This window comes from Pinus tabuliformis, chromosome 9 (assembly GCF_031772625.1).
Source record: "Pinus tabuliformis cultivar Carrire ecotype Pingquan chromosome 9, CPIR1, whole genome shotgun sequence".
NCBI lineage: Eukaryota > Viridiplantae > Streptophyta > Pinopsida > Pinales > Pinaceae > Pinus > Pinus tabuliformis.
The window spans coordinates 1,213,697,062-1,213,769,150 of NC_142307.1; the positions used below are offsets into that span (position 1 = coordinate 1,213,697,062).

The following is a 72,089-nucleotide window of genomic DNA, read 5'->3' on the forward strand; positions in this document are numbered from 1 at the left end:
AGAATTTCGGGAAAAATAAAAAGTAATTAGGAATCTTCTCTTTCCATAATCTTCTAAGGTAGTTTTAACCATTTACTATTGGTTGAGATCTCGAATTCCTACTTTAGAGGTATTATCTCTTATCCCTAGAGCTTATCCTCCCTCATATGTGGATCTAAGTCCTAGATTGGTAAAACCAAAACTAACCCATTTACCTACCTCCTATAGAGTTTGGGTTGGCTTTTGGAGACTCTTAGTTATGCCCTGATGTTGTTTCTTTTTACCTAAGGATCCATTACCATCCTTGAGTTGTGATTGAAGGTTTGCTTTGTGGCTAAGGAAGGACAAGTTTGGTGGGAGACATATACATGGTCAAAATATGTAAAAGGGTTGTAATCTTCTCCTACATTTCATTAATATAAAAGCTTTGTTTTCCTATACTTGTGTCTATTTGATGCATATGTATTTCAATTCCTTCTTGAATCATTGATTAGAGATATTAGTCTATGTTATTCGTATCTTGTAGTTCTCATACTTGTTATAATTGTTTTGCAGGTTATATTCATAGCATTTGGAGCTGGAGCTAAAGTTCACAAGCAGGGATAAGAGGAGAACTTGCTTTGGACTCAAGATAAGTCTTTTCTCCTTATTCTAACTTCTCTAAGGAAAACACTAGTGTTTTGTTTCTATTGTTTCTAGATAAAGCCACTAGATCTAGGTGATTCACGTATGTCCGCAAGAGAGAATTTTCCATCAAAAAATATAAGTTGAACTTCAACACCACTTCCACGTATACACACATAATAGGAAATTAACCATATTTTCATTATGTGAGGTAATAACTAAATGTCGCTAAAAACACCACAAGTTTGTAACCATGATTAATGTAACTAGAACCATTTTACCAATCACCATATTTATTCCATGTGTCAAGAACCATATGATCTTAAATATATAATGAAGAAAATATACACCAACATCATTATCTTATGATCAATTCATCAACATTAAAGTTTCATCCATGAATTGCCAACATGATCATAATAAACATTGGAAAGAAATGTAATTGCATGAGAGACGACATAATTGCCTCCACCTCATAAATCATAACACTACTTTATACCCACTATGCAATTGCATGGTGGGACCCTCCTTGAGCTGAATTAGAACAAAAAGTGAAGAGAAATTCCAATGACATGGTAGGAGTTAGAGTTGATTCCAATTGCAAGGTTAGATTCTCACAAGGATAGATCATGGGTTTGAACGACAACTTAGGGCATAAATCACAACACTATGTGATTTACCATCCCCATACAATAATCTACCTAATAGGGTTTGATGGTGCCTTACCATCCCCATACAATAATCTACCTAAAGGCCACATCACCAATAAACAGTATAATTAATAGTTACATATGACAAACTCCATGTAAGAGGGGAGCTTGCTCATGAATGTTTGAAACTAGGTCATTGGAACAATTACTACTCCAAATTATTGCTATACCACAATTCAATTGATTTCTTTTGTTAACATTATATGTTAGTTTCGGACATATTAATTTTCTCCCACATATGGACTTATTTATAACTAAATATATAAAACTAAGTTAATACACACGAAGTCCTCGTATATCATAATAATTGCACAACCTTGAAAGCCTAACCTATAATACTAAAAAAACCATTTTATTTTTTATATTTTCAAAGGCATTTTCTAACTTTTTAATATAATGTAAACAATCATGTTTATGATTTAGCAAAATTTTAATTATTTTCATCATCTTAAATTGTTAATAATACTTTCTAACTTTCTTTACTGCGTAAAGAAATTAAAACATAATAATAATCTCATATCTCAAAAAAAAAATATAATATATATATATATATTAAAGAAAGATATATACCAGACCTTGCCAATATATTTTCTTTTCAATTGTATTACACTAAAATAATAGTAATATTACGCTAATTAAAAATATAAATTAAAAGTCACCATTACAAATAAGTAGTAGTAAAAATGAGAATAAGCAAAGGGATTAATAAATGCGAAATAATACTTTAAAATAGAGAAAGACGTGAATTGGAAATCAAGGATGAAAGGAAAATGGAAAGGTGAAAATGCTAAAACAAGAATAGGTACGTAAACAACCACGTAAGTAAACCATGGTGTCAAGATATAGAACATGTGGTTTTGGTTTTTTTTATTAGTTAGATGTTGGTCTTGAGACCAAGTCAGCAAAATCTTTTAAAATATATTAAATGTAATTATATTTATTTTAATGTAATTATATTTTTTTTAACTATTAACAGAAATCACGAAACAACAGATATTACAAAAAATAAAAAATAGGTACTTAAACAATATATATGAAGACCGGGAGGGGGACATTTAGGACATATATTCGGGCCGGGAGGGGGACATTTAGGACATATATTCGGGAGGAGTTTTGTTTTTATAATCAAAGATGAGGATACCTATGGTTAAGTATGGAGAGAGAATATATATGAATTATTTTGTGTTGGTATATTGTAAATATATGTTATAAGTGGGGTGATGTGTAAAAGGAAATGTGATATTTTCTAATGAGTTATGTATACATTATTTTGTGTTCTTATGTTGTGCATATATATATATAATAATTGGGTGTGAGGTGCAGAAGGATACATATATAAAATAATGTTACGTGGCTTGTATATATTGTAAAAGTTATTAATATGCATGTTTGTTATTTTATAAACGGGCAATTTGTTTTTATATGTTTGTTTATCAATTTTTTTAAGTGAAGATAATTATGATAGGGTTTTATATTTATTTGAGGTTTACGAATATTATTTTTTTAAATTGATGTTGTTGAGTTTTTTTTTAAATATCAATTATTTTTTAATTAATTAAATATAATATTGTTACATTTTGGTTAAAATTAGTTGGAGAAAGGTAAATATGATGTTGGGTATGTTTGATAATAATAAATTTATAGGTTGATGTGAATAATATTACTTACTAACTTATTTAATATGAAGAGAATGATTTATTTAATCAATATATAAGGTATCACAAAAATAAACACATTGTTGTTAGAAGGGTTAAATTTCACTTTTACATGGTTGAAAAGGTTTTTGAATATTTTGTGATGTTATTTTTTGAAATTTTTTGTTGTTGGCATTATGATATTGATGTTGTCTTTGATGGCAACTCACATAGATGACAGTTCACAATGCAACAAATAACAGCAAAGGATTACATATTAGGCTCTAGAGATTGAAGAAAGAGAGTGGTTTAAGAAGTATATGCTGGTTCACTTTGTCAAAGCGGCGTATACACGCGGGTCCACAGAACGAAAAGGCCATATACATATACACGCACTCTCACAAGAAGTAAAGCGCGTACAGGTTGGAAAAACAAGGAAATTCAAGAGCAAAGAATAACAGGGGTCAATGCCCACAATATTAAGCGAAGTAACGACTATTTGATCCCATCCAAGAATACCACGGGTCATAAGTGGTTTTGGTCCGAGGTATTGAGAAAGGCCTAAAACTATATAAGAAGGAGAAGATCATTAGGCCAGGGTGTGCAAGTGAATGGGTTTCTAAGGAATACTTCTATCTGAAGTATATGTTATGTTGCAAGGGCTATGATTATGAGATGATATGAAATATTTTGTGCACCTTGGATACAATGTTAGATCGGGATCATAAGAACTGAAATGACTTATCATTGCATGATCTGATGTTGATTGGGCTAGATCTAAATACTAATGCATGTTTCATTCTGTAAATGTTATGATTTGGGTATGACTAAAGTCTAGAATAGTTGTGAAGTTTTAAGTTAGTATTTGCAGATCTATACGTTGGTTCGCTTTGTTAAAAGCGCGTATACACGTTGGTTCGGCACATCAAAGTAGCATATACATTATGAAATATGATGTTTGAAGTTGCAATTGGTTCTAGTTGTTGTTGCAGATTTCTGGGTTCTGCTCTATGTTCTGGTGACTGTGTTTTGGTGATAGTGTTCTGAATGTTCAGATTGATTGATTGTGATTTGCTTCAGTGATGATGGGTTTTCAATGATTGGTTGTATTACAGTGGTGATTGATTTTGAGCTTCAATGTTGTTGATGGGTCCAGTATGAAAATTTGATGAAACGAGGCCTTCAGATTGTGGTGTTGTGTTCCAAGAGTATCCAGTCTGAAAATTTATGAAACATGGTCCCTGGAGGAAGAGAGAAGGTCGTAGAATTTTGTAGGTCGACACCTATGTACTGGTAAACATATCGGCCAGTACAAGAGCTAGGGGGTTGGAGCTCCCTTCCAGTAGCAGCTGGAAAATGAGTGAAGGTTAGAGCCTTCTGTAGGTTGCGCCTACGTACTAGTAAATAGATCGGCTAGTACAAGAGCTAGGGGGTTGTAGCTCCCTTCCAGTAGAAGCTAGAGAACGAGAGAAGGTTGTAGCCTTCTGCAGGTGGGTTCCTACATACTGGTATGAGTCTGCACCAGTACAAGATTGTAAACAGGTTTTTCTTATATTAAAAGAAGACAACAACAAGTGGTTTTTGTCCCGCATTGGGTTTCCACCTTAATTCTTGGTGTTCATGTGTGTTGCTTATGTGTGATGGTTTATTCTGTTATTACTGCACATGGTTACTATTTATATGGTTAATAAAGTACTGATGCATTGATGAAAGATTAACATATGATGAATCATTATAAGTTCACTGGATATACGTTGGTTGCCTTAAAGACAGTTGCATGTACATGCGAGTTACCTTCATTGAAGTAGCGTATATAAATTTGAGTATGAAAAGAAAAATTTATTGATTTGATAAATACTGATTCACCCCCCCCCCCCCTTCTTAGTATTATTTCCAACAATTGGTATCAAAGCAGGTCCTTCAGAAGAAGCTTGATCACTTGAAGGGAGATCTTTCAAAATGAACAATCACGAAGGCATGGGATCTATCAGACCACCAATATTCAATGGGAACAACTTGGTATATTGGAAAACATGAACTAGAGCATATCTTCAGTCACTTGGAGCTGATGTTTGGGCAATTGTGGAGAAAGGATATCAATATCCAGCAGCAGTCCCCACAGATCCAGCAGAAAGGAAAACATATGAAATCAATGCCAAAGCTGTCAACACCTTATTGGGAAGTCTATCAAAATCAGAATTCGTCAAAGTCATGCAGCTCAACATAACCAAGGAAATATGGGACAGAATCATTCAAAGCTACAAAGGAGACTCCTAGGTAAAACGTGCTAAACTACAAACTCTCAGAATCCAGTATGAAACTCTCAAGATGCATAGTGATGAAAGTATTTCTAGTTATTTCTTGCGAGTAGATGGGATTGTAAATCATATGAGAAATCTGGGTGAAGAGATAAAGGAAGCTACTTTAGTTGAGAAAATTTTGAGATCTTTGTCTTCTAAATTTGAGTCAAAAGTGTCTGCCATAGAAGAAAAACAGGATCTTCAAACTATTACTGTGACTCAACTCCATGGAATCCTAACTGCCTTTGAAATGAGAAAAGGAGGTCCATCAGATATGAGAGAAGCCACTTTTAAAGCATCAGCAAAGGGAAAAGAAAAGGAAGAGCACAATGAATCAAGACACATTTCATAAGAAGAAGATGAGGTAAATTTTGTCAAGAAGCTTCAACGGGGTTCCGAAAGATTCAGAGGTAAGCTACCATTCAAATGCTTTTCTTGTGGTAGAGTTGGTCATTGCGCTGCAAAATCCCCTCATGTCAAAGGAAAGATGTCTGCAGAAGGTAATATAAGTTATTATACTCATGATGATAGTGATGGCTTGTCCAATAGTGATGAAGATGATCAAGAAATTAAGCTACTCATGGCATATGAAAATGATGCCTTAGAAAAGGAAGATTTCCTTAAAGAAATCAGTCAACTCAAAATCAGTTTGGCAGAAAAGGATACAGTCATAAACACAGTGACACATCAACTCACTAAAAAGGACAAACACAATGAAGTGTTAGAATGTGAAGTAGTAAGTCTAAGAAAAGAACTTGAGAAGACAAAGACTCTAAATCTTAGATTTGCTAAAGGATTAGAAACATTAGATGAAATCATCAAAGTTCAGCGTTCGCCTATTATAAAGACTGGTCTTGGTTTTCATGAAGGTGAATCTAGCTCACAAGATGAGGTAAGGAACTTCAATGCAAAATCTAAAATGCTCAGCAAGGAGATAAGAGGTCAACCCCATTAACAACTAGGGAAAGAAAGACTTCAAAGAAAAACATTTCCACCTAACTATGGAAGGGATAATTGTTTCTTTCCTCTGACAAATAATGTTGAATGTTTTATATGTCATAATTTTGGACATGTTGCAACCAGATGCAAAAGTAGAATGGTTCAAGACCATCACACAGAAAGATCATCAGTTTCCAAGTGCTTTAAGGGATATTGTTATGCTTGCAATATGTTTGGTCACAAAGCTATTGATTGTGATAGAAGGAATATGAAACATGTAAGATGTTATGCGTGTAACAAGTTTGGACATAAAGCAAAGGAATGCAGGAGAAAATTTCGGCCACCATACCAAAAGGAACGAACATCATCACAATCCAAGGTATTGAAGAAGAATAAATTGTTGTCAGAAAGATGTGACATAGCTTGAGTTACAGACATACAGACCCAGGGGGGAGCTGAAAGTGTAAAACTTCAGTATTCCAATTCTCATATGCATTTATTATGAAGAGAAGTCGTGTATATACGCGAGTTAGAAGCTGCACAGTCACGTATATGGTGTTTTGAAGAAAAAGCAGTGGGACAGACTCAAGAAAAGGGGTCTGATATGGTTCAGTCAATTATCAATTATCTATTCTGTTCTGATTGATGATGGTTACAGCCTGTTGATGACATGTGGAAGTGTTTTTTTGGCCCTCATAAGTTGTTAATAAGTTGATGAATAACCGGTTGATGATGATGCCTTGATGATTCTTAATAAAAAATGCAATGATCAGATCTGATAGTGAACAGTTGGCATGGGTTCAGGGGGAGCATATGTTTCTAATAATGCATTGTTGGAATTATATTAGAAGACCTTGGTACATGACGATACTTATATTGCTTGATCCACATAGTTGTTTGATTCAGGTGACTCTTTTGATGATGGACATATACAGGCTGTTGATCTTGATGCTATTGACATATACTTATGGTGCAGATCATATATGGTGTATGATAGTTGTTGATGACTATCATGGTCTTGTTTAGATTTTTGGTCCTTGTTATAAATGTCATGTATATCATTTGATGTAAAGGTCATGAAAATACCTAATTTGTAACCCCACTATGCATGGGAAGGATGATGTAATAATTGCTATTTCAGTCATGTATAAACATTTGGTATATCCCCACTTGGTTGGGTGGATGAGTCAAATTTGGTGTATCCCCACTTGGTTGGGTGATTGATGTATGTATGAGTCATTGGTCTTAGGGATGTCATACTCACTTAGTTGAGTTATAGAGTCATGTTATTCTTTTGAAAAATATCTTTGCAGACTCTGCATGAACTCAAGGGGAGCATGTATAGCATAATGAATATCAAAGAGGGAGAATATCTTGGTCCGCCTTTTGCCCTTGATGTCAAAGGGGGAGATTGTTGGCATTATGATACTGATGTTGTCCTTGATGGCAACTCACATATATGACAGTTCACAATGCAACATATTAATAGCAAAGGATTATAGATTAGACTCCAGAGATTGAAGAAAGAGAGTGGTTTAAGAAGTATACACTGGTTCACTTTGTCAAAGCGGTGTATACATGCGAGTCCACAGAAAAAAAAGGGCGTATACGTATACACGCACTCTCACAAGAAGAAAAAAGCGTACAAGTTGGAAAAACAAGGAAATTCAAGAGAAAAGAATACCAGGGGTCAATACCATGGTATTAGCCCACAATATTAAGAGGAGTAACGACTATTTGATCCTGTCCAAGAATACCATGGGTCCTAAGTGGTTTTGGTCCGAGGTATTGAGAAAGGCATAAAACTATATAATAAGGAGAAGATCATTAGGTCAGAGTGTGCAAGTGAATGGGTTTATGAGGAATACTTCTATCTGAAGTATATGTTATGTTGCAAGGGCTATGATTATGAGATGATCTAAAATATTTTGTGCACCTTGGATACAATGTTAGATCAGGATCATAAGAACTGAAATGACTTATCATTGCATTATCTGATGTTGATTGGGCTAGATCTGAATACTAATGCATGTTTCATTATGTAAATGTTATGATCTGGGTATGACTGAAGTCTGGAATAGCTGTGAAGTTTTAAGTTAGTATTTTCATATCTATACGCTGGTTCGCTTTGTTAGAAGCGTGTATAAACGCTGGTTCGGCACATCAAAGTAGCATATACATTATGAAATGTGATGTTTGAAGTTGCAGTTGGTTCTAGTTGTTGTTGTATAGTTCTAGGTTCTACTCTGTCTTCTAGTGACTGTGTTTTGGTGATAGTGTTCTGAATGTTCAGATGATTAATTGTGATTTGCTTCAGTGATGATGGGTTTTCAGTGATTTTTTGTATTACAGTGGTGATTGATTTTGAGCTTCAATGTTGTTGATGGGTCCAGTATGAAAATTTCATGAAACAAGGCCTTCAGATTGTGGTGCTGTGTTCTAGGAGTATCCAGTCTGAAAATTTATTAAACGTGATCCCTGGAGGAAGAGAGAAGGCCATAGCCTTTTGTAGGCTTGCACCTACGTACTGGTAAACATATCGACCAGTACAAGAGCCAGGGGGTTGGAGCTCCCTTCTAGTAGCAGCTGGAAAACAAGTGAAGGTTGGAGCCTTCTGTAGGCCAGTGCCTACATACTAGTAAACAGATTGGCTAGTACAAGAGCCAGGGGGTTGTATCTCCCTTCTAGTAGAAGCTGGAGAACAAGAGAAGGTTGTAGCCTTCTGCAGGTGGGTGCTTGCGTACTGGTATGAGTCTGCACCAGTACAAGATTTTAAACAGGTTTTTCTTATATTAAAAGAAGACAGCAACAGGTGGTTTTAGTCCCGCATTGGGTTTCCACCTTAATTCTTGGTGTTCATGTGTGTTTCTTATGTGTGATTGTTTATTCTATTATTACTGCACATGGTTACTGTTTATATGGTTAATAAAGTACTGATGCACTGATGAAATATTAACATATGATGAATCATAAGTTCACTGGATATACGCTGGTTGCATTAAAGACAGTTGTGTGTACACGCAAGTTACCTTCATTGAAGTAGCGTATATAAATTTGAGTATGAAAAGAAAAAGTTATTGATTTGATAATAATGATTCACCCCCCCCCCAATATTATTTCCAACAATTGGTGTCAAAGAAGGTCCTTCAGAAGAAGCTTGATCGCTTGAAGGGAGATCTTTCAAAATGAATAATCACGAAGGCACGAGATCTATCAGAACACCACTCTTCAATGGGAACAACTTGGTATATTGGAAAACATGAACTAGAGCGTATCTTCAGTCACTTGGAGCTGATGTTTGGGCAATTGTGGAGAAAGGATATCAATATCCAGCAGCAATCCCCACAGATCCAACAGAAAGGAAAACATATGAAATCAATGCCAAAGTTGTCAACACCTTATTGGGAAGTCTATCAGAATCAGAATTCGTCAAAGTCATGCAACTCAACACAGCCAAGGAAATATGGGACAAAATCATTCAGAGCTACGAAGGAGACTCCCAGGTAAAACGTGCTAAACTACAAACTCTTAGAATCCAGTATGAAACTCTCAAGATGCATAATGATGAAAGTATTTCTAGTTATTTCTTGCGAGTAGATGGGATTGTAAATCATATGAGAAATCTGGGTGAAGAGATAAAGGAAGCTACTTTAGTTGAGAAAATTTTGAGATCTTTGTCTTCTAAATTTGAGTCAAAAGTGTCTGCCATAGAAGAAAAACAAGATCTTCAAACTATTACTGTGACTCAACTCCATGGAATCCTAACTGCCTTTGAAATGAGAAAAGGAGGTCCATCAGATATGAGAGAAGTCGCTTTTAAAGCATCAACAAAGGGAAAATAAAAGGAAGAGCACAATGAATCAGGACACATTTTAGAAGAAGAATATGAGGTAAATTTTGTCAAGAAGCTTCAATGGGGTTTCAGAAGATTTAGAGGTAAGCTATCATTAAAATGCTTTGCTTGTGGTAGAGTTGGTCATTACACTGCTAAATGCCCTCATGTCAAAGGAAATATGTCTGCAGAAGGTAATAGAAGTTATTATACTCATGATGATAGTGATGGCTTGTCCAATAGTGATGAAGATGATCAAGAAATTAAGCTACTCATGGCATATGAAAATGATGCCTTAGAAAAGGAAGATTTCCTTAAAGAAATCAGTCAACTCAAAATCAGTTTGGCAGAAAAGGATACAGTCATAAACACAGTGACACATCAACTCACTGAAAAGGACAAACACAATGAAGTGTTAGAATGTGAAGTAGTAAGTCTAAGAAAAGAACTTGAGAAGACAAAGACTCTGAATCATATATTTGCTAAAGGATCGGAAATGTTGGATGAAATCATCAAAGTTCAGTATTCGCTTATTATAAATATTGGTCTTGTTTTTCATGAAGGTGAATCTAACTCACAAGATTAGGTAAGGAACTTCAATGCAAAATCTGAAATGCTGAGCAAGGAGATAAGAAGTCAACCCCATCAACAACCAGGGAAAGAAAGACTTCAAAGAAAAACATTTCCACCTAACTATGGAAGGGATAATTGTTTCTTTTATCCGACAAATAATGTTGAATATTTTATATGTCATAATTTTGGACATGTTGCGACCAGATGCTGAAGTAGAATGGTTCAAGACCATCACACAAAAAGATCATCAGTTTCTAGGTACTTTAAGGGATATTGTTTTGCTTGCAATATGTTTGGTCACAAAGCTATTGATTGCGATAGAAGGAATATGAAACATGTAAGATGCTATGTGTGTAACAAGTTTGGACATAAAGCAAAGGAATGCATGAGAAAATTTCGGCCACCATACCAAAAGGAACAAACATCATCACAATCCAAGGTATTGAAGAAGAAGGAATTGTTGTCAGAAAGATGTGGCATAGCTCAGTTTATAGACATAACAGACCCAGGGGGAGATGAAAGTGTAAAAATTCAGTATTCCAATTCTCATACGCAGTTATTATGAAGAGAAGTTGTGTATATGGTGTTTTGAAGAAAAAGCAGTGGGACAGACTCAAGAAAAGGGGTCTGATATGGTTCAGTCAATTATCAATTATCTATTCTGTTCTGATTGATGATGGTTACAGTCTGTTGATGATATGTGGAAGTGTTTTTTGGCCCTCATAAGCTGTTAATAAGTTGATGAATAACTGGTTGATGATGATGCCTTGATGATTCTTACTAACAAATGAAATGATCAGATCTGATAATGAACAGTTGGCACAGGTTCAGGGGGATCATATGTTTCTAATAATGCATTGTTGGCATTATATTAGAAGACCTTGGGACATGACGATACTTATATTTCTTGATCCACATAGTTGTTTGATTCAGGTGACTCTTTTGACGATGGACATATATAGGATTTCGATCTTGATGTTGTTGACAAATACTTATGGTGTAGATCATATATGGTGTATGATAGTTGATGATGACTATCATGGTCTTGTTTAGATTGTTGATCCTTGTTATAAATGTCATGTATATCATTTGATGTAAAGGTCATGAAAATACCTAATTTGTAACCCCACTATGCATGGGAAGGATGATGTAATAATTGTTATTTTAGTCATGTATAAACATTTGGTATATCCCCACTTGGTTGGGTGGATGAGTCAAATTTGGTGTATCCCCACTTGGTTGTGTGATTGATGTATGTATGAGTCATTGGTCTTAGTGATGTCATACTCACTTAGTTGAGTTATAGAATCATGTTATTCTTTTGAAAAATATCTTTACAGACTCTGCATGAACTCAGGGGGAGCATGGACAACATAATGAATATCAAAGAGGGAGAATATCTTGGTCTGCCCTTTGCCCTTAATGTCAAAGGGGGAGAGTATCTTGGTGTTGTGGTTGCCATTAAGTCCAAAGGGGGAGATTGTTGGCATTATGATACTGATGTTGTCCTTGATGGCAACTCACATAGATGACAGTTCACAGTGCAACAGATTAATAGCAAATGATTATAGATCAGACTCCAGAGATTGAAGAAAGAGAGTGGTTTAAGAAGTATACGCTGGTTCACTTTGTCAAAGCGGCATATACACATGGGTCCAAAAAACAAAAAGGGCGTATATGTATACACGCGCTCTCACAAGAAGAAAACACGTATAGGTTGGAAAAACAAGGAAATTCAAGCGAAAATAATACCAGGGGTCAATACCATGGTATTAGCCCACAATATTAAGCGGAGTAACGACTATTTGATCTCGTCCAAGAATACCACAGGTCCTAAGTGGTTTTGGTCCGAGGTGTTGAGAAAGGCCTAAAATTATATAAGAAGGAGAATATCATTAGGCCAGGGTGTGCAAGTGAATGGGTTTATGAGGAATACTTCTATCTGAAGTATATGTTATGTTGCAGGGGCTATGATTATGAGATGATCTGAAATATTTTGTGCACCTTGGATACAATGTTAGATCAGGATCATAAGAACTGAAATGACTTATCATTGCATGATCTGATGTTGATTGGGCTAGATCTGAATACTAATTAATGTTTCATTCTGTAAATGTTATGATCTGGGTATGACTGAAGTTTGATAATAGCTGTGAAGTTTTAAGTTAGTATTTGCAGAACTATAAGTTGGTTCGCTTTGTTAAAAGCACGTATACACGCTGGTTTGGCACATCAAAGTAGTGTATACATTATGAAATATGATTTTTGAATTTACGGTTGGTTCTAGTTGTTGTTGCAGAGTTCTGGGTTCTACTCTGTGCTCTAGTGACTGTGTTCTGGTGACAGTGTTCTGAATGTTCAGATTGATTGATTGTGATTTGCTTAAGTGATGATGGGTTTTCAGTGATTGGTTGTATTACAATGGTGATTGATTTTGAGCTTCAATGTTGCTGATGGGTCCAGTATGAAAATTTGATGAAACGAGGCCTTCAGATTGTGGTGTTGTGTTCCAGGAGTATCCAGTCTGAAAATTTATGAAACATGGTCCCTAGAGGAAGGGAGAAGGTCGTATCCTTGTGTAGGTCGGTGCCTACGTACTGGTAAACATATCGGCTAGTACAAGAGCCAGGGGGTTGGAGCTCCCTTGCAGTAGCAGCTGGAAAACGAGTGAAGGTTGGAGCCTTATGTAGGCGGGTACCTACGTACTAGTAAACAGATCGGCTAGTACAAGAGCTAAGGGGTTGTAGCTCCCTTCCAGTAGAAGCTAGAGAACAAGAGAAGGTTGTAGCCTGCTACAGGTGGGTGCCTGCATACTGGTATGAGTATGCACTAGTACAAGATTGTAAACAGATTTTTCTTATATTAAAAGAAGATAGCATCAGGTGGTTTTTGTCCCGCAGTGGGTTTCCACCTTAATTATTGGTGTTCATGTGTGTTTCTTATGTGTGATGGTTTATTTTGTTGTTACTTCACATGGTTACTATTTATATGGTTAATAAAGTACTAATGCACTGATGAAAGATTAACATATGATGAATCATAAGTTCAATGGATATATGTCGGTTTCCTTAAAGACAGTTGTGTGTACACGCGAGTTACCTTCATTGAAGTAGCATATATAAATTTGAGTATGAAAAGAAAAAGTTATTGATTTGATAAATACTGATCCGCCACACCACCCCCCGCCCCCCCACTCCCCCCCACTTCCCCCCCCCCCCCTCTCAGTATTATTTCCAACATTGGCATATTGTTAAGTGAACATATACATATGTAAAAGTTAGAATGGAATGGATGAAGAGTTTTATAATAAATTGAAGGTAGATTTTGGAAAATTGGAAGGAGAGATTTTATATAGTAAAATAATTATAAAATACATTATTTTGAAGTGTATTTAACTTTAAAAAAAAAAAAAATAGTATCATGATTCTTAATCATATTTAGTGTATTTAATAAGCATGTATTGCTAACATCGTGGATAGCAGCTATGCTAATTTGAATGCTAAAATAATCATGGTTTAAAAGGTTATTTTGGGATAATTTATTTCATGTTTAAGGTATTTTCTTGAAATAAGGTTGTTGTGTGTTATTCCACATCTTTTTGTGTTTTCTATCTTATATTGGTTGTTAAATCTAGTTTGTGGCAACACATAAGTCTCAAAATACCTTGATCCTTATGCTAATAACCTAGGTGGTGGCCATCCTATTAAGATAAGGATTGATTAGATCATGGATAAGATTTGGCCAATAAGATGGGAAGGATCAGATCATGGATAGCTCAAGACAAGATCTCAAACCATTTTCCCATATTCCTGGAAATAGATTTTGAACCACACCATCATAAATATCCCTTTAAATTCAACCATTTTTGGTTGGAAGAAAAGCCTTTCAGACAGATGGTGACATTTACTTGGCAAAATTGCCCAATCAACAATTCCTCATTTGCTATGTTTTCATTGGTTAGTAAACTCATGGAACTAAAGAAGGTATCCATGGTTTGGTAGAGAAATTGGAGAGAAAACTAGCAAAAATAAATCCTAGTTATTAAATATGAATATGATCACATCTACCAAAACTTCTCCTCTTCCTTCTTTGTTGATCTAGCCCAGAAAATGAGCTCCCTTGAAGCTATGAAAAGGAAGATTTTAAAAAGGGAAGAAGAGGCCTAGAGATTAAAAAGTAGGGGCACTTGGATGAAAAAGGGAGGCGGCAACACAAATATTTTCCACAGTTTTGCAAACCATAGAAGGAACATCAACTCAATTTGGGAGCTTGAGATTGAAGAGGGCAAGTTTGTGTCTTCTCCCAAAGAGATAAAAGATGTTGCTTCTTCTTTTTTCTCTTCCCTTCTCTTAGATCCAAGGTCCTCAAATATTAGCTCTCAGTTGCAACTTTTTTTTTCCAAGGAAAAAAGCGAACTCTTTTTATAAGCAATAAAAAAAGTTACAAAGCACATGAGTTAACATTCTGCCACAGAACCGCCTGGGGAAGGCAAGAAACTCCTCTGAGGAGGATCAACGAACACCCCATCCAAGTGCTGATCAAAGAAACAAACTGTTCGCTGCCAGGGCAGCCTTATCCTGAGATAGTCAACATAACAAAAACTAAAACAGTCACATGGGCCTCCTTACATAAGGAAAACAGCCCACGCAAACAGTGATGTAAAAACATATACTGCTCTTCAAAACGGAGCATCCAGAGTGTTTAGTGTATCAGAAGAAAAAACCAGTACTACATATGCCACCTGTTATCATATAGCCAGGTAAAACAGTGCATATGACGTGAAACCAAAAAGAAACAGAGTTTATCCATATGGGGGAAGATCCGACACACGGATCTGGTCCATCTGCTGTTCAGTTATCCTCCAAGTACCCACAGCTTGTTGCAAACCTGTTTTAGAAAGCCCATCTGCTTCTTCATTGAATTCCCTGTATATATGATCAATATAAAATACATTAAACTGTTGAATTAAAGTTTGTATCTCTTCTATTAAAGGTAACAAAATGTAGTGCTGGCATCTAAATTTCCCAGTAACCCAGTTAACCGCATTCATAGAGTCTCCAAAAATCTGAACTGTGAGGATATTTTTGTGAATTAACCAACAAAGAAGAAACTTTAGAGCAGAGAGTTCCGCAAAATTGTTTGTGCCCACTCCGATTCCTACTGAAGCCTTTAGAGAGTGCGATGCATTTATGTGAATACTAATCCCTGCCCCCGTGATATTGTCTTGCGCTGCACCGTCGAAAAAAGCCCATGGTACCCCATCTCTGATTCGGAATTCCTTCCTCCGGTTTTTACTAGATTGATCTTCCTTTAATGGGATACTATCCAGAATGGCTTTGCTCTGGATGGCGATAGCAGCCTCAGAATTCTTTGATTCTCTGAAAATACTTCTATTTCTGGCTAGCCAGATCCCCCAGCAAGTGATAGGCGGCAAATTCCTCAGGTTCTTCTCTTGAAATTGCTTCCACCAATATTCCTCTCAGTTGCAACTTATTAAACACTATTTGAGCTTTTTCAATAAAGAGGAAGCAATCCAGATTAGAAGCCCTATCTCTCTCAAGGAAATTAAAGGAGTTCTGGAAAAGTTCTCAAATGACAAAAGCCCAATTCCCGATGGTTAGATGGTGGAACTATTTCTCTCCTTCTTTGACTTAATGGGACAATATCTATGTCAAATGATGGAGGAATCAAGAAAATCCGGGAAAGTCTCAACAATTATTAATGCTACCTATATAACTTTGAACTCAAAATGCTCAAAGCCTAAGTATTTTTCAAATTTCATACCTATTTCTTTGTGCAATTTGGTGTATAAAATTATCACTAAGATTATCTCAAACATGATCCAAAGTTTTCTTGTTGAGAAGATGTCCCATAATCAATTTTATTCCTCTCAGACAAGCAAATTCATGATATTATAGGCATTGCTCAAGAAGCCATTCATTCTATCAAAACAAAAAAGAAGAGCGCACTGGTGCTCAAAATGGACCTCAATAAAGTATTTGATACAATCAACTGGACTTATCTAAGACTTGTCCTCCTTCAAATAGGGCTAGGCCTGGAAGTGACAAATTGGATCATGGGCTTTGTAACTTCAACAAACTATTCAATCTTAATAAATGGCTCACCCTTTAGAAATTTCTCTTGCTCTCAGGGACTAAGATAGGGATGTCGTCTTTCTCCTTTTTTGTTTTTTCTTATGATGGAAGGTTTGAGTCATCTTCTGTTGAAATTAAAGCAAACATGAAACATAAGAGGTATAAAAATATCTAAAATCCAATACATCACCCATCTTCTATTCATGGATGATGTTTTGCTACTAGGTATAGGCATTATAGTTGAATGGCGAGCCTTCCACAGAAGTATTCTTCTCTTTTGCAGTGCAACAAGAATGGATATCAACTCACTAAATATACTTTTCATCAATATGAAGTTAGTCCATACATCCTTGTAAATATCCAGTCTTTCTTGCCCTTGTAGACCTTAGCTTTGGAAACTGGTTTTAAGTATTGTGGTTTCCATTTAAAACCAAATAATTATCACAAAGAAGATTGAAAGTGGATGATCAGAAGGGTGGAATAGAGAATACACCTCTAGTGCTACAACTGGTTGTCATTAGGTGGCATAATGATTTTGGCTAAATCTATTATGAAAAATATTCCCATGTTATGGTTGTCCTTGGCCAAAATTTCCACTACTATCCTAGTCGAGATCAAACAGTTGATTTTCAATTTTTTTGTGGGCTGGTAAAAGTAATAAAGGAAACATTCATCTTGCAAACTGGTCCATCCTTTCAACTACCAAAAGGCTAGGAAGTTGGGATTTTAAAAATCTAATCTATTTTGCAAAGCATTAGCATTGAAAAACCTATGGAGAGGTATGTTTGGGTAGGGTCTTTGGAGCCAAGTTATAAATGAGAAACATTTAACCAGACAAAATGTGGTTGATTGGATCAAAGGACAATCTCTTTATGCTCTCAAAAGAGGCTCTATGGTCTGGAAAGCTCTCATGTCCTCCTTTTCCCATATCTTCAACTAGTTAGCATGGATAGTGGGAGATGGAAAGCAAGTCATACTTGGAAAGGATCCATTCATTAGTGGAGCCAGAGTCTATAATCTGGCCACATAATTAAGGAAATCATTAACATCCAAGGGACTCATCTATTTGCATAATATAAAAGAAGTGAACTTCCCATAGTCCTCACTAAACTATTAGATGTCCTTAGCAGATTTAGGATTGGTGGTTACTTTAGCGGAGGAATGGAACCTCTTCATTCAAGAGATCAATCTCAATGGAGTGAGATTAAATATCTCTAGGGAGCCCCTCGTATAAGTTGGGATTTCTTAGCTGGAAAGATTAGAGCTAGCTCGACCTACGATGAGATTGCACAATCAGAGATTACAACAGATATCAGATAGTGGAGCAGACTTATCATTAGGGGAATTTTGAGGTCTAAAATGGGCCTCCTAAGGAAATTATAAAATAATAGTGGAAATAATAAAATAAGATTAGATTACATCATCAAATTTTAGAGGGAAAAAAGAAAAAACTATTTTTTCAACTCGTATTTTCAACTTATCTCCCTATGGGTTTATTCAAATTTCGAGCGGAAACACTTGTTGGATGCAAAATTTGATTCATAATCTAAGGAGTACCCATGTTGCATACTTTTGATGAAGCCTACTACATAAAAAATGAGAAATACATGAAAAGTGTGATTGCAATCATGTTTTTTCATGTATTTCTCATTTTTCGTGTAATATGGTCCATCGAAAGTATGTAACATGGGTACTCTTTGGATGAGGAATTAATGTTTTCATCCAAAAAGTACTACCACTCAAAGTTTGAGTAAAACTTTAGGGAGATAAGTTGAAAAAGGAGTTTTATTATTTTATTATTTTTTAATCTTTTTACTTTTTTACTCCAAAAATGGTGAATCATCCCCCATGGTTGACATCATCATCTTGAATCCTATTGGTTCTTATAAAGTTTATTTTGGTTGTACATTTTTCTTAGGAGGCCCATTTTAGACCTTAAAATTCCCCTAATGCTAGAAATGGCCAATTCTAAACAAGTTTAGATGCTTCACTTGACTAGTCCTTCACAACAAAATTCTGGCCTAGGATAACCTGCAAAAAAGAGGTTTTCAAGGTCCTAGTGGATGTAGCGTATGCAATCAACACGAAGAAAATGTAGAATTTTTCTACAAATCAGCTAGCTCAGATACCATGTAGAAATTCCCACCTATAGATCACCTGATAATGCAATAGACTAAAGCAAAACACTTGATCTACTACTACAAACAATTTAATGGAAGCTTAATCGAACATGAGCAACATCAATAAGAACACATATAACTGATAAGAAGGAATCAATCACACATAACACAGAAGATATAACTCAGGGAAAGCCTCAGCCTAAAACCCTAACTCTGTATTATCATACAAGTGGAAATATAGCCAGTATTACAAAAAGAATCAACTCAAAAGCTATCCTGCTCTCTTTGCAATACCTTTGCTGCTCATAGACAATCAAAGGCCTCTATCTAACCTCTAGTCTGCCCTCCAAGCCTCCTATTTCTTTGTGCAATTTTGATTGAGCCACTTGTGTGAATTGGCCTCTTCACACACTCATTAACCTCTGATCCAACTACGCAGTCCTGAAGGAGATAAATCCTCATCATGGATGAGCTTCCTTTATAGGAAAAATATTCATCCAATTGATAGTACAATGTCCCTTCTCTGATCTCAACTGGGTCTTTTTCTGGACTGACATGCATGAGTTATTCATGAGAGAATCTTCAGTTATCTGAAGTGTAGCAGTTATATGCAAACATGCATTAACTAACTGAACTTACTTAATTTAAACAAACTATTTAAATCAATTATAACTGGACTTGACTCATTTAACTGAGCCAACTAATTACTACTCAAATTAGAGCTCATCCTTATCTCTTTAACTGATGGATAAATTCCTCAATTAATAGATAAACTGTTGCATGTCCTCACATAGACTTCATGTTTGATTTTTCACAACTAATTAACTCATGGTGAATTAATTAATTTATTTTCAAACAGCTGTTAAGTTCAAATTCGAAATTTACTTCCTATTTTAGTCCAGGCACTGACTAAAAATAGGAATCCATCCTGAACTGCTAAAAATAGCAATTCTATTTTTAGCACTTCCATTTTTCATTCCCTGTTGCCCAATCCAGCACTAGTACCCAAACTGCTATTTTTAGTAGTGTTATTTTTAGCACTTCTATTTTTAGCATTTCTTGTTGCCATTTTCAACAGAAAATTATGACCATCTCCTGGTAAATTGTAAATTTTCCCAGGAAATATGGGCTTCTGTTCTTCAAACCTTGAGCATCAGAGAAAATATGAAGTGGAACACTTTTGAAGAATTACTATTCAAATGGGCGAAGAAGTATAAATAACTTTGTTCCTTTCCTATCTTTGTCGCTTGGGGTATCTCGCTGCTTAGAAATAAGGTCCTTTTTAGAGATGAAAGGATTTACATTATGCTCCAAGTCTCCAAGCTCGTGTTTTATTTCAAGGAATATCTCCACCTACAAAAAACAAAACCGCAGAGAAGACTAATTTTTCCTTCCATTCCACAATACTTGCCATTGAGCATTTTTTACGAAGCAACTCAAGAGAAGATGTGTGGAGGAGGAGGATTGATAAGGTCGTTTGATAACAAACCAATCCTCTTCAAAATTGGAATTGGTCTTGGAACAAATACCAAGCAAAATTGTTTGCTATTTAGGCTCTCATGACACTTACAATTCTAAAAAACATTAAAAATATCCTTATTCTAGGTGACTCAAAATGTGTTGTTGATTGGATGTTAGGAGAGACTCACCTGGAGGTTCTAAACTTAGAAGCGTGGAAGCACAAAAATGAGGAAATAAAATCTCAATTCCAGGATATTAAATTTTAGCACGTATACAAGGAGTTTAACCTTACAACTGATACTCTCTCAAAAAGAGCATTAGAATTGGAATCAGGTGTAATTATCTATGAAGATCTGCTTGACATTAAAATCTAGAGCTGTCACTCCATTCCTATTTCCCACATGAACTAATGTTCAGTGTCCAACATCTCGGGACATATACAAAATTTCAGCATCACAGGCTAAAAGTTAGTAGATCCAGTAAGGGAAGTTTTTTATCCAGAGTTGCCTTTTTTAGTGTTTTAAATGTTCCTGCATCTTTTCGTGGGTAGCTGGATTGATTTTACACCTGGAACAATGTTTTGTGTTCCAATTTTCTATTGTTACTAGGGTAGCTATGGATATAGGTAATCAATTTTCTTGTAGTCTCTCTTGACCTATTATGTCTTTGAACTACAATTATGGAGGTTTACTTAGTTAAAATTAGAAACAATGTAAACCAACAAATCTATACTTTTTTTGATTTAGTTAAATAACAAAAAGTATTTTTACAATGAAAAATAAGAAAAAAAAGGATTGATAAGCAGTAAAATGATTATTTGTATTTGCTTGACTTCCCGGCCTAATAAACTATTAATTGATTAGTATTTTCCATTACATTGCCTTAAGTGAGCCATTGAAACTAAGGACAAAATATCTTGGTGTGTCTCTAGATTGGTGTCCTTGATGTTTCCTGGCAACAATCCTAGCAAAGACCTAACTAGAGTACTTCAACGAGAAAGTCTTATGAAGATGGTAGGTGAACGAGTGTTACCTACTCGTTAATTTGATATTTCCCATTCCTCATGCCCCTCATGGCTCTCTACCCCTAACTAAAAACCTAAATAAAAAGATTCAACCCCTTCCTATAATTATTTAGATTTACTTAACTTGCTTTCCTATTAAAATATGGATAGATTCCATAATTGTATATTATAAAATTATATATGCACATAATAAATATATAAAAAAAAATTAAATTTAAATTAAATAAAAAAATATAAATTTTAAACATCAAAAATTTAAATAATAAAATTATTTCCATCTAAATATTTTTAAAAACCAAACAACTTTATCTAAATATATTAGTTTTAACCGAAAACCTCTACCGTTCAACAATCTTGCATCCAAATATTTTAAACAAAACTAACCCAATAACCACAAAAGTTTCATATAAAATTAAAATATGACAGGTATCTTAATTGATTTTACCAATAAAGCATGTACATGAAAAGTTCCGTTCCTGCCTTTATATTAAGTGGACATTATTTATTAATAACTCCTTTTGATACGCACCACAAATTAAAAATTATATCCATACACTTTGTCCCTTCAAAGAAGACAACGCCCACATTAAACTCCCTCATCACAAAAATGAAATTAAAAGCATCCATAAATATTAGATATATAAAATATTTACGAATATTCATATTAAAAATTTAGAGACTTAATAACTAGATAGGTATCCCATTATATATAATATAATAATGAATTACAAACGCCCAAAAATAAAATAGATAATTCTTCTTTCCAAAACATTTTTGATATATATAATATTTAAATATTGATATATAAAATTGGACAAACATAGAAACCAAATCATAAAAGTTTGATTAACTCATCTTTATTTGCCATATGTCTTAACTTAGGAAAACTAAGATTCCTAATTTATATATAAATTCATTACCTAATTTCTACTAGGCAAATGTTTTTTATTATTAAATTTTCCAAAATTCAAATTCGGCATATGGGCGAGACTTTTCATGGAAGCATGACGTCACGCGGGTCATTTTCTTTAAAGTTACATTTCAAATTTAAATGGAGGGGCGTAGTAGTTACACGGGAAGCGGAGTGTGAAAGGGATGGGCACTTAATGTTTGAAAAGGATGAGAACTAATATTGGGCACATGATTGTACCCCGTTAACAATCATAAATACTTGAATCATATGGCCCTAGGGTTGTTGAGTTAGGAAGGGGAGGGATACCGGTAAACAATGGGAAGTAGGTAAGGATAAGTTTGGAGATAAAGTCCATTTATTATTATTAAATAATTTGGTAGGGAAAAAGAAAATATTAATTTGATAGAGAAAATTTGAAATACTTTTTTGGTGGTTTGTTTTTACTAATTAATATAAAAGGAAAGGTCAATTACAAAAATATTTATTAGATGTATGTATATGATGGTCATGTTAGTTAATGTTTTGTGTTATGATGATGATGTCAAATCATCATCATTTATGACATGACATTACACATGGGTGGTAATTGCTTGCAAAAATCGCAATGCGGGGGTTTTGGGAGAGTAAAAAATGATGTTGGTAGTTATGGAAAAGTTATTAGAATGTTTGGGTCATGACATTAACTGGGATTGATTTATTATGTATCGGGGATGAAGAAGTTGGCTTAACTCGTGGTAAATAGAAAGTCACACATGGATGGGTTGATAAACACTATAGATTCACTACAAGCCCAATGGGAACAACCACTGTCTCTTTTTCACGTTGCATATGGTCACTCACAATTCCCATAGCTTTATATAGATATAAAATGTGTATATTAACTTGCTCTATGCATTTGTCTTTTTATGTTTATGAGCTTTAACTGCAAAATTTAGAGATGGGGTGATGATTGAAGTAATTTAAGGAATTGGTTGATTGAATTGGGGTGGAAATTGAATATGAGAATCATGTTTGATTAAGAGGGTACTGGAAAGGTGCGCGGAGATAGGGTTTTTCCTACTGCCCCTGCTGCCGCCGTTGGGAAGAGGCGGCAGGGCCGCCCCTGGTTCTGGCGGCCCTTCTTGACGCCTTTGTTTGAACATCGTCGCCATTGCTGAGCTGTCGGAGGTCTAATCGGTTTTCACAGTTTTCAGTTGGGGATTTGAACGACTATCGGTTCCTGCTCAGCCTGAGGCGGAGCTTCATCTTTCGGCCCCTGCCTTCCCCATTCCTGCTGACCTGAATCCTTTTCCTCGGCTTCGGCTCTGAGATTCCGGTTTGGAGGCCCGCTCGTCTTGGGCTCTGAACGGAAGAGGTCCGGGGCACCTTGCATCGCTACTGTCGAGCGGTTGAGGCGAGACTCAGTGCCTTGAAGACTTCGGCGGCCCCTGCTCGAACCTTCCGTGCGGCTCTGCTTGGCGGTCAAGCAAAGGAGTAGATTCTTTTGGTGTTTTTGACTGCGCGGCGGAGCGGGAGCGAGATTTTATTTTGGTCTTCAGATCACTCTTCGTGGGGGCGAGGTGGCTGCCCTAGCCGCCTCTGCCCCCAGACCTGCCTCTGCTCTGGCTGGGACCAGATGGGTTCCTCTGCTGTGGCAGTTGGTGCTTTTTTGATGGCTCGCTAGCATTCCATTGCGGTTTTTTGAAGCGTTGAGGGAACAGGGGTGTGGAGGTGTATTTCTCTGCATTGTTTCGTGCCGCATCATCATAGCCGTTTTATTTGCTGGGGTTTCTGCAGGCGGCTGAGGAAGTTTGGGCAGTTTGGTCTCTACCTCTGGTTTCGTCGGCTTCAGGAGGAGAGTTTTGAGGGGGCGGGGGAGGAGTGGCTACCATGGCTGCACTTTCCTCATTTCGTGCCTCTCCTACTTGCTTGGGTAGCCAGATTTAGATGTTTTACTGTTTCATTTTCTACCACAACAACTATGTTTTTGCTTTATTTGTTGTTTTTGCTGTGACGGGTATGGGTATCCTCCACAATTCTATTTTCTACAAACTGGTTTGGGGTTTACATACCCTTTACTTGTTGCCCAGTTTATTTCTGGAATACTTCTCTTGAAGTATTGTTTGTATGTGGCTTTGCCCACACTTCTGCATAAGCATCTACAACATGTAATTTTCTGAAATTAATGGAAATTACAGATTTTCTCCTCGGGAAAAAAAAGAGAATCATGTTTGATTAGACTATTATGCAGTGATTAGTGTGACATTCTGACATAAAAGGAAAATGAAAAAAAGGAAGCGTTAATGGAAGAGATGCTTGATGACATGTAATGTCCACCCATTTGTTTTTAGCTACACCTCACAAGGGTCGCCTAGTCAATTCAGACAACTCACATGTCCTTACCCTCACACTTTTACCATACATGTAATTAAATAATATGTTTTTTTAATTATAATATAAATTTTACATAGGTAAATAACAAATCACTCCCATGAAGTTCATGATGTTTTTCTCGTTGTAATCAAATCTTAGAACACTTTGGAATCTAAGTTCCATGCTTCTTAATAGTCCCTCAAGGAGAAGTTTAAGGAGTGCAACAATCCATTAAAGAAACAAACTTCATTTATAGGGATTTGTTTAAGTTGAATGAGTGCAATAATTCATTAAAGAAACAAACTCCATTTTTAAGGATTTGTTTAAGTTGAATGAGGTCAAATTTTTTAGTAGGGTTAAAATTTATCATGATTCAAGTCTCTCTATTGAAGTTTTATTTGAAAAAGATGTTTTATTCAGTAGATCTATTCAATTAAGAAATTCCATTGAAGTTTTGATTAAAGCATAGTGTATATATATATATATATATATATATATATATATATATTTTTTTTATTAATTTTATTAGAAATTTATTTAGAAATCATTGGTATTGTAAATTCTAATTGTTGAGTCTATATATTGTGAGTGCTTAGGGAGTTTTTTAGAAAGCTGAAACCATTTATACTTTCAAAAATGCAGTGTAAGTAAAGAAAAATTACAATCTCATGAAGAATAGTGAAACTGCCAAAAGGTAGAACTTTTAAACTCCACCTTTGAGTAATAGAATATGAGTTATCAAATCTCGATAGGAGTTAATGATATCATAAAGGGAGTTAATCATATAGTAAAAAGAGCTTTTTTCAAAGTGCAATTTTGATAAAGATTTGGTGGAATTTTTTAAGGATGATTAAAGTTTCATAATAATTTAAGTTTTGTGTATAGTAAAATGATTTTTAATGGTAAAAGTAATTTTAGGATGTCAAAAAATAGTTATATTCCAATTTGAAATCACATACCCACACAACATGTCCCTGAGAGGAGGAGAATTCTAATAAGCAAAGATGGATGGGCATACATCATTGTTGTTTCACATACACAAGTCCCCATAGGAGGAGGAGAATGTCAATTGTTGTTTACACATGTCCCCGTTATAGGGAGGGGAAGGTCGAAATGTGTATCCCAACACGTATGGATATTCATCGTACAACCATTTGACCTCAAGAATTTTCTTTTGCAAGGTTTTGCTCAATATACCCATACAAAGGCCCATCACCTTACAACTCATCAACCCTAATGGTTTTTGGTAGGTTTTTCCCACATACCTAGAGGAGGAAGGGAAGATAAATAGGCATAGCCCATTTCACATCCCTCCCAAAGGGTAAGAAAACAAGTATACTCACCTTGTCTCTAGATTTTTTTGGGTTTTTACTTTGAGTTCAACATGTGAATCCATAATCTTGACCCAAATTGGTCAAATTGCAATATGGACATTTTTTGGTTTACCATATTTTGATGAAGGTTGTGAAAAATGAGACAATTTGAATGTTAGATATAAAACTCATCATAATCATGGTAAGTTGGAAAACACATTCCCCACAACCAATATGAAATAATCCACGATAGTAGAAAATATTTCATAATAATAAAAGTAATTATAAGATGCTATTAAATTAGAGTATTACATTAGAGTATCACATTGTTGTATCCCACACACCTACTAACATAACACATTCTTAAAGAAGAGTAACCTACCTACATAACACATCCTTAAATAGGAAAATCTTTATATGAATAATAAGAAATATCACTCTTCTTTCCCATTGACATGAAGATCATACCTTAAAGGAGAGGAGAAGGGAATGCATAAGAAATACAACTCTTCTTTGAGGTTGATATAAATATCATAGCATGTTGGCATTTATATGCGAGGGACGAGATGTCATATGTTGGCATTTATATGCAAGTGGTGAGACATTGTATGTTGGTATTTATATGCAACGGTTGAAACGTCATATGGGTGAAGGTTCTTACTATTCCAACCTTATCACAAGGAGTCAAACATATGGGTGGAGGAACTACTATTCCAACCTTATCACAAAGAGTCAAACATATCCATTGAAATTAAACTCGAGGACAAGAAAACACATTGTAATCCCAACCACTCAAACTACTAGACAAGTTTGTTATGTATGTATACCACTCTGGTTTTAGACTTGTCTTTAGATGCGAATGAAACAAACTGTAAGCCCCACCACTCAAACAAACAGAGAAGTTTGTTATGTAAATATACCACTCTGTTTTAGACTTGTCTTTAGATGCCAACGACGTACCTTCGTATCTATGCAAGTTGGTTATGTAAGTATCCCACACACCTACCAACATAACACATTCTTAAAGAGGAGTAACCTACCTACATAAAACATCCTTAAATAGGAAAATATTTATATGAATAATAAGAAATATCAGTCTTCTTTCCCATTGACATGAAGATCATACCTTACAGGAGAGGGGAAGGGAATGCATAAGAAATACAACTCTTCTTTCCCATTGACATGAAGATCATACCTTAAAGGAGAGGAGAAGGGAATGGATAAGAAATACAACTCTTCTTTGAGGTTGACATAAAGATCATAGCATGTTGGCATTTATATACGAGGGCCGAAATGTCATATGTTGGCATTTATATGCAAGTGGCGAGACATTGTATGTTGGCATTTATATGCAAGAGTTGAAACGTCATATGGGTGGAGGTTCCTACTATTCCAACCTTATCACAAGGAGTCAAACATATGGGTGGAGAATCTACAATTCCAACCTTATAAAAAAGAGTCAAACTATATCCATTGAAATTAAACTCGGGGACGAGAAAACAAATTGTAATCCCAACCACTCAAACTACCAGACAAGTTTGTTATGTATGTATACCACTCTGGTTTTAGACTTATCTTTAGATGCCAACAAAACAAACCATAATCCCAACCACTCAAACTACCAGAAAAATTTGTTATGTAAGTATACCACTCTGGTTTTAGACTTGTCTTTAGATGCCAACGACCTACCTTCAGATCTGTGAAAGTTGCACGGTGTTTAACGTTCATTTAACAATGAAACCCTTTGTGGGGACCGAGGAATGGACCGCCAAAACCCTACATTAGCATTGTAAATCGTTGTTTTACAGCGTTAATCGTTGACACAACGAATAATGTATTATTATCATTCAAGGGGTAGTGATGGAGGTGGTGTGGGTGCGGTGGGCTCTGTCATTCATGTGGGGATGCTGGTGGTGCCTCTTGTTGTTTTGTGTGTTGCGAGATGTGGGTAATAATGCCATTTCTGGCGGTGGATTTCTGTGTACACTTGAATCCGTTGAATCCTCTTGGGCAGGAGGGATTTTGGGCGATGAATTCGTTGTGGTGAAGTACTTCGTACTCATGGGTAGTGTCTGAATATGATGATTTGGATAATGTTCCTTTGATTGTTTGGTGGCAGCGACCCAAGTAACTGAAAAGAGGAGCTGCAGACTTAAAAGAGAAAGATTTCACGGATGTAAGCCACCAATGCATTATGCTTCACCTGTGATGACAGAGAAATAGACATAGACGCAATGGGAAATGAAGATGATGCTGATGCTCATGATTCTTCCTCTTTCTTGTGGTGTCTTTTTGCTATTCCATGTGTACTCCGACCTGTCCAACCTACTGTTTGTTGTGCACTCAAAGTTTGGCATGGTGTTGCTTTTGTTGCTGTTTGGCAAAGGATACTAGTATATATTATAAGCACGAGTGCAGGAGAATCAGAGTAGCTCCTGACCTTTGAACTTTGCTTTTGTCCCATTGTCCCTGAGTCCCTATCTCAATCTTTACTCAATACTCGCATGTTACTCTCCTTAAATAAATATATATGTATGAAGGAGGCGGGTTAGTTAATTGTTGACATGTCCGCATGAGATTCCTTCTCACGCCTCTTCATCCTGAGGAGCCACTTTAGGCACGTTGAGCTCTGATTCTCACCTCAGCTAGCTTCCAAGCCTTTGATATTATTTACTTCAGGCACGTTGAGCTCTGATTCTCACCTCAGCTAGCTCCCAAGCCTTTGATATTTTTAATAAGGTTTTTTGCTGGGGTCTGTCAAAGCTGCTTCTTCTCGAGTCTTCAAGTTTTTCACTTTAACCCCAAGTCATACTGCATTGAATTACCCATATTACAGGGTTCAAATGCCCCCACTTCAACCAGCTTGTAAGTTCATTTTGTTTACTTAAGAATAGCATGTTCTTCAAAGCATTTGATGAATGTCTCTATCTCTTCTGGCTAGCAGAGTTGTTTGATCTCTCAATACAACTCGTGTCATCTCTGAATGCCCTCTGAATCGAGAGTTGCCCCCTGTAACATTCATACCTTACACATATTTCACTAAATTCTTGCTCATTCCCAAAGGCCAATGTTTTGGCTACTTTTCATAACAATCTTGAAGCTTGTTTCTTGATTGCACATCCATTCCAACCGGCTTGGCTACTGTGTTTACTAATTGCTACTGTACTCTACAAGCTAAAATTCAAATACAATGCCAATTTTGATGCATTTTTGACAGCTTCATTAAGTTGATATCTGCGAGTACAAAGACGTTGCCTGCATCCCTATCATAAAACTCATTTGATCCATTAATACCATGCAGCTCTTATATTCTTTCACATTTGTGCTGTTTTGAATATTGTTCACAGTGCTCTTTTTTTGTTGTTTGTTTACAGTTATCTTAATCATCGAAGTTATCAACACGAGTAGCAGTTGGGTAGTATCTACAGTGGAGATGGAAGGTCCAAAACTTCAAATGGACACAAGCTACGGGCCTTCATTTTTAGAAGGAAGAAAATCCTGGAAAGTGACAGAGGCAGAAGCTGGAATCTTAGGAGGAATATCAGACTTTTTACTAATCGATGACCTGCTGGATTTCTCAAACGAAGAAATTGCAGCGCCAATTGGAGAGAAATGCAGTGATGCCAACGGAGCTGATTCCTCCACAATAACAGACACCGCCAAGATGGCAGGAACCATGCTATGTTGCAACAATGATTCCTTGCTGGATAACAGAAGAAGTTCCCACATTTCAAATGCTGTGAGCACAGATTTTAAAGATCACAATTCTCCGGTAGACCTTTCTGTTTCAGTGAGTCATGCTGTTTACTCTTCTAGCCCCATTCGATGGACTACTTCCATTTTTGTTATTTAGTTTTCCATGAGAAACCCCAAGGTGAAAAATCAAATAACAATTTACCTTCTGTTTATTTCCATCCCCACATCATTTAGAAGATGAGTTGCAAATTAAGTTAATCTCCATTGTTGTTTTACAGTGTGATGATTTGGCAGAACTGGAATGGCTTTCAAACTTTGTGGAGGACTCCTTCTCCACTGGTAACATACCTACAGAGATAACTCATCATGTTCTTGACTCTGGTAAGAGGTCATCTAGCTGTATATTAGAAATATTGCCCGTGCCTAGCCGAGCTCGAAGCAAAAGATCAAGGACACCTGTTTGTAATTGGGTTTCTCGCATACTGAATTCTCCAAGTTCCTCTGCAAGCACAGTCTATCAGAATGGCTCTACTTCTTCAGAATCATCTGAACAAGCAGGTGGATCAGAGTCTCTATCTACAAATAGAAATAAACTTCGCAAGAGTGAGACCAGCCATGTTACATCGAAGAAGAAAGGTGCTGTGCAGGTGGATCATCATGGCATACAAATCAGAAAATGCAGTCACTGTGCCACCCAAAAGACCCCACAGTGGAGGGCAGGTCCTGAAGGTCCCAAAACACTCTGCAACGCCTGCGGTGTGAGGTTCAAGTCCGGTAGACTGCTGCCAGAGTACAGACCTGCTGCAAGTCCTACCTATGTAGGCACCCAACATTCAAACTCCCACAGAAAAGTCATTGAGATGAGGCGTCAGAAGTTGAATGAGATCGATGAGAAACCACATGGGCACATTGAAAAATTAGTCCAAGGACTAATACAATATAACCATTCTTCTTCTGAGCAACACTCAGATTTGGGTAAATCAGATGATGACGAATGCTTACTCCATAATAATATCAATACTGGAGAAGACATGAGTTTCTGTAGACAGATTTATTATTGATGACTTTTATAAGTTCACCACACAAAATCTTGTACTTTCTACCAACAATTGAGTTTACGATCAATGTGTTTGACTGGAGAGCATAACTTAGCTTTGTTTATTATATGTATTCAGGCAAAAAAATGTTATGTTGCAGTGAATTTACTTGATGAGTAACACTGTTAAGATTTTGTGCATTCATTTTGTAAAACGTACAGTACAATTTCCATGGACCTCTGAGCAGTTCAATCTAAGAATCTCGGGATTTTAAAATTTGCATCTATGGATTACTATGCACCCTGGACTTGGAAGTGCAAGGAATTTCTTTCTCTATAGTAACGTTGAAGACGTGAGAAGCGATAATATCCATTTCACTGAAGTCGAGTTATGGGGATTAATATGGCGTTGACAGATTCGAATTATGGGGATTTATCAATGTTGTTCTGACTTTAGTAGTGCATATTGTATATATTCATGCCAATGGCTGTGTTTTGCTTTGACATTACTCAACTTTGTTGGACTGAATCGACTTAATTAATGAAATATTTCACACTAATAAGTATGGTCACTACCATTGTTGAGGGTTTTGGTGGATAAAGTTGGAGGATCCAGAACACGGCCTCACAGAATGGTATACGTCTCTGACACACAGTGATATGGGGTTGCTGTGTAATTTCCCTTCATTTGGTCCCATATGAAATAGTATCAACAATATTCTGACTTTATATAGAAATTCACAGTAACTCAGAAGCTCAGAGTAGCGGAAGCATATAGACAACACTGTAAGCCTTTGGAAAACCAATGAGGTCAACCCTGCGTATTATCCTGGTGTGAGTTAGTAACAAGATATATTTTTCAGTGAAACAACAAAAGCCTCTAACTTAACGAAACAAGGAGCCTAGTGTGAATAAGACGCTACTAAATAAGAGTATTACGATGCTAGTTTACCACACACCCTGCACAACACATCGTTCAGAGGAGAAGGGAACAATCCTAGGAATAATAAATATATCACTCCTCTTTCCATTGAGATGAAAAAAATAGTATGTTGAAACTTATATGCAGTGATTGAGCCTTTCCATTGAGATGAAGATAATAGTATGTTGAAACTTATATGCAGTGATGGAGTGATTGAGCCGCATTGAGATGAAGATTATAAAGATTATAATATGTTGAAATTTATATGTAGTGATTGAGTCAAGAGGCTTATTCTATAATCTAGTATGATGTTTGAGTTAAAGGTTTATTCTACCGCGCAGGTTTATTCTACAATCTAGTATGATGTTTGAGCCAAAGGCTCATTCTATAGTTCAGTGTGATGCTTAAAGCTGTCCGTCCGTCATCAAAGTTGAAATTTTGCTCATGTGCTGAAAATAAAATTTTTAAAAATCTAAAAAAATTTGCAAGTGAAGAAATTGAAAAAATCTAAAAAAATTTGCAAGTGAAGAAATTGGAAAAATCTAAAAAAAATTGCAAGTGAAGAAATTGGATCCGTCCGTCATCAAAGAAATTTTGCTCATGTGCCCAAAATAAATTTTTTAAAAATCTAAAAAAATTTGCAAGTGAAGAAATTGGATCCCTCTCTGCTCATGTCATATTAGATCCATACTTTAAATAAATCTATGTTGGTATTTATACACAGCTTGGAGAATCATTATATGAACACTTTTAAAAATATTATTATATGTATGTTAACATAGAAAAGTGATTTTTTTTATCAAAAAAGTGATAGACTTTAGCTTGTTACGGGAAAAAATTGAAATTGAAATGAGTTAGTGAGATTACCACCCTACTTTTGAGCCTAGTGCAACTGTCCACCAGCCTCACTAAACAAATAAATCAAATTTTAAACCTAATTGAAGTGGCTATATTATTAACCAATGCCTTTCCATACCATACACCTAAGACGTCTACCGTTTAGCTTAACCCAGTGAGCTTAAAGGTGAAGGTTTGTTATTTAAATATATCGCTCTATTTTTAAGTTTTAAATGATCATGATTTCTGGTACACCCCCACAACACATCCTTAGAGCAAAGAAGAAAAAGGTGAAGGTTTGTTATTTAAATATATAAGTTTTAAATGATCATTATTTCTGGTACACCCCACATAACGCATCCTTAGAGCAAAGAAGAAGGAGAACCATTATATAAAAGAAATAGTTTATAATGCCAGTTTTTGAAAGTTTTTCTGGTCGAAATCCGGCAGGAATTTATTGGAATAACAAGTTTGATAGTTAGTTTTTGCACAATGAAAGCATCCCAGGGGTTTTCGAGGGTGCTAAATCCAAATATGCCGTTAAAAACCATTTTAACTGCAACAAATCAAGATTTAACCTCAATTTCTTCCACCGGAATCTCCAAAAAGTCGCATTATAGACAACTCCTTATATAAAATAAGAATTAACACTCCTCTTTCCCATTTTGACATGAAGATCCATAGTATGTTGGCACTTATATGCAGCTCTAAAGCTTCCTCGAAGAGGGAAAGTTTGTTATCTGGTATACCACTCTGCTTTTAGGCCTGTCTTTAGGTGCCAACGACGTACGTTCAGTTCTGTGAAAGTTGCACGGTGTCCAACGTTCATTTAACAGTGAAACCCTTTGTGGGGACCAAGGAATGGACGGCCAAAACCCTCCATTAAGATAGTAGATCGTTGTTTTTAACAGCGTTATCGTTGTCACAATAAATATTGTATTATTGCCATTCTTACAAGGTAGTGATGGAGGTGGTGTGGGTGCGGTGGGCTTTGTCGGTCATGTGCAGGTGCTCGTGGTGGTTCTTGTTGTTTTGTGTGTTGTGAAATGTGGGTAATAATGCCCTTCTGTCGGTGGGCTTCTGTGTACACTTTAATCCGTTGAATCCTCTGGGGCAGAAGGGATTTTGGGCGATGAATTTGTTATGCTGAAGCACTTCATGCTCATGGGCAGTGTTTGAATATGGTGATGTGGGTAATGTTCCTTTGATTGCCTGGTAGGCGGCGACCCAAGTAAATGAAAAGAGGGGCTGCAGACTTGAAAAAAGAAAGAGTTCACGGATGTAAGTCACCCATACATTATGCTTCTCTTGTGATGACACAGAAATAGACGCAGCGGGAGATGAAGATGATGCTGATGCTCATGATTCTTCTTCTATCTCTTCCTCTTTCTTGTGGTGTCTTTTTGCTATTCCATGTGTACTCCCACCTGTCCAACCTACTGTTTGTTGTGCACTCAAATTTTGGCATGGGGTTGTTTTTGTTGCTGTTTGGCATGGGATGCTCATATATATTATAGGCGCGTGAGCGCTGGAGAATCAGAGAAGCTCCTGACCTTTGAACTTTGCTTTTGTCCCATTGCCCCTGAGCCCCTGAACCCCTATCTCAATCTTTACTGAATCCTCCCATTTTACTCTCCTTAAATAAATATATATATATGGGGGAGGTGGGTTAGTTAATTATTCACATGTCTGCAGGAGATTCCTTCTCACGCCTCTTCATCCCGAGGAACCACTTTAGGCACGTTGAGCTCTGATTCTCACCTCAGCGAGTTCCCAGGCCTTTGATATTTTAAAAAAGGCTTTTTGCTTGGGCCTGTCAAAGCTGCTTCTCCTTGAGTCTTCAAGTTTTGCACTTTAACCCCAAGTGATACTGCATTGAATTACCCATATTACAGGGGTCAAAGGGCTCCCACTTCAACCAGCTTGTAAGTCCATTTTGTTTACTTAAGAATAGCATGTTATTCAGAGCATTTGAAGAATGTATCTATCTCTTCTGGCTAGCAGAGTTGTTTGATCTCTCAATACAACCCGTGTCGTCTCTGAATGCCCTCTGAATCTAGAGTTGCCCCTTGTAACATTCATACCTTACAACTATTTCAGTAAATTCTTGGTCGTTCCCAAAGGCCAATATTTTTGCTACCTTTCATAACGATCTTGAACCTTGTTTCACGATTGCATATCCATTCCAGCAGGCTTGGCTACTGTGCTTAGTAATTGCTACCCTACTCTACACGCAAAAATTTAGATACATTACCAATTTTCATGCATTTTGTGACAGCATCATTGAGTTGATATCTGTGGCCACTAAGACTTTGCCTGCATCCCTACCCTAAAAACCCATTTGAATCACTAATACCATGTAGCTTTTATATTCTTTGACATTTGTGCTGTTTTGAATATTATTCACAGTTCTCTTTTTTCGTTGTTTGTCTACAGATATCTGAATAATCGAAGTTATCAACACGAGTAGCAGTTGAGTAGTATATATAGTGGGGATGGAAGGTCCAAACCTTCAAATGGACACACGCTACGGACCTTCACTTGTAGAAGGAAGAAAATCCTGGAAAGTGGCAGAAGCAGAAGCTGGAATCTTAGGAGAAATATCTGACTTTCTACTAATCGATGACCTGCTGGATTTCTCAAACGAAGAAATTTCAGCACCAATTGGAGAGAAATGCAGTGATGCCAACGGAGCTGATTCCTTCACAATAAAAGAAACCGCCAACATGGCAGGAACCATGCTAATATGCAACAACGATTCCTTGCTGGATAAGAGAAGTAGTTCCCAAATTTCAAATGCTGTAAGCACAGATATTAAAGGTCACAATTCTCCAGGAGACATTTGCGTTTCAGTAAGTCATGATGCTTCCTCTTCTACCGCATTCGATGGACTACTTCCATTTTTGTTATTTAGTTTTCCATGAGCAACCCTAAGGTAAAAAATCAAATAACAATCTTACCCCTAGTGTCTTTCTATTTCCATCCCCACAACGTGTAGAAGATGAGTTCCTTATTAAGTTAATCTCCATTGTTGTTTCACAGTGTGATGATTTGGCAGAACTGGAATGGCTTTCAAACTTTGTGGAAGACTCTTTCTCCACCGGTAACGTGCCTACAGAGATAACTCATCATGTTCTTGACTCTGATAAGGGTTCACCTAGCTGCACTTTAGAAATATGGCCCGTGCCTAGCCGAGCTCGAAGCAAAAGGTCAAGGGCGCCTGTTTGTAATTGGGTTTCTCGCGTACTGAATTCTCCAAGTTCCTCTGCAAGTATAGTATATCAAAATGGCTCTACTTCAGAATCATCTGAACAAGCCGATGGAGAAGAGTCTCTATCTACAAATAGAGATAAACTTAGCAAGACCGAGACCAGCCACGTTACATCGAAGAAGAAAGGTGTGGTGCAGGTGGATCATCATGGCACACAAGTCAGAAAATGCAGTCATTGTGCCACCCAAAAGACCCCACAGTGGAGGGCAGGGCCTGAAGGCCCCAAAACACTCTGCAACGCCTGCGGTGTGAGGTTCAAGTCCGGTAGGCTGCTGCCAGAGTACAGACCTGCTGCAAGTCCTACCTTTGTAGGTACCCAACATTCAAACTCCCATAGGAAAGTTATTGAGATGAGGCGTGAGAAGTTGAATGACATCGACGAGAAACCACATGGACACATTGACAAATTAGTCCAAGGACTGATAGAATATAACCACTCTTCTTCTGAGCAACAGTCAGATTTTGGTAAATCAGATGATGACGAATGCTTACTCCATAATAATATTAATCCTGGAGAAGACATGGATTTTCTGTAGACAAATAGTTTAGTGATGACTTTTATAAGTTCTTCACACAAAATCTTGTACAGTTTTCTAAAAACAATTGAGTTTACGATCAATGTGTTTGGCTGGAGAGCATAGCCTAGCTTTGTTTAATAGGCAAAATTGTTATGCTGCTTCTAATTTACTTGATGAGTTACAGAGTTAGAATTTTCTGTTTTCATTTTGTAAAACGGACTGTACAGTTTCCATTGATCTCTAAGTCATTCAATCTAAGAATCTCGGGATTTAAAATTTGCATCTATGGATTACTATGCATCTTGGACTTCAAAGTGGAAGGAATTTCTGTCTCTATACTAACGTTTAAGACATAAGGAGTGATAAAATCCATTTCACCGAATTCGAATTATGGAGATCAATATGGTGGCGTTGACAGATTCGAATTATGGGGGTTTATGAATGTTATTAGGACTTTAGCAGTGCAGATTGTATATATGCATGCCAATGGCTATGTTTTGTTTTGGGATTACTCAACTTTGTTGGACTGAATCGACTCCTTAATTTGATAGGAGGTTTAACTAATGAAATGTTGCACATTAATTATGATCAGTACTATTTTTGAGGGGTTTGTTTGATAAAGTTGGGGATCCATAACACAGCCTCACAGAGAATGGTATAGGCTTCTCACACAGAGTGGCATGGGGTTGCTGTAATTTTCCTTCATGCGGTCCCATATATATTCTGACTCTGTAAAACTTCACAATAACTCAGAATCTCATAGTGGAGTTTTACAATAACTCAGAATCTCAGTGGTGGAAGCTAGAACTATTTGGAAAACAAATCTAGGTCAATCTTTCATGTTTTTTTGGACTAAGTTAAGCTCAGATGTTTTAATTTTCCAAAATGGTTTCCATCCTTTGCCACCCCTAAAATTTTAACCTACCACATAAGAGAGAATGGTTTCCATCCTTTGCCACCCCTAAAATTTTAACCTACCACATAAGAGAGACTTTGAACCTGCGACCTGATGGAAACTGGACCTAATGAAAACTAATCGGCACTCAAACTAGCTGATCTACTACCCTCATGGGTGGTCAACCCTACATGTTATCCTAGTGTGAGTTAATAACACTAGCGCTATATTTTTTCAGTGAATCAACTCTAGGGTCTGTGAAGTCAAGTGTGAAAGCACGTTCGAGGATAAAAGAAAATAATTAATCCTTATCTTGGTAGCTGTCCTCCTTGCTAGTCAAGATATCATTAGAGACGTTATCAGTGCATGAATTAATATTATGGATATGCAAAGTCAGCGACGTACTACCACTAACACCAGCACGTGATAACGGATACGGAGTAATTTTTTTGTTTTTTTTGTTTTGTGTTTTGACAATTGAACTTACCAACTGGGCAATTTTTTTGAATTATTAGCTGGCACGATGGGCTGGACTTTGGCATTTCAATAGTTGGTATTATGCTCTGAAATATATGCAAAATTTTGAAAATAGATAATGGCGCATGTTTGAAACTTGTGACTCCCGTGGCCAGTTAAAGTAATTCTGAAGTCATTACTCCGCATCAGATTTTCTTTTATTTTTCAATGGCCTCGAGATTCCGTAGATGTGTTTCCCATGCAATTTGAGTCAGTGGGAGCAGGGTTGAATTAGTGCTTCCACGTGCTTCACTGCTTATCCTCCAAGGTTGAGTGTTCGTCAAGTTTCAGGCATTTGATGGACCAGAGGCTCCGGCGATCATTTCTCTTTTGACCATGTTTTTCTTTTTATATAAAATCAAACAACAACCATTTGAATACAACTCTTGCCCAAGGTTTAACAACCAGGTCCCCTCAGATCTGAGCTTTTGTTTGACACTATAACACTATTGATTCGTTCATTGTTTCGGGTTGGTGGTTTAACAAGGACATTATCATTTCTCTTTTCTATTTTATCACTGTTTCTGATGTGACAGGAAGAATTTTCACTGTTTATGTTGTGACATGAAGAATTTCCTTCTTTTCATGATGGAGATATGTGCATTCTACATTAAAAACATATTTATCCGGTAACAATAACTTTAAAACTTGTCCATATTTCGATTATATATTTTTAGAAATTCATTATAAATATTAAATAGTTTGAACAGTAACTTTAAAACTTATCCATATTTTGATTATATATTTGTGGAGATTCATAATAAATTTTAAATATACTGTCTCTCTCATGTCAACGTATGCACAACTACTTTTGAAAGTAATGACTGTAGCTATCTCATCTGCTTTCACAAAATTGCTAGTATTCCTTTCTTCTGTTAACAAAGAAATATATGATTGTTAAAAGCCTTTGACTGGTGGTTAAACTTATTGGGCAAATGCTGTTAGTTAAGTTTGCCCCTTTAATAATCAATCTTCTCTATTGGAACAGCACGCTCAGTATACACTCAACATTGATTTGGCCTAAGAAATTTGTCGGTTGCTTAAACTATACGACTTCTCACATCCTTTGATAATTGTGAATATGGGAAAACGGTAAGCAAAAAATGTCTTTTTCTTGTGCTTGCCTTGTGGTCAAAGGAATCAATATTCTTCATAAAAAACCGGGGTGGCCCAGAAAGCTCTGCCTCAGCTAGCTGTACTCAAGTAAGGCTTTGAGAAGAGGAGTTGTGTAATCTGTAACTTGTGTTTTTTTTTATTTTTAAATGAGATAATTGCCTTGGATCTTTGTGACTTACTCTATTTGCTTCTAATTAATTGAAAAATATTATCTATATTTAAAAACGACTCATTTTAAGAATATGGTAATAGAAAAATACTCTATATTAAAAAACTGTGGTCTTATTTTAAGCTATGATAAGAGTTACATCGATAATTAACGTGCGTTTATTCTAGTTTCAAAATACTTTCCTAACTTGTTTTTCCTCATAAAGTATATCAAGTAGCGTCGTTTGTGAATCTGGATCATGACACGTTCTTATCCTTTATTGTGTAAATTTAAAAAATGCGATGTACCCGAAGATGGGACATATTAGGGTGATATTTGGAAGTATTGGATTTGGTTTTTCTAATAATGAATTTTGACGTATTACAGATCTTTTAAGATATTGATTGATTTAGTTTATATATATATTTATTTATTTATTAACTTTTGGGGATTTTTGAGGAAGGGAAGAGTGTCTAGAAAAAAAAATAGTTTGAAGAAAAAGGAAATAAATTGTGGGATTTTTTTTACTCATGAAAAGTGTATATATTTGGAAAATCTATTTTATTCAAAATATATGTGTAAAATTCAGTAATGTAACATAGGGGTATGTGTGTAAAACTTTGTGGTGTAATAAGGGATATTTTATTATGTTTGTGGATGACATCTTTAATAAACTCATTAACATAAGCTAGTGGTTCAAGGCTAAAGGGATTTGAATTGGATATTTTTGGGCACAAAACTCGTGAAATGCCCTAAAACAATGATGACAATTGAGTGAGCTAATACTTTGAGCTCTATATAATATATATTCTCGTTAGATCTAAGACTTTTGTGATCCATAATGTAGATATAAGTCTTTCGGATTAATCACATTAGTTGGTTCGAAATGTCGACCAAATCCTAACGATGTGATTAATCCGAAAGACTTATATCTATATATATTCTCTTTAAGTGTTAGTGGGCATGAGATTAGAAAGATCATAGACCATGGGAGATTCAAAACCAATTATTGATTGAATAATTGGCGCAATATGGGTTTGCAAACTTTGATGGATCAAGTTCACATATGTAGATGTCACATGGCTTATGTTCATTCAAAAATGTATACTATGTACACAATTCCAATGTGGATGCACAATCAACATTTAGGTTATGACACACCTGTTTTTTCTAAATCTTTAGGAGCACAAAGATGAGGTGCATTCAATGCACTCACCTTGACCTGTTATGTTATATGACTATATGATTTTGTGTAGTTGTTAGATTCTAGAGTTACTTTGAACTTCATGTGATGTGGAGTGCATGGTGTTTTGGAGACCCTTGCTTTTGTCTTATTTGACATACACATTAGAGATAGCTTACTAATGGATTGGTATACATTGGCTTGATACTTATGTGGCCACTTCCTTAGGAGGTTGAAGACATATGTGGCATGGTGATATGCTTCATGAGGTGCACATGGAGGGCTTGGTTGGTTGCTTGGGAGGATGACCTACTTTGAGGAGGAGTGTTGGGCATTTAGAACAAGAGTGTTGAGCTCTAGGTGGCATGAGGTCACTTGGTTGCTTACATGAAGGCTTGTGTTCGACTTCAAGACCATTTGAGTTAAGGAGTATTCAAGGAGGTGTTGTGGACCCAAAGGAGTGCATGGTTTAGGAGGTATGCTGAAGCATTGGATACCTTTGGAGGAAAGTGTTGGACCTTTCTTTTGCAATTCTCACCTTGAGATGATTGTTGGATAGGTGTGATTACAATGGAGATTCACATGTGTGCTTCACATGTGGACTTATCTAGTGATTAGTTAGGATGATTCTTGACGAACCTTGTCCACTTTACTATTGTGTCCTCCCTCACCTATCACATATGTAAGTGAGAAATAGTCTTTTTAATCATTCATCCATCACATTATCATGTGTTAGAGATGTGAGAGCTTGAACAAACTTGTCTATTTCATATATACTTCTTCCTAATTATACTTTGCACTCTTGTCTAGTGCGTTAGTGGTTCTTGTATTGATGAATAGGAGGGGTTAGAATTAGGCTTTTCCTTGAGAAAAAAAGGAAGATAGGGTTTCACAAAATCTAGAGAAGTTTAAGTAATTTCTCTCGTGGTTCTCATGAAAGAAAAAGACTAGGGTTTTTGTGTAATTAGAAACCCTAGGACTACTTGGAGTGCATGATGTGGAGAAGATAGTGGAAAACTATATTGTCTTCTTGTAACGCTCCCTCCCACTCCCTAGCTCCACCTAGGTTGAATGGGAGGTGTTACCTTGCTTTAACCCGACTCCCATTTTCTCATCATGGAAACGGGGTTACAAAATTCCTCGTTTCCCAAGATTAACAGAAATAACCTTGGATGCCACCATCACTTTCAGCTCATTAAGAGCTTTCCGATGATATAATTTTTATCTTGATTTGATATCCGGATCAAAAGATATGCCAACTTAAAGTTTCACCACTTAAAATTTGCCACCTAGGGAGGACCTACCATGTGGCATTTGCATGGCAACCTGTTGATGGTGCTGGACCCACCAACATGTGAGGCGATCTCCTCGGTAAGAAGCCCCAACTAGACCTCAGACCATTTGGTGTAGGAGTCCCAACGGTGGGTCTTACGGTATCGCCTTGACCGCGGTTGCGCACAGAAGTAAGTATGATGTCCTTGTTGGTAGCAAGGGTGTGACATGCACGGCAAGTCAAGGAAGGTGCATGAATGGTTCTAACACACAGAAGGTGGAATGAGTGTGCCCCTTGGAAACCTGTGTGAACACGTAGCTTGGAAGGGAACACATGAGCAAAGATGCATCACAAGTTAGAAGGAAGGTGAACCAACAATCCAAAGTGATGGTTAAACCAACAACACATCTCAGTAAGATTCATACATACATATACATAAAGAGTCTATACATACATGCGTAAGCAAACATATACATATATCGTTAGAGTAAACAAGTTAACTGAAATACAATAACAACACATGCATGAAACGTGTTGGCTCTGTTATATTAAGAAGTGAAAGTTCCAATCATATAGTACAACCATGACCAACCACTAGTCCCAATAATGGAACGTTACAGTCACTGCCGCCTGCTCCTCCAAAGAGATGTACTAGCTCTGCACTGTGGAGAAGCCAAGGCTCATTACAATACTCTCCAAGCTTTCTCTAAGATACTCCTATCGGAAGCTTGGCTGACCAAAAGCCCTTACAATGAGTTATGAGGTTCTATAAATAGAAAAGGGTGGGGTGACCCTTGACATTCCCCTTTGTGACTCTTCACCTACCCTCATGACTCTTCACCTACTACATGACTGTTACATTCAACTATCGACACTTGGAATTTCACTTTACAAGATGTTACATACAATATGCACATGTACCCATGTGAGACAAAATAGGCTTGAGCAAGCCATGCAAGATATCACTAAGACTCAGACAGTTGTGGGAAGACCAACTCTTCGACATCCTCGTGATGATCGATGATGGCGAACTAATGCCAAGCTTGGTCGTCCGTGATGGTGTTCGCGCGCTCAATGGTGACATCTCGCTGTAAGCGAACTCTTGCCTCCGTTGCATCTAGGTACACTGATATGGCTTCTCTATCCAACTCGTTTGATAATATGTGCATCATCGTCTTGAGTGCAGCTGGACCAAAAACATACTAATGCATAGTGTCTGCGCTGATCTTCAAATGTGTGTTGGTGACTATGCACATCAACTTGTCGAAATACATGTTCAGATCAGGTCGGACTTGGTTCTTGTCTTTGCCTTGGTAAGTGTGCCAATGGGTAGGATCACATGCGTGCGCATAATGAAATCCATGCTACTAAACACCCTTTCATGTGATCAACGGCACTGCTCACCCTGTCTGCTCTGTGTTAGCTGCTGCGCTGGGTCTATAACTTGTATGGGTGAAATTTCATCAATCTATGCATGTTGTGCCTCTCGCTGTACTTATTCATGCTGCATCTCCTTCTCTCGTCTGTGCAGCTCATGTTCTTCCTTGAGTTTCTTCTTGAGCATATGCAACTCCTTCTCTGTTTCTCTCTTTGCCTCTGTGCGATCCTCTTTTCGCGCTGTCACATAATAGCCTCAATCTCCAAAGCTGCTTTCATCACAAGTGGATCTGCTTGAACTTGCAACTTTGCTTTGCCTCTACGTTGTCAACAACCTTCCTCTTGCATTTGTCGCATGCAGGTCTGCTACCTTCTGCTGCTGTCGATGCTGCTGCTCGCTGTGATGCCGCTGCCATTTCATCTTGATATCCTTGTATATGAACAACTTGATGTCTTCATAAGTAGGCAAGTTCATAGACACTTAATCGACTGCATCCCCAGTTGCGCTCTCAACGGTGTCTTTGACTCTGCTCTCCTGGAAGCCATTGTACCTGTGTTGCTGAGAGGCAGATAAACACTTGTGATACCTGGAGACATAGAAACATTCATGGCAAGCAATCTGTTAGTTGAAAACAAAAACAAACTGGAGAACTGACATGCAACATACCTGTGTGACTATCTGTGAAGATTGCACAATTTTCACCGGGAGGCGGAAGACTGCCAAAACTACGCAAGGCATAGTTCACGCTGTCAGGAGGATGACTAACTGTTGGAACTATGCAATGCACAGTCCAACCTGGCTTGCTGAGGACTGAAACTGCGTAATGTGCAATTTCAGTCAGCAGTGACATGCAAACTAGCAAACTGCATTGCGTAGTTTTTGGGGCTAGCAAGGCACTGCATCCTAGAATTGTGCAATGCAAGCCTGGAGGTCAGTGCCGGGCCAGACTTGCACTTCTGGAGGGAAGGCAGAGCCTTCACTTCCAGAAATGCGTAATGCTAGCCGGGCAAAGCAAGGTCTGGGCCAAGGCAGCGCAGACCCGCTGACGGACGATTGAAAACATGAGAAGTCTAAATGCATGGTGAAACTGAGTGTAAACAAGAGTGAATGATCATGCATGCAAACAGTAAGTGCAGGATTCAGAAAATGGGAAAATATGCATGTGTGTGAAGCGGGTTGCCGGTGACAGTTTGTTACAGGGAAAAGTGTCTATTTAGAACTGCTCTATCCCACTAAGGTGTGACCGCTGCCTTAGAAACAAATAGAGAAAAACTACTTTTGTATTTCCTTTATGAATTATAAACAGAGAGGAATAGAAAGAACCAACCTATGTCTTGCGCTAATCCTTTGATTCAATCCCTCTCTTCTTTGATAGTCTCCAACTACCTGCTCCCTTGCATGCTCAGCTTCACAAAGTACCTGTAAGATCACAGAAGAAGAGTACTATACAAAGACATGGATCTATATTCATAAATAACTTAGGATCAGATTTAAGTTAACCATACAAATGTAACAAGCATCAATGATACAAAAGCATGGAGGAGAACTCAAATAGTTTTTATTGATAAACAAGAAAAGATCCAAAAGGAGTTATAACCAGTGGTTCCGACCCAGCATCAACCTCCCAGCAAAGAAGCCCCTCTTCACCTCAAACAAAGCATAAATCACCCAACAGTCTGATGTTTGTCTCTAGAAACCAACATCAATTCCTTACAATATGCAAAATTCCATCCTCAGGATCTCTGGGATGAGGGATCCATATATAGATATGTGTAAGGAGGATGAGTCAGCTTGTGATCTGATTAGTGTCTTCTCTCTGTCAGTTCTTGCTTCCACTTGGAGACTGAGGGCCTCTTACTCATCTTTGGTCGAATTCAGTGAGGCAAGTGTCACAAGAGAAGATTCTGGAAGCTTCCATTGCCTCTCCACCTCTTGACACTGCCATTTGTCATTTCTCGCCCATCGCACCCTACAGAAGGGAGTTTTTAAATGCAATGCACCCTCACAGTGTATTTAGGTGCAATGCAACGCACTTAGCCAGTGGAGCAGCTGAAATGATCATGTTTTGACCAATTCTGAGCAGTTTCTGGTGGAGAACTTCTGGGAGACGCTGTAATCTGTTGACCTTGTTCCTTTAGGGGTTAGAACAACACTTTTAGGGACTTAGGAGCCATTGGTTTATGGACATTTCATGCTTGGAGTTGTAAGGCACAAAAATGTCTATAACAGTTGCCCCCTAAAGTATGAGGCCGTTAACCTTTTGGTGTCGGGTGAAATGCTTTATTATGAGGATCCGAAGTTCTTTCAATGCTGGGAGGAGACCTGTAATAAGATACAATACAATACATTATCTTCATACTATTTTCATGATCTAGCTGAGGCGGGCATTCCCATGCTCAGCTTTATAAATTCATTTTCATGTACATAGGACAGACAATCGTCTGAGTGTAGACTGATGATTCTGATAGAGCCATCATCCTTTTGGTAGGATGATTATCTGTGCTGTAATGATGTACATTTGATGTCTTTATTTCCCTGAATATATATCGCAGCCCGGATGGATGAAACTAGATGCGGGGTCTTCAATCTCATCCGATATTCACTCGAAGTACAAGTCGATCCATGTGAGAAATGTTTTGAAGTCGAACATGGAAAGACATCACTTGATTACCAGCCAATGATGTAAACTGTTAACAAGCGCGAGATGAATCACTAATAATGATAATGATCCTCAAGGTACTGCAGTACAATTCACGTGGTGTGAATAAAGGACTTGGCATCGAACACCACACAAAATCTTTCGGTCGAAGGCCATTGATGTAAACCTGTCGCCGGAAGTGAGAAACTTGCCATTGAGGCATGCAAGCTTCAAAGTACTGAATGGGGTGTTCCTAGATCAACTTCTTGGATAATGAGCTGATGTCGACAAGAAGTGATCCGTCACAGGAGAGCCTTAATGAATCCCACATCAATGACACGGAACGGAGCAAATGATTTTGATGGATGTGAAAACGATCTGATGATATAATGTTCAGGGTGTCGATCATGAAAGAATGGAGTATAATGTATGGTAGTGGGTGAGACACAGGTGACTTCTCTGGATGACTTCTCTTGAACATATCGGCGACACTGATGTGATGGATTGGTAGCATTAACCCAAAATGTGGATGGTATGGCATGACCATGGTGATGTGACCGGTGAATGAAACAACCCAACCCGACTTGGACATGGAGTGGAAGTGTCATGTTCAAGAGCGACTTGCTACCAACAAAGTTTATTTGAGTTTTCTTCCCAATTTTTCCCCAGTCATTGCTGACCAGTACCTCTTTATTTTTGTCAAGCTTGAGGAGGATAACATATGCTTGTTCTATAATTTTCCCTTCGGGCAAACCCATCGCTATGTTTTAACGAGCCTAGCGATAGTGAAACTCATTCTCGTCTAAAGACAAGTTTGTCGCTATTAATCTTTTTAACGAGTTTAACGACAAAGATAACTCGGTCCTTTTCAATTTTAGAGACTCTGAAAAGGAACGTAAAGGTAACTCCAAAATTCCTTTTTCGTCATCTAATCCCTTAAGTCCGAAAAAGTATAAAACAATACAGAAGGGATAAATTTTCGATAGTTTTAACGAGCCGAACAAAACAAGCGCTCGATCTTTTTGTGTAATAATCCCTCAGGTCCAAAAAGATTAAAATCTAGAGGAGGGATAGCTTTTCCTGTCCCTTTAACGAGCTGGAGAGGCCAATGGCTCGGCAATCTTTTCATATTTTACAAGTCAGTTGAAAAGAGCTTAAAGGAGACTCGTCTTTTGAGGAACGAGTGATAAAACGGGTAGCAGCTGATTCCAGGTAAGGTTTGGAATTTTCCAATCACGGCAGTGTTACAAGGATGGCTAGTGAGATCACTCTTCGCAGCTGTTCCTCAAAATGGGTAAACAATCAAATGGAGGTGAATGATCGGCCAATGAAAAGTGGAGGTGACGGTGCAAACACGACCAAGGCTTTAACGGCTGAATTACTACATTCACGATGGTTATTTACCGGGGAATAGTTCATTTTTTAATGAGCTTAAACGTGGGTGGAAACATTTGCTCATGTCTTATGTTTATTTTTTAACGAGCCTGAACTATGTGCTAAAACTGCTCGATTAATCCAGTCTTGTGATAAGAATGTCCCATATAAAAACGGAAACTTTTAGAGTTTTTCCCCACATCCTTTCTTTGTGCAAGTTAGGAAACGACCAATCCTACGAGTTTAAAGGGTTAGAGGTCCTAAAAATTTAAAAAATAAATAGTCGCTCTTCGCTTGCACTCCAAAAGGTTTGCATGCCCCCAGGTATAAAATAGAGTTTCAAGGTTACCCCTACTTCTTTCCGATAAAACATTTGTTTTAGCGAGAGAGGCCTACCTCTTACAGGTTACCAAAGATAGTTCTATTTACGGCGTAAACAAAACACTTCTCTGGCGATGTCTACCGAAATAAACAAAGGTGAGCGGCGATGCCCGCCAACTCACATAACTTTGACAAGAGAATCTTGTTCTAGAATAACCCCCTCTTCCAATCACGGACGGGGGTACAGACTAGTCATATTCTCCCGCGGAAACCTACCCTATACCCGAAGTTTTCCTGCCGAAGCAGACCAGGGTGCATGCCCCCTGGGTTTCAGTCATGTCCCTCCGAATCACTCGCGCTCATCGGGAGGACGGACTGGAGATTGAGACATTTCTTGCGTGAAAAGACCATTCAGGGATGGTATATGACTATTTGCTATGCGTGATTCGAGAAATGAAAGCTGGTCCACGAGCTTGACCACTCTTCCTTCGTGCAGAAAACACATCACTCTAAAGAGTGATGAGACAATGGCTCTCATGCAATAAATATAGTCTCGTCCAAGGAGTAGATTGTAATCCAGGGGTCCTTGAACCACCATTACATTCATGTGAACGGTTTTCCCTCTCAATGTTATGGGCACATCGGGAAGGATCCCTAATGGTCGACTGGTTCCTTTATCAAAGCCTGTTAGATTTCTCATCTCAGGCAAAAGCGATGGCGAACCAAGCGCTTTCCAAGCAGTTGAGGAAAGGATACTCAGAGAAGCCCCCTCATCTATGATGGTACCAGCCATAACCATTCTATATATCTGAACAATAATCCGGAATGGTATACTAGCTGGTAAACGGGGTCTGCCTAGTTGATTCCAGTCGAAGGAGACAACTAGGTTGCTTGGAGGTGGGACCGAATAGACGGCCGGGTACGACTCTGACGAACTTCCTTCCTGCGATAAAGGAACGGGTAAATTGTCCCCATGTCCGTTGGAGTCTGTGCTTATGAAAAGAATTTGGACGGTGTCATCCTTGTTCTCTTCAGTGATTGTATCATCTGAAGATGGAACCTCTGAAGGCAAGACCGGGTCAACTGCCACCTCGACCTTTTGACTTTCATATGGTATGGATTCAGATGGTTCATCTTCAATGACAGATGCTTCGGCTGACCACCTGAGCGGGTCAACCGGATTTTCAACTAGTGACGGATTCGGCAAGAGTTTTTAATATCCAGGAGGAAGTCAAAACGGTGAAACCGGACGATCATCCAAAACTCTTTTAGCTTTGTCTAAGAAGGGACAACGGTGGACGGCATGATCGCCTTCACACAGTTTACAAGGAAATCTATATTTTCCTTTTTATCCTGGGGCTTCACTTTCACTAGTTGATGGTGTGTTTTCAACATGATCATCAGAGGTTGACGACACCGGGTTGTGCAAACGAGGAGACCAGTCCCTTAAGATCCGAGGGATGCAGGGACAATCTCTGTGAAAATGGTCTCCTTTGCAAATGACACATGGCGATTTAGGCCTGGTCGGTGCAGTGTGTGGATTTTCGTTAGACGACACTCGTTTGCCCCCATTCGCTTTTGGCTCCTTCTTCTTCTTCTTTTCTTTCTTCTCCTTAGGAACTTGACTTTTGGCTTTACCAGCCCCATCAAGCGAAGAGGAAGGAGGAGAGGAAGAATTAGAGGAAGTAGAAGGTTGGTGGGTAACTCTAGACTCGTCTAATTGCTGATTCGATTGTTCAGGAATAGTGGTGTTCTGAACGACAGAGGTTGAGAAGAGCCATATTGGAAAACCAATCGTCAGTCCTGGAAGCGACAATGTGGCCATATGGGGTGCACCAACATCTCCCCATGAGGAGAAGGGACTAGGATTTCCTCCAAGGGGAATTCCTTGGTTGGTAGACTCCATTTTCTCAACCCAAGATCAATGTAGGAAAGGGGTAATGAATATTCCGTTTAAAATAAATTTTTAGATGCTTTGACACAACTTGTTTTTTCAGTTTTTAAGAGTTGAGAAAAAACAAAAGATGACTCTAGTCGCCTTCGATTTTTAATGAGCTTGAAGTGAAGTGACAAGTGCTCAGATGGACCTTTTCCGTTAAGGAGTCTGAAAAGGAACGAAAGGGACTACTCTGGAGATCTAGGTAGAGGGAGTACCAAACCAATCGCAAAACTGCAGAATACTTTTTACGGTACGGCAGTCAATCTTCCTGAATGCTGTGTTCAGTGCATTGCGATCTATAGGGTGGCAGACACGGCTTCTTAAGGATAAAGGATTTAAGCCTATAGGGGTCTCCCAAAATATACTTGACGGTACGTGGGAGCACAAGTCCGTACTGGCACTTATCGTCTCAAAGTGGAGGAATCACCCAACCATCAGTGAGGACAACAGTTACCAGGCTTTACGACGCCAGAATACGTCTCTAGCCTAGACCTCTAAATGTTGTGCGTTAAGTTCCAAAGTGTTGTTAGATTCATTGAATTTATTTTAAGTTGATCTTGTTTATGAAGTTTGCCTTTCGGGTTCACCACGAGATGTAGATGTAATTCCTAAAATGCAATCTAAAGATGATAAACAAACTTTTATCTCTTTTGTGTAATGAAAATCCTAGCTACTAAGGGAAAAGAAAGACACAATCTTTTCGCAAAGAGCAAAGAGCACATCGTAAATGCACTTTCCTAAATCAAGCCAAACAGATTGTCTATATGCAAATGCACATGCATGTATTTGTTTTTCGACTTTCTTAGTATTGATGCTAAAAAGAAAGTTGATGTACCAATATGAATTTCTTTTCAAGCGACAAATATAAACAAGCTATTTTTCGAAATAAAAAAACGGAGATGATTACGACACCTTACGATTTTGAAATGAACACTTGTTCTTGACACTAGAAAATCACAAATTCAGACCAAAAGCAATAGTAACAGTATAATCGACCATCAACAACAACTAAACTTTCTCCTATGATTGAAATCGACACTTGCGACAGATTCAAATCAAAGGACGACAGTACGACTATTCTACTTTTGCAATGGAAAACTGTAAACGACTCAACAAACACACAAAAACATCTACAGTTCTTTTGTACAAAGGAGGCAGAATAACAGCAAGGAAAAGAGGCTTCAAATAGACATATAGTGATCACAGGTAGCAAAATTCAGGGATAGAACTGGAAAGAATGAAGCACAGGAACCACAGCTGCACAGAGCTAGTCTGATCAGCGCACCTGTAACACAGAGAATCTGAAATGCAGCGCAGGTTGCCCCTTCGGGAAGTGTGCTGAAATTCAGGATCTCTGAACAGTACCTGCGCTGGGCCAGAAACGAGACTCTGTTCGGGTTCTGGGTCACAGTTTGCAGTTCAGTCCTTGGTTTTTGGCAGAGTAAAAAGCAATCAGTAATGCAACAATCAGGGGTAGATCTAAGGAGGATCTAAGAGCTATCACAAGGCCAATTAGATAGTCTGTGAATCAGCGGTTTAAATCATAAACAGATCCAGTGAATGGATTGAAGCAGTTATCTACTTTGCATTTGTTATGGCAAATGCAGTTCAAGAGCTACTTATAAGTTTATGAAACAAACAACAAAGAATGATACACAAACAAACTGATTAGACATTCCCCAGTGGAGTCACCATTTTTTTACAGGGAAAAGTGTCTATTTAGAACTGCTCTATCCCACTAAGGTGTGACAGCTGCCTTAGAAACAAACAGAGAAAAACTACTTTTGTATTTCCTTTATGAATTATAAACAGAGAGGAATAGAAAGAACCAACCTGTGTCTTGCGCTAATCCTTTGATTCAATCCCTCTCTTCTTTGATAGTCTCCAGCTACCTACTCCCTTGCATGCTCAGCTTCACAAAGTACCTGTAAGATCACAGAAGAAGAGCACTATACAAAGACATGGATCTATATTCATAAATAACTTAGGACCAGATTTAAGTTAACCATACAAATGTAACAAGCATCAATGATACAAAAGCATGGAGGAGAACTCAAATAGTTTTTATTGATAAACAAGAAAAGATCCAGGAGGAGTTACAACCAGTGGTTCCGACCTAGCATCAACCTCCCAGCAAAGAAGCCCCTCTTCACCTCAAATAAAGCATAAATCACCCAACACTCTGATGTTTGTCTCTAGAAACCAACATCAATTCCTTACAATATGCAAAATTCCAGCCTCCGGATCTCTGGGATGAGGGATCCATATATAGATATGTGTAAGGAGGATGAGTCAGCTTGTGATCTGATTAGTGTCTTCTCTCTGTCAGTTCTTGCTTCCACTTGGAGACTGAGGGCCTCTTACTCATCTTTGGTCGAATTCAGTGAGGCAAGTGTCACAGGAGAAGATTATGGAAGCTTCCATTGCCTCTCCACCTCGCGGAATGACACTGCCATTTGTAATTTCTCACCCATCGCACCCTACAGAAGGGAGTTTTGAAATGCAACGCACCCTCACAGTTTATTTAGGTGTAATGCAACGCACTTAGCCAGTGGAGCAGTTGAAATGATCCTGTTTTGACCAATTCTGAGCAGTTTCTGGTGGAGAACTTCTGGGAGAAGCTGTAATTTGTTGACATTGTTCCTTTAGGGGTTAGAACAACACTTTTAGGGACTTAGGAGCCCTTGGTTTATGGACATTTCATGCCTGGAGTTGTAAGGCACAAAAATTTCTATAACACTGTTGGTGCAAAATCAATGTTATGCATGCGACAGCAGTGAGATGTAAACGAAAACTGAAGCGGTGCTTCTACAAGCTAACATACATCAAAACGACAGCAAGTAATAATTGAAATCAAGCAGACAACACTTACACAAAGCGAAACACAAAAATAAATAGAAATGTAGTGCAAGACATGAGAAGCAGACTCACCCTAAAACAATTAAGTTGAAAGTGTTGAAGACTCATGGATGCGATGTGGGATGTCAGAGTTGCAAGAGCAATGCGAGGAATGAACTCTGCAGCGTCTGGTTCATAAGATTTGATAAGATTGAGGTTATGACGCGCATGCCACAAATCTAGGAAAAAATGACACTTGGCAGGAGATTTCCAGAGCGATCTTTGCATGTAACCTCCAGTTGCTAAAAATAAATCCTTAAATCTAGGGATGCCCTTTTCATGTTGCCTTTTTCTATTTCGGGAAAAACAACCCATGCATGCAAATCAGTTTTGCTCGGCCCTGGAGGGAACCGGTCAACTTGAAGGCACATGCATCAGCCTGCGAGCCTGGGATGAAACTTTGCGCAATTTTTGGGATAAGCTAGGCTGGCTATCCTCGAAGGATTGTGCAATTTCTGGGGTCAGCAGGTGATTGTCTCCCATAATTGCGTAATTTATGGGGTTCGCAGGTGACTGTCTCCCAGAATTGCGCAATTTTTGCGCTGAGCTGCTGTGGTGGGTCATATTACGTAGTTTTCTAAAGGAGGACTTCTTGACTATTCTGCGCAATTCTGGAGCCCAACAGGCTGTCTAGCTGATTTGCGCAATTTCTGGAGGGAAGGTTGGTTCCCCTCCAGAATTGTGCAATTTTGTGGGGGAGTGTTATAGACATATTTGGGCACTGCAACACCAATCACATATGTCGATAAACCAAGGGATCTCAAACCCCTAAAAGTGTTGTTTCACACCTGGTGGGCTCCAGTATTGCAGCAATAATGCTGCAACTCTTGGAACTCCCTTCTTTACTTTTATCAACCCGGTAGTTCGTAACAAACTTGGAAGCAACGGTGCTGTATGCACAAGTACTAGCTCTTGCCGCAACTGTCACTTGGTCAGCTGGCACAAGTCCGCTAGGGGCTTAAGCCAACTTCTATGAGCTATTAGAAGAATATTTTTAACTGATGGATGAAAGATAACTCAAAGGAAGCTAATCTACTTGCGGAAAGAAACTGAAAACCAAAAAGTAACACAAACCCTAGCAAACCCTAATTATACCAGCTAGTCCTACTGATGCCAAGGAGAGAATGCAAACTATTGGAAGAGATGCCATTACTTCTATGAAGGTAAAATACATGTGTCTAGACTACCTCTATCTGGAGAAAACATCTTTTTGTATTTTTGAATAAGTTATTAGAATTTTCATGCATGTGCTTTTTAACTGGCTTTTTACTGTGCAAGGGTGGATCAAGGAGGAGAAATGCTTGGAAGAGGTCAGGAAGGTTCAGAGGGGGTCTAAGGAGTCCCTACACCCTTCCAGAGAGTTTCACAAAGTTTGGCTATCAACAAACCTCATTTGTGAGTTTCTACAGGAAGTCTGCAGGGGTTCTACAGGATGTTCAGAGATTTCTACAGGATGTTCATAAATTTCTACAGGATGTTTGAAACGTGGATTTTAGAGGATGGGTGAGTGAGGGAAGATGCATGAATGGATAGGGAGGTAGGATAGGGGCCTGGAGTGACCCAGGGACTGGTGGATGGAGTGGTGAGAGGGTGTAGAAGGCTGACTTGGCTTAAAGAAGGCTAAGACAATGATGGAGCAAGAAGGTAGGGTTACATGGGCAAAAGGACAGGTGTGAGACGAGGAACCTAGCTAGGAGATGGAACAGATGGCTCTGATGAAGCTTCGGCAGATGAGAAAGTGGTAGAGATGCCCTGCACAGTGTACATTTAACCGAATCAACAACGTCTTACAAATAATCAAGGTCCTAGCTAATCTAATCTAACTGTCAATAAAACGAATGAACAACAGCTTTATTTGGAAAAAAAACCATGTACATCAATCATGCAAAGAAACATTTCAGAGATCTGAACCCATAACTAACTTCTGCAAATGAAAATAGTACACTAAGGATTGCATGGTCAGGCAAACTAGTGTTTTTGTTGGGGCAACATTGTTTCTTCAATTCCAGCCCCTGATCCAATAAGGATGAGGCGAAATAGAGAGTGTTGTTGACCTTTTTCTTGGAGATTTTTCCTGTTATTAGCCTACCAGTCCATTTTAAACATCTGAAGCAATTCTACTCATGAACAATGACCTATTTAACCAACACAACTAAATCTGCCCAACAGAAATACGTTTCAAATGCATAAAAGGAAAACAACGATGCATAAAGGAAAGGTAACAGTACAAAAAGGAAGCCCTAGGCTCTCAGGTTGGGCCCAACCCTGAGAGCTATGGCTCCTATACAAAACTCAGAGTTGATATAAAATCAGACTGCTTCTCATTATAAAAAAATAGTCATAAGTCAAGAGTTATGCCCAAAGTGGCTACAAGAGAACAAAGTAGAGCTAACAGCACTGTAGTGCAAAATATGCAATGGTTTCCAAAAGTCCCTCACGAAGGCTGAGGCCTTAACATTTATACACCACGAGGGCCCTAGCTGGCCTCCTAAATCTATGGGACTTGGCTGTCCAAACTGTGAGTAGACAGCCCCTTCCAAAATCTGCTTGGCTGCCTTCTAGATCCGGTTTTGGTGGCCTTTGGAGCTCGGAGTTGGGGGTGAAGATCCCGAGGAAGGCTATTTAATGCCATAGACAACCCCCCTACGAATCCTCACCTCAAGCTTGGCTATCTTCTAGCCCATGATTGCTTGGTTTTGCTCCAACATGTGTCAAAAAACCTGAAATGAGCACGTGTTAGCCACCTAGGAAGACTGACTACCCTTATTCGTACAAATGACATAAACATACTGAAAAATAATGCATAACTATGAAAAATGAAGGATTGAACAAGGAATGAACAAGGATAATTAGGCCAAATGAGACCAACAAGTTACCAAATTTGGGGCTCATCAACACCCTAAAAGATCAAGGTCAACTGATTACATAATTTCCTAGAAGTTCTCCCTGAAAAATTACTCAAAAGTGGTCGAACTGGACCATATAGACTGCTCTATGCTGAGGGTGCGATGCATCTCACCTGTTACACACAAGGGGTGTGATGCATACTGAAAAGCCCTTCTGTAGGGTGCGATGAGCGAGAGCATACAAATGGTAGAGGTAGTTTGCTAGGTGGAAACTCAGAGAATATTCTAGAAACTGCTCATATGACACTTGCCTCTTTGAATTCGCCTAGGGATGAGTAAGAGATCATGAAATCTCCAAGTGGAACCAAGGACTATCAGTGAAATGATACTAATAAAAAACCCAGAAGCTGACTCACCCCCCTACAAATATCTATATATGAATCCCTCATCCTAGAGATCCAAAAACGCTGGAATTTTGTAATTTGTAAGGAAGTGTTGTTGGTTTCTCTTTGAGACATTGGATTGTTGGGTGATCTTGCTTTTCATGAGGTGAAGAGGGCTTTCATGCTGGGAGGATGATGCTGGATCAGACAGTTGGGTTGTAATCCTCTCTTCTACTTCTACTATCAATAAAGTTATTTTAGTTTTCCTCCATATACTTGTGTACTTGTAAATCTTGTATTTGTGAATGCAATTGTATGGTTAATGTACTTCTGATTCTGCATTGTTTATGGTATTATAGATCTCTATGCTTTGATGGTATTTTGCTGCTCTGCCTTTATAGGTGTTCTTTGAAAAAGGACAAGTGAGAAAGGAGCGGCAATCTATATCAAAGGAGAGAGGAAACGAAAAAGGAGCCAAGCGAAAGATTAAGATTGGTGCTCTCTGCTTCTCTCTTATCTATCATACATAAAGGAAAACACAAGTTACTTTGAATTGTTTGTTTCTAAGATAGCTACCCGTCTTAGTGGAATTAGCAGATAAAATAAACACTAGTTTTCCCAAAAACAAAATGGCGACTCCGCTGGGGAGCGATTAGTTAGTTAGTTTGTTATTGTTGTTTGCTTTATAAACTACAGATGGACCTTGAAGTTAAGCCAGCTAGCCTTCGAACTGCATTTGCTATGCAAGTGCAAAGTAGATCAACGCTACTTCAGTCAATCTTCGGGTTGGTTTATGAACTGAACATCTGACTTGCAAACATCCTAAGTGCCCTGGTGGTAGCTCAATAACCTCATAAGATCATACCCCTATACTTTGTGTTTACTGTCTATCATAGCTTGATTGAAATCGCTGAACTTAGCTGCAAATTTTGAGCAAAAACCAAGCTCAGTTTCGTTCTCTGGACCATCGCACTGTCTCTCATTGGCAGTCTGGATGCATCGCACCTCCCGTGTGTTGCAAGTGAGATGCATCCCTGTTTCCCTTAAGGACAGGTGTGATGATTGAATGAGACTGTTTCTCTCTCCAGAAATTGGTTTTTTCTTCATTGTTTTCAGCTCTATTCAGTGGTTTTGCAGCCTGTGATCAGTATATCATTGTTGAAGCCTTCTTCCTTTACATTATTCAGCCTCCATTGATAAGGAATTGTGAATGTTTTTTTTATGTATTTTTCATCATTTACAGTCCTCCTTTGCAAATAGTAGCTTAATCGAACTATCATCTTTTGATTCAAAAGTGTCGCAACTGTCGTTTTGAGTCAAGAAAAAACGTGTCGTAAAGTCTTCCTCTTTCAGATACTCGATTGTACTTTTGCCATTGTATTTGATTTGAATTGTCAGTGTTTGAAGTGTCAAAAGCAGTTTCCCATTCGAAATTGAAAGTGTCGTCTTAGTCTTCCTTTCGTCTTTTGAAAAGAAATTGCTGAAGTGTCGCTTTGAAGAAAAGTAGTTTAGATCTGTACTTAGTTTTCTTTTTGGCATTCTCACATTAAGGAAACGGAAAAACAAATACATGCATGTGCATTTGCATTTAGACTGCATGCGGAAATTGATTTAGGAAAGTGCATTTAGTGTGTGCTCTTTGCTCTTTGTTGAAAGAATCGTACTCTTCTTTCCTTAGTAGCTAGGATTTTCATTGCTAAAAGAAAACAAACGACTGTTTATCATTTTAGATTGCATATTTAGGAATTTTACATCTACATCATGCGGTGAACCTTGAAAGGAAAACTTCTTATGAAAGATCAACTATAAAATAAACCTCAATGAACATAAAAATGCTTTGGAACCTAACGCACAACATTTAGAAGTCTAGGCTTGAAACGTATTCTGTCGTCGTAAAGCCTGGTAATTATCGTTTTCATTGTAGGTTGGGTGATTCCTCCTCTTTGATACGACAAGTGTCAGTACAGACTTGTGCTCCCACGTACCGTCGAGTATATATTGGGAGACCACAATAGGCTGATATCCTTTATCCTTAGGAAGTCGTGTCTGCCACCCTATCGATCGCAATGCACTGAACACAACATTCGGAAAGATTGATTGTCATACGTAAAGTCTTCGGTAATTTATCTTTAATTTACCACCGAGGTGTATATTGCAGTTTTGCGATTGGTTTGGTAATCCCTCTGTCTAGATTTCCAGAGTAGTCACTTTCGTTCATTTTCGACTCCTTAAAAGAAAAGGTCCATATGAGCACTTGTCACTTCGAGCTCATTAAAAATCGAAGGTGACTAGAGCCACCTTTAGCTTTTTCTCGACTCTTAAAAATTGAAAAAGCAAGTTGTGTCAAAGCATCATAAAATTTATTTAATTCAGAATAACATCACTATTCCCTCGTTGATCTTAGGTTGAGATAATGGAGTCCACCAATCAAGGATTTCCCCTTGGGGGGAATCCTAGTCCTTTCTCTTCTTGGGGAGATATTGGTGCTCCATACATGGCTACATTGTCCCTTCTAGGAATCACAATTGGCCTGCCGGTATGGCTATTCTCAACCTCTGTCGTTCAAAACACCGTAATTCCTCAGTAATCGAATCAGCAACCAGATGATACTGGAGTTTCTCCCTCACCTTCTACTTCGTTTGTTTCTCCCTCTCCTTCTTCCTCTTCGCTTGGTGAAGCTAGTGATACTAAAAACCAAGTAACTGAGAAGAAGAAGAAAGGGAAGGAGAAGAAGAAGAAGAAACCGGTCCAGCAAGGGGGCAACCATGCATCGTCCGGCGAAAATCCACACACCGCACGTTCTAAACCCAAAACTCCATGCATAATTTTCAAAGGAAACCACTTTCATCGAGATTGCCCTTTCATTCTGCGGATCTTGAGAGACTGGTCTCCCCGCTTGCACAATCTGGTGTCTTCGACCTCTGTTGATCATGTTGAGAGCACACCATCGACTAGTGAAAATGAAGTCAATGGACAAAAGGAAAATCTAGATTTTTTCGTAGGTTGTGTGAAAGCGATAATGCCCTTCACCGTTGTCCTTTTCTAGACGAAGCTAAAAGAGTCTTGGATAACCATCCTGCTTCACCGCAACGACTTCCACCTGGATACAAGAAACTCTTGCCAAGTCCATCGCTAGTTGAAAATCTGACTGACATACCTTTGTTGTCGGTCGAAGCGCCTATCATTGAATATAAACCCTCTGAGTCCACACCGGACCAAAGTCAATAGGTCGAGATGGCAGTCGACCCAGTCTTGCCTTCAGAAGGTCCACCTTCAGATGATATAGTCTCCAAAGAGAATGAGAATGACACCGTTCAAATTCTTTTTGTTAACACAAAGTCTGATGAACATGGGGGAAATCTACCCGTTCCTTTACCACAGGAGGGAAGTTCCCCATTTCAAGAGATTCATCCGGCCGTTTATTCGGTCCCCCCTCCAAGCAATCTAGTCGTTTCCTTTGATTGGAATCTACTAGCAAGGCCCCGCCTTCCATCTAATGTGCCATTTAGAATCATAGTACAAGTTTACAGAATGATTATGGTTGTCACTATCATAGATGAAGGGGCTTCTGTGAGTATCCTTTCCTCAATTTCTTAGAAAGTTCTTGGTTTGCCATCGCTTATGCCTGTGAATTGAAATTTGTCAGGCTTCAATAAAGGAACCAATCGACCATTAGAGATCCTTCCAAATGTGCCTATAACTTTGAGAAGGAAAAACATTCACTTGAATGTGATGGTAGTCCAAGGGCCACTAGATTACAATCTAGTCCTTGGGCGTGACTACATTTATAGCATGGGAGCTATTGTTTCCTCACTTTTTCGGGTGATGTGTTTCCTGTATGAAGGTAGAATGGTGCAACTTGTCGACCAGCTTTCATTTCCCGGTTGAAACATGACTATGAGTCAAACACCATCCCTAAATGGTCTCTTTGCACAAGGAATGTCTATTCAACCTCCAGTTCATCCACCTAGTTACCGCGAGTGATTCAGTGGATGTAACGAAGCTTAGGGGGCATGCACCCTGGTTTGCTTTGGCAGGCGAACCCAGCTAAAAAGATAGATTTCCTCGTAGGATATATGATTGATATGAAACACCATTTCCTTGTAGAATTTGAGTATCAGTCTGAAACTCGAAGGTTATGTGATTGGAAGCTCACACCATTCACCTTTTTCTATTTCGATGGACAAAGCCAAGGAAGTGTTTTTTCTGCTTTGCGGATGAAACAATCTTGCTTAAATGCAAGGATTTCCATACAGTGACCTGGAAACTCTACTTTTCTTTATACCTGGGGGCATGCAAACCTTTTTATGTAAGTGAAAAGCGACCAGCCTTACAATGTTTTAGCTTAGATACTAGTAACAACTTCTTAGGTTAGGTGATTGGTCTGATCCACCATTCACCTTTGTCGGCGGCCCCGACAAAGCAAAGGAAATGTTTTTTCTAAACTATCCTACCTAACCTCAGTAGTTCTTACCTGTTAGTGTAGTTAGCTCTGTAGTTTGATCGTTTCTAGCCTACATGAAAAGGCAGATGAGAAAAGTTTCGCATGGGGCAAGCTCACTAAAAAATGAACCTACTAAATAAGAGACATCTTTAAAAGATGACTGGAGCGAGCAATATTTCCACAAAGTTCAAGCTCGTTAAAAAATAAACCAAGCACTGAGCACATGTTGGCACAAGGTTCAAGCTCATTAAAAAATGAATCCATCCTTGGTAAAGATCCTTTGTGATTGCATATCTATTAGCCTTTTGAGCCTTGGTCGTGTTCTTACCGTCACCTCCACTCTTTTAACCGATCATACGCCTCTACTTGATTGTTTACCCTTTTGAGGAATAGCTGCAATGAGTGATTATACTAGCCACCCTCTTTACACTGCTGTGATTAAGAAGTTCCAAACTTACTTGGAACTAGTTGCTACCCGGATATACCACTCGTTCCTAAAAAATGAGTCTCTTTTAAGCTCTTTTTAGACTCGTAAAATATGAAAATATTGCCGAGCTACTGGCCTTTCTAGCTTGTTAAAGTAAAGGGAAGCACCATCCCTCCTCTACATTTTAATCTTTTTGGACCTGAGGGATCATTACACAAAAATATCGAGCGCTTGTCTTTTTCGGCTCGCTTAAGTGATCGGAAAAGTCATCCCTTTCGTATTATTTTATACTTTTTCAGACTTAAGGGATTATACCATGAAAAAGGACTACTGGAGTTTCCTTTCCGTCTCTTTTCAAACTCTCTAAATATGAAAAGGACCGAGTTATTTTTGTCGTTAAACTCGTTAAAACAATAGCGACAAACTTGTCCATTCGGACAAGAGCGAGTTTCATTATTGCTAGGATCGCTAAAACATAGCGACAGGTTTTCCCGAAGGGAAAATTATAGAACAAGCATATGTTATCCTTCTCAATCTTGACAAAAATAAAGAGGTACTGGCCAACAATGACTGGGGAAAAAGGGAAGAAAACTTAAAGAACTTCGTTGGTAGCAGGTCGCTCTTGAACATGACACTTTCACTCCGTCACCATGATTGAGTCAGGTTGGGTTATTCCATTCACCATCACCATTGGTCCTCCGTACCATCCATGGGGTTAACGCTACCGATCCATCACATTTTTGTCAATATGTTCAAGAGAAGTCGCTCAGAGAATTCACCAACCCAACTAATGCCTCGTCCACTACAATACCTTCACTCTCCATTTTTCATGACCGCCATTCCTGAACCTTGTATCATCAGATCGTTTTCACCTCCACAAAATCATTTGCTTCGTTTCGTGTCGTAGATGTGGGATTCATTAAGGCCCTCCTACGATGGGTCACTTCTTGTCAACATCAGCTCATTATCCAAGAAGTTGACTTAGGAACAACCCTTTCAGTACTTTGAAGCTTGCATGCCTCAATGGCAAGTTTCTCACTTCCGGCGACAGGTTTACATCAATGGCCTTTGACCGAAATATTTTGCGTGGTGTTCGACATCGACTCATATATTCACACCACATGAATTGTACTGTAGTACCTTGAGGGTCATTATCATTATCGGTGATTCCTCTCGCGCCTGTTAACAGCTTACATCATTGGCTGGTAATCAGGCGATGTCTTTCCATGTTCGACTTCAGAAAATCTTTTCACATGGATCGAATTGTACATCGGGTGAAGATTGAACGAGTTTGAAGACCCTGAATCTAGTTTCATCCATCTGGGCTGCAATATATTCAGGAAAATAAAGACACCAAGTGTACTCCATAGCTGCACAGATGATCATCCAAGCTAAGGGATGATGGCTCTACAAGAATCACTAGTCTGCAACAACAGACGATTGTCTGTCCTATGTACATGAAAATGAATTTATAAAGCTGAGCATGGGAATGCCCGCCTCAACTAGATCATGAAAATAATATGAAGATAATGTATTGTATTGTATCTTATTACAGGTCACCTTCCAGTTCGAAAAACCTCGGATCCTCATGATAAAGCATTTCACCCGACATCAGAAGATTTACGACCTCATGCTTTAAGGGGCAACTGTTATAGACATATTTGAGCACTGCAACCCCAATCAAATATGTCAATAAAAAAAGGGCTCTCAAACTCCTAAAAGTGTTGTTTCACACCCTAAAAGATCAAGGTCAACTGATTACATCATTTCCCAGAAGCTCTCCCTGAAAAACTACTCAAAACTGGTCAAAACTAGACCATACAGACTGCTCCATGCTGAGGGTGCGATGCATCTCACCTGTTACACACAAGGGGTGTGATGCATACTGAAAAGCCCTTCTGTAGGGTGCGATGAGCGAGAGCAAACAAATGGCAGAGGTAGTTTGCTAGGTGGAAACTCAGAGAATCTTCTAGAAACTGCTCATATGACACTTGCCTCTCTGAATTCGCCCAGGGATGAGTAAGAGATCATGAAATCTCCAAGTGGAACCAAGAACTATCAGTGAAATGACACTAATCAAAAACCCAGAAGCTGACTCACCCCCCTGCAAATATCTATATATGGATCCCTCATCCCAGAGATCCAAAGGTTGGAATTTTGTAATTTGTAAGGAAGTGCTGTTGGTTTCTCTTTGAGACATTGCATTGTTGGGTGATCTTGCTTTTCATGAGGTGAAGAGGCCTTTCATGCTGGGAGGATGATGTTGGATTAGATAGCTGGGTTGTAATCCCCTCTTCTACTTCTACTATCAATAAAGTTATTTGAGTTTTCCTCCATATACTTGTGTACTTGTAAATCTTGTATTTGTGAATGCAATTGTATGGCTAATGTACTTCTGATTCTGCATTGTTTATGGTATTATAGATCGCTATGCTTTGATGGTATTTTGTTGTTTTGCCTCTACAAGTGTTCTTTGAAGCGGGACAAGTGAGAAAGGAGCGGCAAGCTCTAAGGAGCCAAGCGAAAGATTAAGGTTGGTGCTCCCTACTTCTCTCTTATCTATCATACATAAAGGAAAACATAAGTTACTTTGAATTGTTTGTTTCTAAGATAGCTACCCGTCTTAGTGGGACTAGTAGATCAAATAGACACTAGTTTTCTTGGAAACAGGGAGTGTCTTAGCCAACAAATAGTTTATGTTCAGAATGCCGGCCTGTGGGAGGGAGACAAACAAACTGACATGCACAGGCCTACAGGCCACTGAAGCTCAACTGAAGCCTATGTACTTGACAGTGCAAGACATGCTGCTAAGGATGGTTGGTAGGGAGGCTCCAAAACAAAGCTAAGGCGAAATTTTGGAGGGTGGTTGTAGCCGCTACAACACAACCCCACTTCACTCAGGTGGTCACTTCAGTACTAACATGGCCATGGATTAGTCTTAGGCAACATCTACCACATCACCTCGCTCGTGGGAACACAATCCAGACCCTTAGCGTTCAAATGTGCCAAATCCTGTTATATCCAATTTTTTGGGAATCCAACCTTCCCATGAATTAGCACTTGGCAAAAGCCTCGAACACCCAAAACTCTGGACCTCTAAGCAAAAGCCTCAAACACCCAAAACTCTGGACCTCTAAGCCTAGCCCACATCTAGGCCTTCTAACCACATTCCTTCACGTTAACCCTGAATATCTCAGTCCTCCAGTTTAATATGTCCCGCATTACCTTTATTTACGAGTGTTTCACCTAAAACTTCTATTCAATCTTGTCTACAACAGAGTTCGACCTCGTACTTCATAGAACATTAACCCCAAAAGTGCCCCATGTTAGATATCCTTCGTTTGGTCCACTTGTCACTTGTATTAAACTAAGTATGACCCATCCAGAATCCAAACCCATGCCAATACAACTCTTTTCCTTTCCTCCTAAACTTCCAGACTCCCAGAATTTCCTTGACTAAGCCAAGTTCGACCTTGTACACTAGGGAAATTCCGCCTTAGTGGCCTAGAATGACTCTTTAGGTCTTATTTGAACATTTTAGGGAATTTAACCAAGCATTCCACAAGAACTTGGTTCTACCCAAAACATGCATAACCACAAGAATTCACATTCATACATCGACGCAATGTCCTTTAAGCGTTGGTCATAACATAATATATTAGTGAAGTTATGAACCTACCTTTCGCACAGGCATCATTGCCAAGCCAAAACCATGGTTACTGTACTCTGTAGTCCTGACTACAACAACACTAAACCTATCCAATCAGGCCCCGAACAATTCCATCACACTTATTGACCTACTCAAGCATAAATGCATTATTTCATTCCTTTATCCAAAAATAAAGAGAGCAACAATAATTTACACACAACGTGGATCCATGTTAACTCATAATAAGCAAATACAATCCATTTAACAACAAATCTTTGTATTGCTCAAGCTAATAGGTCCTCTAGTGAACATAACATCTAAACCATGGAATTTCACACACACATCGTAACAATTTAACTAGATTTTCAAACAGTCAACAATAATCATGCAATTAACTCAGCAAATCAATAAGTATATGAACATATAAAGGAACATACAAGTCCCTCACATCTTAAGAACAATCATGCAACATATCTCTTGCAAACATACATGGATACACATTCCTTCATTATCAATACAAATGCATTCATTGCAATTTATCAACAATGTTCAATAATCAAGTGCAACAAGTATACAAGTAAACACTTACTATTTTATCTTTAAGTGATTGGAAACTATGAGAGGGGCTTCAACTCTCCACCCAACCATAAGCCAATTGCACTATAATATTTCTTACAATTGACCACCCTGATGTCGGATTCTGAGTTTGAGGAGATAAGTGCTCAAGGTAATTCACATCAATACCAGTCAACCAAATAAACAAGAAGAGAAGCTTATTATACAAGTGGTTTATCAACTAACTCCCACGGTAAGCACCACAATGGCTCTCAATTCAAACCGAAGTCAAGTCACAGACCAAGAGGGAGAAGGGCCCATTGTGTATGTGGTTTATCAACCGCCTCTAGTAGTACGCACCATAATGAACTCTACCCCCACAAAAACCAATCACAGGGAATTCACCCAAGATTCAGTGAGAGATTGTTCCATTCCAGGAGATTGAATACATCACATGGGTAGTTTATTAGTTTTTTCTCTAAGCTAGTATTGCAGGAGTCAAGAGCCTATTATCCAGGTTGTTTATCATCTTACTAATCAAGCATACAAGTGGTTTATCAACTCTAAATAAATCACTTGGTGTTATAGCTCTGATACCACTTGTTATAGATCTGATCCAAAAATATAAGAGAATACAAATAAACCCAGAAATAATATGAAATGATCCTTTATTGATCAAACCCTTAAGGTAGGGGAACACCATACATTCACTCCTTAAGGAAGGAGAACACTCCACAAGCCATATGCCTGTTCATACAATAATCCTTCACTATTCCTTGACATGGAGTCTCTAGCCTCTATATAGACCTCATACATACAATACCGTGGGTCATTACCATGGTTCCCTCATACCATCAACTAATACCATGGGCCTATTACATTATTATTAACTACTTGTGGTCCCTTACATGATATGGGTTAACCACCTTATTTATTACTATGGTCCATCCCATTATTACATTATTACCTTGGGTACCTCCCTTGGTACCCCATATTATCCCCCCTAGGTATATAACACTCCACCCCCCTTAGCATGTTTCGTCCCCGAAACATGGGAAGAACACAAATAATAAGATCTACTCAAAAGAGTAGTCCACTGGTACCATGCACGTGCATCTAGCCATCCAAGAGAAAGGTGAACCCTCGATCTCGCTGGTGCCTCGCTCACTTGAGATGGAATTTGACCATGGCAGCTCTTCTGTGTTGATGTGTAGTAGGTGGATCTTCGCTCCTCGCTATCCGTCATACGGGGGTTGTTGTCCTTGTGGCTAATTGGTTGCCATCTTGTTGGTTGTTTTCTTGCGGGGTGATGTGGGTGATGATATGTTGAAGTTTTAACCCACGGTGTCTTTTTCTTTAATTCACCCTGCTGTGGTACCTGTTGTGGTGTCTTTTTTTCCAATATGACTTCAACCACTGAGCCCTCCTCTGATGTATCAGCACCTGTAACATTTTCTGCTCCAGCCTCTGTTTGTGTTTGATTGTCTATCATCACTGGCTCATCATCTAATATGTCAGACCCTGGAACATCTTCTCCTTCAGCGTCCTTGGACTCTACCTGTTTATTAATGGAAATATCCTGTAATGTAATTTTATTCTTTTTATACCAGAGCTTCAGGAATTTCTTCTGCACATTAATATTGATAGTACCCACAGATTCCATCCAAGGATATCCCAAAACAACATCCATATTATCCATCTCTGAAGTATAAAAATCACCATGCAACACATATTTATCCATAAAAAGCTTCAAATCCTTATAAATTTGAACATCCTCATCATGAACCTGTGTATTTTCAATTTGTTTTGCTGGAACTTGCAATTTGTTTGCCAAATTAACATTGATGAAATTATGCCTGCAACTAGGATTTATAGAAACAATGATTTTCTCCTTCTGAATCAATCCATGAACCTGCAATAAGGAGACACCCGTAGCAATTAACCCCTTATGTGTCTCATTCTCCTTTTTTCTAGCCCAAGACTATTTGTCCAAAAAGACTTTTTCAAATTCTGCATCTGAAAGTTTGAGCAACTGCTTTAAGTCAAGTGATAAATTCCACTTTTGAGCCTCATCTCTCATATTAAGCCCCATTGGAAGCTTCCAATATGTCCCATGTGTGGACTTGCATCTTTGTATGAATTCTTCAATAGTAGGACCATCATCTTTTCCTGTAAAATATAGAACATTGCTAGAAGCCATGAAGAGAGTTTTGAAAAAAATTCACTTACATGGCGAAAATTTGAAATTGTCACAGTTTAGTCAATATTGCTCAGAATCCCTATTATGACCTATTTTCAGAAATGGAACAATCAGTCTGCATCTTCCCATGTGTTAGAAATCCTGATCCAGGCACTAGAATTTCAGATCTGCGATGCAACTCTCTCGCCGTCACCAAAATTTCTGCAAAAAAGAGTTGATTTTAAATCAACGATATCTCCCTCATTCAGACTCCGATTCGACTAATTGTTTTTTGAAATTGGGTAATTTTTCTCAAAAAATCCAGATCTACAATTAGATTTTGTAGATCATGCACCAGGACATCTAGATCTGCGCCGCAAACTCGCTGCCCTGAAAAATTGTCTGCAACCCCACTGATTTTTAGATCAGCAATATCTCCTTCATCCGGACTCCGATTCAATCGATTTTTTTTTTGAAATCGGCTATTTTTTCACAAAGAATATAGATCTGCAACTAGATTTTGTAGATCTTGCACCAAAATGTGCATATCTGATCTGCAACTCTCCACCCCCGAAATTCTGCAAAAAATTAAAAAAAATTCTCCACTTTTGTGCCCAAGAAAGTGCTCCGATTCCACTTGTTGTAGCTCTGATACCACTTCTCTGATACCACTTGTTATAGATCTGATCCAAAAATATAAGAGAATACAAATAAACCCAGAAATAATATGAAATGATCCTTTATTGATCAAACCCTTAAGGTAGGGCAACACCATACATTCACTCCTTAAGGAAGGAGAACACTCCACAAGCCATATGCCTGTTCATACAATAATCCTTCACTATTCCTTGACATGGAGTCTCTAGCCTCTATATAGGCCTCATACATACAATACCATGGGTCATTACCATGGTTCCCTCATACCATCAACTAATACCATGGGCCCATTACATTATTATTAACTATTTGTGGTCCCTTACATGATATGGGTTAACCACCTTATTTATTACTATGGCCCATCCCATTATTACATTATTACCTTGGGTACCTCCCTTGGTACCCCATATTATACCCCCTAGGTATATAACACTTGGTGCTTGGTGGTTTAGTAAGCATCTGGGTGATTAAACCTAACAATGGTTAATTAGCTTATCTCCAGCAAGCACCCCAATGGTTTATAAGCCCTAAGATAAGCTTTTGGTGGTTTATCAACTCCTTTTAGTAAGCACCTGGGTACCTCAACCTAACAATGGTTAATCAACTTATCTTTAGAAAGCGCCATAGTGGTTTATCAACCCCAAGGACAAGACCAGATGATTCAACTCTAATGAACTCTCATTTTCAAACGAAATATTAACATGGACACACACGACCTTCCAAAACATAGGCAATACCATCCATAGGACATAACACAGGATTTAAGGATATTCTCCTTGGTAGATTTACGTCCACTTCCCTGACTTGAGATTTGCGTTCTCTTGCACTATTCACCACCACACACATTATCTCTTGTGCATACGCTTGTTCTCATCTGAACTGAACTCTCCCTCCTCATGTTCTTCTCATCGAGACTTCTTTCTACTTCCTCTTTCATTTTGACCACACCCACACAATCCATGAGAACATGATTGTATGCTTGTCATATGCTCAGGTAGTCCATACCTCCATTCATTGCTTACACCAATAATGCCATAAATTCACCAGGAAGATACATGGTGAAATAAATGTAGCAGCTTGGGTTTACAAGCAAATCCTCCTTCTCATACCTCATAATCCATGTCTCTTAGCCAGTCAATATTTACATTTCCACATTATTTATATGAAACACAATCCATAACACTATTTATAGGAGGGATTAGCAAAAAGGGTTGTCATAGACCCCACTCCCTTAGAGGAACATTGCCCTTAGTGTTCTATACTTGAACACACACTTTACAAGAGATTTATGTACACAACTATTTCACATTTACATTGCCTAACCAAGAAAAAAAATGGGTATGATACCGTCATTTGATCAACCATCTTCCAAGTGGCCTCATTTGGTCCAAAGTGCCTCTATTGCATCTTGATCTATTCAATGACTCGATTTTGGAGTGTGATCTAACTCTAATGCAGAATGCATAGTGGCTCTAACTATAATTCTCCCCCGGATTCCACCTATATCATAGACCAATAAACAACACGATTAACATCATGTACATACTTTTTAGGTAAAGATATATGGAAAATATCATGATCCTTCACTTTGGTAGGGAAGGCCTATTTGTAGGCCATTGAACCCACTCTTTCTAAAATATGAATTGGCCCACAAAAGTGTGGTGCCAACTTGGCAAAAGACCCAATATTTAATGAAATTTTCCTTGGTTTGATGCAGAGGTAAAAATTCTCCCCTACTTGAAATTCCTTGTGCATCCTTTGCTGATCTACATAGCTCTTTTACTTGTCCTCAGCTATTTCCAATTGTTACTTGATAACAATTGTTTACTACTCCATCTCCTTCAACATAACTAGCATAATATGCACCTTTTTCACTAAATCATTCCAGTTGATCGGTGTGTTGCACTTCCTACCATAAAGAGCCTCAAATGGACTCATTCTGAATGACTCTTGGTACCCATTATTATAGGCAAACTCTACCAAAGGTAGAAATTCTTCCCACCTCTTGGGATGAGGCATGACATACATTATGATCATGTCTTACAAAACTCTGTTGACTCTTTTAGTTTGTCCATCTATCTAAGTAAGGTATGTCATGCTAAAGGCTAACTCTGTTCCAAAGCCAACAAACAACACCTTCTAAAACTTAGATGTAAACTTAACATCTTGATCAGAAATAATGTTCTTGGGTACATCGTGTAATTACACTATTTTATTTTATAAAAATATGGGGAATGTCACTTTATTGGTGAGCGGACTTGAAAACTACAAAATGAGCTACCATGCTCAATGTATCTACCACCACCATTGTTGATAAATCTAGGGCATCCAATAGGGTTATTTTATTACATGATTTCTCTTTAACATCGACATGTGACTTGAGGTATATTATCACTTCATCATCATCATTATTATTTCTTTCCATAATCAAAATAAATTCCAACAAGAATATCACAATGCAAACAAAGAGAGACACAACAAATAGGCTCAAAGCTAGGGAAAAACCCCTCCAAAGGGGGAAAACCCAGAGAAATCCTTCTCACAGAATGTTCAATGAATACTTCCAAGACCAAAATGCTAGACCATCCATCAAGAGACGAGGCCAACCACCCAAACAAAATATGTTCCTTACTTCACAATTTTAGATCTGAGGCAATCTAACCTTCCACAGAGAATTTGGCTTCCAAAGAGAGAGATAAAACAATCTTATAGATTCACTGTCCTTCTTCCTCCTTTTTCACACTTCTATTCTGCCTCATATCTTCTCTAGAAAGTCAAATTCACAAGTACATCTTTGGAGGAATAATTCCTCTCCAATATATAACCATTTGAGTGGGTCCTCAAGCCTCTTTTAGGCTGATCCCTAGGGCTAGCCGACCTGATCTCTTGGGCAGTCTCTAAACATTTCCATGACATAAAATATTTTTATTTACAATGATACAAGGTCCCTTCTAGGGGTTTTACATTATGAATTTTACTTTGACTCCATAGAGAACTCAATGGGTGCACAACCTAAGACCAAAACCATGGAAAAGAAACCCATGTATAAATAATAAATATTTTCTTTTCATTATTTTGAAAAGTATATTGGTTACATCAATGCATGACATCATAATTATGAACACTGACACTAGTTACATTTCAACACTCCCTCTTAACTAGGGAGGTATTCATAATTGACAACATGTACAAGGAAAGTAATTCCATTTAAAAGTTCTCATAAGAAGAGTTAGATTGGTAAGCCATATCATAATCTATTACATCATCTTATATCAGTGCATCTCAACATACCAATCAACATTGTCAGATAGCAAGGCCTTGACTAAAAACTCTATCTCTCCATAAGATCAGAGCACAATGTCAGCGAGACCAATGACTGATAGGCACCATCATCATTATTTCTCAAGGCACATTCCCCACTTGGGTGTTCACAGGGTATGTACTTTTAGGACAATTCATATCTTGGAATAACACATCCTCAAGGAATTTCCTCTTCGACTACTCTTACCTATCAGATTCTCTACCACCTCCTCAAAGAGTATAAAATTCAATCTCAGATGCTTACCCACTTCTCCATTATTTATTCATAAACGGAAGACAAGAATGATGTGTATATCTCTGCCTCTCAACTAGGTAATATATGTGCATTCATATAAAAAGGAATATACCCAAGCTCCCTCTTATCCAGGGACTTGTCCAAGCTCCCTCTAAACTAGGGACTTGTTACCAACGACAACTATCATATCTTTGGTGGTGATCATGGTACTATCAATTGCTTGTAAGGCTCCTCCTTTCAATTTCATGAACTTCATATTCTTCATTATGAAGCCTCCATTTTTTATATTTTCTTCATAGGGCATCGACCATCCATCACTTTCCTTTCAAAGAACCATAGTGTTGAATCAATAGTCATGTCATCTTTCTCTTCATCGGAAAGTGTTCTTCTAATCAACATATGGATTTTCTTTATACAATTACCTCTTCCAAGTCATGTTTCTTTCAAGATCTTCCATCTAATCACATGAGTGCTAGTTGTAGGTGACATTTACAACTCTCTTTTAGTAGCCCTGTAATAACCCAACCAGATGATTTCAAAGATAAAAAATAAACATCAAACCAAATTTACATTTTTATGACGACCTTTCGTCATGACATAATCTTCATGTAACATCAACATCCCGCACATGAATGAATCCATCTCCAAGACATTCAATGTCAAGGGTCTCCTTCTTTTTACATATTTTATCATGGTCAACATACCTTCTCCATGGAGATGTCATTGCTGATTTTTCTAGTCATCAGATGTTGATCACTTATCTTATCTTATGTGATAATGGTTGCATATTCCACAAACTCTTCTTCCTTTCTTTACACATAGCTACCCCAGGAACTTCTATACATAGTTCCTTCATCATAGGAGTCATGATTGTCAACCACCTCATATTCCATACGAGGTCATATTATGTTGATTTCATTTTATCAATATGAATAATAGTTCAAGGAACATTATTTACAAGCCTACATGCTTCATTCTATGGAAGAGATCCTTCTTCTTCGATCATGCTCTTGAAATAGAGAATTCAAACTTTCAATTTGCAACCATATGATGACATGACTTTATCTATCTAATGTACATACATACCTTTTCCTTCTTTTGTGTGAAAATTTGGAAGCACAAATTTGTACTATAGCAACTAATTACGTTTCTCCTATTTGTTAATTATTGAAGCAAATTATTTACTATTTCCTACAGTAAACACTGAAACAAATACATTGCAACATACACCATTGAAAATATAAGTGGAAACAAGAAACTGAATAGGAAAGAGATACAACACATCTACACAGTTATTTTTGGACTAATGTCCCTGGAAAAACCCAATCCGGGACAACGGTGCAACAAATCTGAGGGTTTTATTATTAAGTAGTAGTAATTTCTAAATACAATATTTGGATGCCTTCCTAGTAATCGACTTACAGAGAATATCACTAACAGAGAGATCTCTAAGATTACCAAACACTATCACTGGAAATCCTTGCTGATCTAGCCCCTGAATGAACTGCCCCTAGCTGCCTCTGCGCAGTCTCTGCGTCATGCCAACGTCAAACCCTTTGGGGACA

At 38.1% G+C, this 72,089-nt stretch overlaps 2 protein-coding genes across 5 annotated transcripts; both read left to right on the forward strand.

The window, feature by feature from the left end:
- Positions 1-27,731: 27,731 nt before the first annotated feature.
- On the forward strand, positions 27,732-30,923 carry LOC149152903 (GATA transcription factor 4-like). 3 transcript variants are annotated; one of them, XM_089439392.1, is made up of 3 exons: positions 27,732-28,045; positions 29,244-29,659; positions 29,844-30,921. In XM_089439392.1, the coding sequence occupies exons 2-3, from the start codon at positions 29,303-29,305 to the stop codon at positions 30,624-30,626; spliced, it is 1,140 nt and encodes a 379-aa protein (XP_089295518.1). In that variant the 5' UTR covers positions 27,732-28,045; positions 29,244-29,302; the 3' UTR covers positions 30,627-30,921. The 3 variants fall into 3 exon arrangements, with proteins under 3 accessions (XP_089295518.1, XP_089295517.1, XP_089295519.1); XM_089439391.1 differs by lacking the exon at positions 27,732-28,045 and adding an exon at positions 28,052-28,734 and having other exon boundaries at positions 29,844-30,922; XM_089439393.1 differs by lacking the exon at positions 27,732-28,045 and adding an exon at positions 28,744-29,109 and having other exon boundaries at positions 29,844-30,923.
- Positions 30,924-33,062: 2,139 nt separating this feature from the next.
- On the forward strand, positions 33,063-36,431 carry LOC149152904 (GATA transcription factor 4-like). 2 transcript variants are annotated; one of them, XM_089440534.1, is made up of 3 exons: positions 33,063-34,285; positions 34,797-35,212; positions 35,403-36,431. In XM_089440534.1, exons 2-3 carry the CDS (start codon positions 34,856-34,858, stop codon positions 36,165-36,167), a joined length of 1,122 nt encoding a protein of 373 aa, XP_089296660.1. In that variant the 5' UTR covers positions 33,063-34,285; positions 34,797-34,855; the 3' UTR covers positions 36,168-36,431. The 2 variants fall into 2 exon arrangements, with proteins under 2 accessions (XP_089296660.1, XP_089296659.1); XM_089440533.1 differs by having other exon boundaries at positions 33,067-33,641.
- The last annotated feature ends 35,658 nt before the right edge of the window (positions 36,432-72,089 follow it).

Excerpts from the sequence above, each read along its gene's own strand:
- LOC149152903 (XM_089439391.1), top strand. The coding sequence starts at position 28,713 with ATGCCCCCACTTCAACCAGCTT. Across the intron at positions 28,735-29,243 it reads GCCCCCACTTCAACCAGCTT|TTATCTTAATCATCGAAGTT; the intron begins GTAAGTTCATTT and ends GTTTGTTTACAG. Across the intron at positions 29,660-29,843 it reads CGGTAGACCTTTCTGTTTCA|TGTGATGATTTGGCAGAACT; the intron begins GTGAGTCATGCT and ends GTTGTTTTACAG.
- LOC149152904 (XM_089440534.1), top strand. The coding sequence starts at position 34,856 with ATGGAAGGTCCAAACCTTCAAATGGACACACGCTACGGACCTTCACTT. Across the intron at positions 35,213-35,402 it reads CAGGAGACATTTGCGTTTCA|TGTGATGATTTGGCAGAACT; the intron begins GTAAGTCATGAT and ends GTTGTTTCACAG.